Source organism: Salvelinus alpinus, chromosome 30 (genome assembly GCF_045679555.1).
Source record: "Salvelinus alpinus chromosome 30, SLU_Salpinus.1, whole genome shotgun sequence".
NCBI lineage: Eukaryota > Metazoa > Chordata > Actinopteri > Salmoniformes > Salmonidae > Salvelinus > Salvelinus alpinus.
Window position 1 is genome coordinate 13092283 of NC_092115.1, and position 71808 is coordinate 13164090.

General features: G+C 42.9%; 4 protein-coding genes across 6 annotated transcripts in view; 2 read left to right on the plus strand and 2 right to left on the minus strand.

The window, feature by feature from the left end:
* The first annotated feature begins 412 nt into the window (after window positions 1-412).
* Window positions 413-4760, plus strand: ahsg2 (alpha-2-HS-glycoprotein 2). Its single transcript, XM_071377324.1, has 7 exons — window positions 413-759; window positions 1449-1559; window positions 1652-1733; window positions 2059-2216; window positions 2754-2861; window positions 3050-3127; window positions 4004-4760. Exons 1-7 carry the CDS (start codon window positions 472-474, stop codon window positions 4406-4408), a joined length of 1230 nt encoding a protein of 409 aa, XP_071233425.1. The 5' UTR covers window positions 413-471; the 3' UTR covers window positions 4409-4760.
* A 10551-nt stretch (window positions 4761-15311) lies between these two features.
* On the minus strand, window positions 15312-19883 carry LOC139560153 (histone-lysine N-methyltransferase 2D-like). Its single transcript, XM_071376700.1, has 7 exons — window positions 19496-19883; window positions 19082-19255; window positions 18837-18955; window positions 18588-18753; window positions 18359-18474; window positions 15487-18252; window positions 15312-15399 (listed from the first exon to the last, which is right to left on the minus strand). The coding sequence occupies exons 6-7, from the start codon at window positions 15756-15758 to the stop codon at window positions 15315-15317; spliced, it is 357 nt and encodes a 118-aa protein (XP_071232801.1). The 5' UTR covers window positions 15759-18252; window positions 18359-18474; window positions 18588-18753; window positions 18837-18955; window positions 19082-19255; window positions 19496-19883; the 3' UTR covers window positions 15312-15314.
* Window positions 19884-25276: 5393 nt separating this feature from the next.
* LOC139560304 (profilin-2-like) lies at window positions 25277-33352 on the minus strand. Of its 2 annotated transcripts, none has more exons than XM_071376955.1 (3): window positions 32961-33352; window positions 30552-30744; window positions 25277-27228 (listed from the first exon to the last, which is right to left on the minus strand). In XM_071376955.1, exons 1-3 carry the CDS (start codon window positions 33087-33089, stop codon window positions 27131-27133), a joined length of 420 nt encoding a protein of 139 aa, XP_071233056.1. In that variant the 5' UTR covers window positions 33090-33352; the 3' UTR covers window positions 25277-27130. The 2 variants fall into 2 exon arrangements, with proteins under 2 accessions (XP_071233056.1, XP_071233055.1); XM_071376954.1 differs by having other exon boundaries at window positions 25277-27553; window positions 32961-33276.
* A 16581-nt stretch (window positions 33353-49933) lies between these two features.
* The window catches only part of LOC139559888 (TSC22 domain family protein 2-like), a 25436-nt gene continuing 3561 nt past the window's right edge, over window positions 49934-71808 (plus strand). Inside the window, exons 1-2 of one of the 2 annotated variants that reach the window (XM_071376324.1) lie at window positions 49934-52366; window positions 60826-60900. In XM_071376324.1, coding sequence (XP_071232425.1) covers window positions 50610-52366; window positions 60826-60900 — 1832 coding nt within the window. In that variant the 5' untranslated portion in view covers window positions 49934-50609. The remainder of the gene's footprint in view (window positions 52367-60825; window positions 60901-71808) is intronic. The other variant, XM_071376325.1, reaches the window with a different exon arrangement.

Genomic DNA, 71808 nt, shown 5'->3' on the forward strand with positions numbered 1-71808 from the left:
ACATTGTATATAGATTCTCCTTTTCTTTTTTTTTCTCTACTATGTTATTGACTTGTTTATTGTTAACTCCATGTGTAACTCTGTGTTGTTGTCTGTTCACACTGCTATGCTTTATCTTGGCCAGGTCGCAGTTGTAAATGAGAACTTGTTCTCAACTAGCCTACCTGGTTAAATAAAGGTGAAATAAATAAAATAAAAAATTTAAATTCACATCAATGAAATCCCATATTTTATCCAAGCGTGACTTTTTCTCAGTTGAACTGAAGAGTAAAACTTTGACATCTACCTGCTGACACCAATGCACCTGATCACCCCAGACTTTGTCAGTCTAGCATTTATCTTGGCAATATTCCACATGGGGTTCAGGCTGAGGATTCTTGCACAACCCACACGGTACACAGAAGTCCGGGGTGGACATGTGTTTACCTTGGCTCTGTAGTGAAGTTTAAAGTACAGGCTATATACCAGGGCATGTGGACTTCTTCTAGTGTACCCCCGTCATTACCTGCTACAATACTTCCATCCTCTCGCCCTGTCCTAACCCTCCTGATGATGAGTCGCCTGGGTATAGCCTTGGTTTTGGGGCTGCTGACAGGGGCATGGGCCCAGTTGTTGCTGCATAATGTGACCCGTCCGCCCTGCGACTCGCCCGACGTGAAAGCTGCAGCCCTGGTGGCCCAGGATTACCTCAACGGACAGCACACGCACGGCTACAAGTACGCCCTGAACCAGATCGATGACATCAAGATCATAACCAAGGTGAGCCAGAGCTGGAGCATGGATAATAGAATAATCCACAGAGTCACATAGAGATACATCTCTATATGCCTCATCTCTAGATTGGCCTAGATGTATGTATGATACAGTCTAGTGTGCAACATTCATTATTACAGATTGTAATGGAAATACCGGCCTCGCGTAGATTGGACTTCTGTACTCGCAGAATGAGGCGGAATTATTGTTATGTTAAGTACAAAAAATAGTATGAAAAAAAGTATGAAAATGTATGCACTCACTACTGTAAGTCTCTGTGGATAAGATCGTCTGATAAATTACTATAATGTAAAATGTAAATGTAAAGACAAGATACATTTTCAAGTTTATCTTAACTACCCAGGTCCTACCAGTCTACAGTTTTGCAGATGTTTGAGACAGATAAAATATACATATTTTGGTTTTGTTTACCCTAGTGTTCTAAGGAGAAATATACTTTTGATACAAAGCCCCTTTTTTCATGTGTTAACCGCTACAGTTAGCCCTGGAGCTGTATTCACAGTGCTGATCTAGGATCAGTTTCACCTTTTAGATCATAATGAATGAGATTATATGGACGACTGGTGTAGTCTGATCCTAGATCAGCACTCCAACTCTGAGACACTTTATTTTAGAATAAGAGCGCAGATATAATGTATTCCCATTCAGTCATGCTCTCCAGTGTTGTTCAATAGCCTGATGGATCAGAGATCTATCTGATGGAAGTGGACCTACTGGAGACCACATGTCATGTTCTGGACCCTACACCTGTCGCCAACTGCACCGTCAGACCGAAAGTAGCCACAGTGAGGCCAATTCTCCACTTTATTTAATACATTTTATATTCAATGTAGTTAATTCCAATGGATCATTGGTAATGTTCTTTGTTGTTTTTTAGGCAGTGGAGGGAGATTGTGATGTGGTACTGAGAAAGGTTGAAGGAGTTATGTCTGTCACAGCTTTCAAGTGTAAAACTGAAGGTATGCAATCTTTGTCACATTTTTTTCAATCTAATCCAGTGAACTATATAATTTCACAATCCCGTTCCCCAGGCAAATAAAGTATAATCAACACATTCTGTGAACAAAGTCTGACAGCTACTGACTGGAGAGGTACCACAGAAGCGGGAAGGTGAGATCCCACTGGGCACACACTGGTTGAATCAACGTTGTTCCCACGTCATTTCAATGAAATTACATTGAACACAGGTGGAATAGATGTTGACTTGACGTCTGTGCCAAGTGGAATATATTCACACACACACTAATACACTCACCTTCTCTCTCTATCTGGTACCATGTCAAGAATCAACGGAGGACCTCTGTGTGGGCTGTGCCTCACTCCTTCCCCTTAACGACACTGCAGGCCTGACCATGGTCTTTGCCTCGCTGGTCACCTTCAACAACAAGACAGGCAAAGAGTCATTGTTTGAAATCATGGAAGTCGGACGCATGTCAACTCAGGTAAACATATTTTTCTGATCATATGATCATCATGTGGGCAAGTGCAATCTTCTAAAAAGAGTATGGTAATGTTTTTTTATGTCCAAATGAGGTAAACATTTTAAGGGAGAGTTTTCTGCACACAGATCTAGGCTTTTTTTCTGTGTCCAGGAAACTAGCCCTAAATGTAAAAAGTGAATAAGGGCTCCTTTAGACAGGTTGATGTTGATGTGGGGCTCCCGAGTGGTTCAGTGGTATAAGGCACTGCATCTCAGTAATAGAGGTGTCACTACAGACACCCTGGTTCGAATCCAGTCTGTATCACAACCGACTGTGATTGGGAGTCCCATTGGGCGGTGCACAATTGGCCCAGCGTCGTCCGGATTTGGCCGGTGTAGGCCGTCATTGTAAATAAGAATTTGTTCTTAACTGACTTGCCTACGTAAATAAAGATTAAATAAAATAAAACATCTCCTCTGTTTGAGCATACACCTCCCATATACTAACTGTGACTCAACTATAGTGGAAAGCCGTTATGTACTTCAATTCTGTTTGCAGGTTGTGTCTGGTGGAGCCAGATACTTGGCAGAATACGTTATAGTAGAAACTAACTGCACCGTTGATGACAGGGATGACAACTGTGTGCCGCTGACCAATGCTACGGCAGTAAGTATACATTATATCATGGAAGGAGGAAAGCCCAAACCTGCATTGAAATGGCCATACTAGCATACTATTTAGGATGCATACTATTCTAGATGGTATGATAGTGTGGTTATTGAAACATACTCAATGTCTTGGTATTTCATCAGTACCACCATGTGACAAGCTAACACGTTTCTTTTCTCTTTCAGCAACGTGGCTTTTGTCAAGTTGCTGGTGTGAGTTCTTTACACTCAATCCAGTGCAATATATTTGCTGCCTCTTCAATGGTAAGAGAAAAGACATGCATTAACTCACACCTGTGAATAAGTAGGTGACTTGTTATCACTGAGTTATTAATGTGTCTTCTATACTCTATAAAGGCTATATCTTATTTGAACCGAACAATATGAATGAATTAATGAAATGAATTAATGAAAATGTTATTTTCTGGTCAAATCGCCAATTGGCAACACATCCCTTATGGGATGAATTGACACATAAACAAACATTACAATAATTCACTGTAATTAAATGATAATTCTTCTTCCGGTGTTCTCTGCATTGCACATCGCATAAAGAGTGAAAAAAAGTAAGGTAAAAATCAATACATAATAGTGAATAAGGTTATCCAAACAATAATTATATCCTATAATTAATAGACATATTTAGATACATACACACACCCTGTATATACACATAGACATAAATACATCATATATACAGATAAATAAATACAGAAAAAAATAGAATGCATTTGAACCCAGTCTGGCACAAAGAGAAGATTCATATGGGAGACAAGCCTATACACAATATTTAATACACATGTGCCATTTACCACATCGAAGATAAATATTTTTATAATTTAATTATAGGTAGCCATTTTTCTTTTATTCAAGGCTTTATCTAAATATTCCCGCAAACGGAAATACCCAATGGACAAAAACAAAATCAGTTTCTCCTCATCACTCAGCCACATAATACCAGGGTATATCTGGTGGTCTGTCTCCTCATCACTCAGCCACATAATGCCAGGGTATATCTGGTGGTCTGTCTCCTCATCACTCAGCCACATAATGCCAGGGAATATCAATAAATGCCACATGAAAACAAACCATTGCACTGACACAATACTTTGAAGACCTGTCTCTCGTTCTAATGTACAGATGCCTATCGTGGACACCAATGGCACAGTCCCGGTGCCTGCGTCAGTGGTCCACGTCCACGCTGGTAACCTCCACAAGGTCCACGGCCTGAGGCACCACAAACTCACCGCCCTCCACGACCCCGACCGCAGCGGCCTTCTGTCTGCTGAGTCTGGCGAGTCTGGCGAGTCCGAGGAGTCCATAGTGCCTGTGGTCCCAGTGGTGGTGGTCCCAGTGGTGGTGGTCCCTGTAGGTACCGAAGCGCCCCCTGTGTTCGTAGTCGATCCAGTTGTAGGCACGGACGCACCTGTTGTATCTGGGGTGGTGAAGAGGGAAGCCCCAGAACCAGTGCCAGACAGCCCAGCTATTGTGTCTGCACCTCTTGCACCTGTGCCAGTGTGTCCAGGGAAGAAGACATTTTTCTGAGAAGCGTTCAGATTTTACAAGGCACATACTCTTTAATGTCGCAGTCATCAAACTGCATGTAGTGGGCCCACTGCATGATCAGAGAATACCGCATAAGGGCTTGAGTCTGCTTTCCTTGCTGAGATTTCATTTTGCTTTTACAAGACCTTCATCATTAATTGGTTCGGTAGAGATTTACTACATCTTTACTAGCTATTTGTTTAGGGGGGTTGTCATGGTTCTAAACATGTGGGGAGTTACAAGTAAGGGTTAAAATGTAGGTAATAAGGGTTAATTTACTACGCTCAATGCGCAATGGCTGTATGTACTCTGAACTGCTCTGTATCTAGGGATAATAAAGAATGACATTTTACTTACTTTCTCATGTGTCTTTCACAGCTAAACGAGACCCCCGCAGAAATGGGCTTTTTATTTATCTGACTTTGATGTACAGCCCTTATATTTAGCCTCACAATTAAGTGTTTTACCATTTTCCTTTCAGGACAACCAGGGCTACAAGTAGAAGACACAACTATTTGACATAAACTGTTGAATTCATGAGATTCATTTTTTGACAAATGTAAAAATATATATATATATATTATGCCAAAGCAAAAACCTGATCAGAATGAATTCAAATGAATGCTGTAAGTACAGGAATTGTTTTCTCAGTGGGAAATGAATATCCAACTAGTCAGTGACAACTGTTTGGCGTTCAGAGTTTATGACCGCAACTATGTGAGTTTATTACAGTATTATAGACACTATGTCCTGGGATTTCCTATGATCTTCTGTGTAGAAGAACCCCTTACCTTCTAACGACTCTTGTGTAGCTTGTGAGCGTCATATCTTTTAATACTTGAAAGCTCAAACCATTCGGATTCTACAGATGTTTTTGTATAAAAGACCTTGCCCTGGGCCGTTTCGGGATCCTCCCTTGTCTCACAAACATCGCTTTAGCTCCGCCCCGGTTCAACAAACTAATGTTTGGTACCAAAGGATGCAGAGGGAGTGGACGAATCCAATGATATAACTCAGAAGTCTGTAGCTCAAACACATAAAAGGGGTTAGAAGAGGTTAGAAGTCCTAAATCACACCGGCGTGACAATAGGACTCACTGTGTTAATGTGCATGAAGGTTGTTAGTCATTTTTGAGCATCTTAAAATGCGTTACTAGATAAACTACTCTGGTGATATAATTCATAAGGTATTCAAAATCAATGACTATTTTCAGAAGCACTGGCATCATCCATCCTCTAAGAATTAAACTATTCATTCATCTATTATTATTAAACTATTAATTCATCTATTATTATTTAACTATTCATTGATCCATGCTGTCCATATTGGGCCGCCTTATGATACATAGCACTGACTATGGCCTATGGCAGGGGTACTCAAGTACTATTTGAGCAGGTCCGGTCACACACATTTCCTATGTGGCAAAGGTCCAGATGGATATTGTTACTGTATTTATCGTCATAGTAACAAACCCCCCACTTCACAACACATGTGACCCCAAACTGTTCAAACGGTTAACACCCCTCTTGTTAGCGGAGAGAACATTTAGCAATTTAAAAGTAAATTTCCTGCAATTTTACACAGTTTGCCATGGGGCAGAGAGAACGTTTTGCAGTTTTAAAGCTCATGTCCTGCAATTCTACACAGTTTTCCATTTCTTATGTGTGTTTATACGATACCAGGAGTCAAGGCCCGACTGAGTTCTGCGTGTTGAATATGGCTGTTCTATGGTACAAAATAATACTGGTACTACACATTTCTAATCAAAATTATAGGATCATAATAAATCCCTGAATGATCATGTACATCAAAACATAAAAAATATGTGGCTAGAAAATATGGACATAACTGTGGACAATTTAGAAAAGGATTATGTGACACATTTGAATCCAGAAAACACAATTTGGTTTGAAAGGGCTTCATTAACAAGTCTGTGATAGCAACACAGCTTTCATTCAAAATGTTCAATGGTACTTTGCTTGTGTAAACAATGTCTTATGAAACCCCTTTTTCTAATACTCGAATTCAAAGAACTACCCTATTGATTGGTCAAAGAAGGCAAATGTGTATTCTGGGTTACTGAGGACCTCTTTACACTCAGAACCTACATACACACTCAGCATTGGTGGGCTTTCTTGTTTTCACATATCTATTTTACTGTGCAAAACTATAAGGCCTTCTTGATGATCGAAGACAACATAAATATGCAGACATTCCAGGTAAATTATCAGCATGGAAATATAAAATTACCTGAAAGCATAAATCACTTGTTTTGACCATTCAGAATACTTGCCAATCCTGGCAAAGAGCAATGATCAAGGTTGAAGATTATTCTACCTTTATTTCAACAAGGAACACAGACTGAGACCAAGGTCTCTTTTACAGCGGGGCCCTGCATATACATGTTTACACATACAGTTTAGGTACAATGATTAAAAAAACTAAACAAGACAAACAAAACGATCACAGATAATACAAAAAAATATATAATTTTTTAACATTTAAATACAAGAACAGATTACATTTACACATAGGTTATTCCCCTAACAGCACAATAACTTGCATTACCCGAAACAGTTACAAGCAATACAAAAATAAAAATTCTCCAATAAATATTTAAAATGAGGAAGGGGGACAAGAGTCTCAAGTTTAAGTTTAGTCTGCAGGCTATTCCATAGGCAAGGAGTGTAACAGGAAAAGGCAGCCATACCCAACTCTGTGGAAATCGCATGGGCCTCAAGTGTAATCCATGCTTGAGACCTGGTTTTAGGAATTATAATTCTAATATTGATGAGTGATGATAAATAAGAAGGTAGTTTATTCAGAAGTGCTTTATAGACAAACACGAGAGCATGTTGTTCTCGTCTCACGGACAGCGAAGTCCAACCCACATTTTGATATAAAACACAGTGGTGAGTTCTGTAGCTAGCACCAGTAATAAACCTAAGCGCGCAACGATAAGTAGCATCCAGCGATTTAAGTGTTGATGCCGTAGCATGCATGTAAATAATATCCCCATAATCTATAACAGACATAAAAGTAGCTTGCACAATGTGTCTTCTATTTGTAGAGGACAAGCATGTCCTGTTTCTATAGAGGAAGCCTAGCTGGATTTTTAGCCGTTTACAAAGTTCATCAATATGCATTTTAAAAGACAGTTTATCATCCAACCATATCCCTAACTATTTATATGCAGAGACCTGATTAATTCGAGAACCATCTAAGCTCGTAAGTGCAAGTGTATTTTCAACCAACTTTTTGAACCTATTAAAAATTATAAAATGTGTTTTATTTGCATTTAAAATAAGTTTCAGCTGTATAAAAGACCCTTGTAATATCTTAAAATCTGTATCCAATAGTGATGTGCCATTGTTTGCTGTTGCTGTTGGCAACCTGATGTCCATGCCATGTCTGTGGACCCGATGACACCATCATCCTAACAACAACTGGCAGCTGCCTACAGGCAGTCCTAGAGGAACTGAGCAGAACAATCCAGGACTTTATAAGAGTCTTAAAGCTGGGGAAGATACCAGATTGACAAAGTGTATCTCAATGCATGAAAACAATTTAATATGTAAGAATTTCCAACATATTTTAATTTCACCTATCTAGTCATTTCAGATCAGGGCTAGAGGTGGAACCAGAATGACACTTCACAGTAATATTTTATCTAATAATATACAGTGTGTATCATAAGTATTCAGCCCCCTTTGACATGAAATAGCTGTGCAGCGATGCTCCCTATCCAACCTGACAGAGCTTGAGATGATCTCAAATCAAATCAAATCAAATTTTACTTGTCAAACGCGCCGAATTCAACAGGTTCAGAGGGCAAAGGCTTGAGAAGCACCAAGAGGAATAATACCACTGCATTGCCTTAAATATTGGAACCATTTGAAATCTTCTGACATGTATTTATTTATTTTTAGACGCTCTAGATCTCTCTATTCTACTTCTCTTTTGGTGCAGTTTGGCCTGGAGTTGTTTCCGTAGTTGTCTGAATCTGAACAGTGTTTGGTTTGTGGTGTTAGCCTGTTAGAGAGCCTGCCCCCTCAAGGTTATATTAATACGTTTATTTAGAATTTCACCTTACAGTGAAGTTCTTACTTAAAAGCCCTTAACCAACAATGCCGTTTTAAGAAAAAAAGATCTAAAAATAAAAAAGTTAAATAAGAAATAAAAGTAACAGATAATTAAAGAGCAGCAGTAAAATAACAATAGTGAGGCTATATACAGGGGGTACCGGTACAGAGTCAATGTGCGGGAGCAACGGTTAGTCGAGGTAATTTAGGTAATATGTACATGTAGGTAGAGTTATTAAAGTTACTATGCATAGATAATAAACAGAGAAGAAGCAGCATAAAAGAGAGGGGTGGAAATGCAAATAGTCTGGGTAGCCAATTGATTAGATGTTCAGGAGTCTTATGGCTTGGGGGTAGAAGCTGTTTAAAAGCCTCTTGGACCTAGACTTTGGCGCTCCGGTACCACTTGCCGTGCGGTAGCAGAGAGAACAGTCTATGACTAGGGTGGCTGGAGTCTTTGACAATTTTAGGGCCTTCCTCTGACACCGCCTGGTATAGAGGTCCTGGATGGCAGGAAGCTTGGCCCCAGTGATGTACTGGGCAGTACGCTCTACCCTCTGTAGTGCCTTGCGGTCGGAGACCGAGCAGTTGCCATACCAGGCAGTGATGCAACCAGTCAGGATGCTCTTGATGGTGCAGCTGTAGAACCTTTTGAGGATCTGAGGACCCATGCCAAATCTTTTCAGTCTCCTGAAGGGGAATAGGTTTTGTCGTGCCCTCTTCACGACTGTTTTGGTGTGCTTGGACCATGTTGGTTTGTTGGTGATGTGGACACCAAGGAACTTTAAGCTCTCAACCTGCTCAACTGCAGCCCCGTCGATGAGAATGGGGGCGTGCTTGGTCCTCCTTTTCCTGTAGTACACAATCATCTCCTTTGTCTTGATCACGTTGAGATAGAGGTTGTTGTCCTGGCACCACACGGCCAGGTCTCTGACCTCCTCCCTATAGGCTGTCTTGTCGTATTCGTTGATCAGGCCTACCACTGTCGTGTCATCAGCAAACTTAATGATGGTGTTGGAGTTGTGCCTGGCCATGCAGTCATGAGTGAACAGGGAGTACAGGAGGGGACTGAGCACGCATCCCTGAGTGGCCCCTGTGTTGAGGATCAGCGTGATGGATGTGTTGTTACCTACCCTCACCACCTGGGGGTGGCCCGTCAGGAAGTCCAGGATCCAGTTGCAGAGGGAGGTATTTAGTCCCAGGGTCCTTAGCTTAGTGATGAGCTTTGAGGGCACTATGGTGTTGAACTCTGAGCTGTAGTCAATGAATAGCATTCTCACATAGGTTTTCCTTTTGTCCAAGTGTGAAAGTGCAGTGTGGAGTGCAATAGAGATTGCATCATCTGCGGATCTGTTGGGGCGGTATGCAAATTGAGTGGGTCTAGGGTTTCTGGGATAATGGTGTTGATGTGAGCCATGACCAGCCTTTCAAAGCACTTCATGGCTACAGACGTGAGTGCTACAGGTCGGTAGTTATTTAGGCAGATTACCTTAGTGTTCTTGGGCACAGAGACTATGGTGGTCTGCCTGAAACATGTTGCTATTACAGACTCAGATAGGGAGAAGTTGAAAATGTCAGTGAAGACACTTGCCAGTTGGGCAGCGCATGCTCGGATTACACGTCCTGGTAGTCTGACTAGCCCTGTGGCCTTGTGAATGTTGACCTGTTTAAAGTGCTTATACCAGAGTTAAATAAATGTAAAATTATTAGAATTGTTTTACTAAATACTCACATGGGTTACTGTGAGCATGATCACAGTCATCCGGAACAGCTGATTCTCTCATGCATGTTTCAGTGTTACTTTCCTCGAAGCAAGCATAGAAGTAATTTAGCTCATCTGGTAGCCTTGTGTCACTGGGAAGCTCACAGCTGTGCTTCCCTTTGTAGTCTGTAATAGTTTGCGAGCCCTGCCACATCCAACGAGCGTCGGAGCCAGTGTAGTACGATTCAATCTTAGTCCTGTATTGATGCTTTGCCGGTTTGATGGTTCGTCGGAGGGCATAGTGGGATTTCTTATAAGCTTCCGGGTTAGAGTCCCGCTCCTTGAAAGCAGCAGCACTACCCTTTATGCTCAGTGCGGATGTTGCCTGTAATACATGGCTTCTGGTTGGGGTATGTACTGTGGGGACAACGTTATCGATGCACTTATTGATGAAGCCAATGACTGATGTGGAGTACTCTTCAATGCCATCAGAAGAATCCCGGAACATATTCCAGTCTGTGCAAGAAAAACAGTCCTGTAGCTTAGCATTTGCGTCATCTGACTACTTTCTTATTGACCGAGTCACTGGTGCTTCCTGCTTTAGTTTTTGTTTGTAAGCAGGAATCAGGAGGATAAAATTATGGTCAGATTTGCCAAATGGAGGGCGAGGGAGAGCTTTGTACGCATCTCTTTGTGTGGAGTATAGGTGGTCTAGAGTATTTGGTTGCACATTTAACATGCTGGTAGAAATGAGGTAAAACGGATTTAGGTTTTCCTCCATTAAAGTCCCCGGCCACTAAAGTCCCCGGTCCCCGGCCACTAGGAGCCACTAGGAGCTTCACCTCTGGGTGAACGTTTTACTGTTTACTTATGGCCGTATACAGCTCAACGAGTGTGGTCTTAGTCCCAGCATTGGTTTGTGGTGCCAACATCTGCAGAGAAGAATGGGAGAAACTTCCCAAATACAGGTGTGCCAAGCTTGTAGCATCATACCCAATAAGACTTGAGGCTGTAATCACTGCCAAAGGCGCTTCAACAAAGTACTGAGTAAAGGGGCTGAATACTTATGTAAATGTGATATTTAAGTTGATATTTAATACATTTGCAAAAATGTCTAAAAACCTGTTTTTGCTTTGTTATTATGGGGTATTGTGTGTAGATTGATGAGAGAAAAAAACAATTTAATCAATTTTAGAATAAGGGTGTAATGTAACAAAATGTGGAAAAAGTCAAGGGGTCTGAATACTTTCTGAATGCAGTGTATATATTAGAATATGAATATCATACAGTGGACTCATAAGCCTACAGGCCTATCCATACAGTGGACTCATAAGCCTATAGGCCTATCCATACAGTGGACTCTTAAGCCTACAGGCCTATCCATACAGTGGACTCATAAGCCTACAGGCCTATCCATACAGTGGACTCATAAGCCTACAGGCCTATCCATACAGTGGACTCATAAGCCTACAGGCCTATCCATACAGTGGACTCATAAGCCTATAGGCCTATCCATACAGTGGACTCATAAGCCTACAGGCCTATCCATACAGTGGACTCATAAGCCTACAGGCCTATCCATACAGTGGACTCATAAGCCTACAGGCCTATCCATACAGTGGACTCATAAGCCTACAGGCCTATCCATACAGTGGACTCATAAGCCTATAGGCCTATCCATACAGTGGACTCATAAGCCTACAGGCCTATCCATACAGTGGACTCATAAGCCTACAGGCCTATCCATACAGTGGACTCATAAGCCTACAGGCCTATCCATACAGTGGACTCATAAGCCTATAGGCCTATCCATACAGTGGACTCATAAGCCTACAGGCCTATCCATACAGTGGACTTGCAAGTCGAAGAACACCATCCCAACCGGGAAGCATGGGGGTGGCAGAATCATGTTGTGGGGGTGCTTTGCTGCAGGAGGGTCTGGTGCACTTCACAAAATAGATGGCATCATGAGGTAGGAAAATTATGTGGATATATTGAAGCAACATCTCAAGACATCAGTCAGGAACGACCCCAAGCATACTTCCAAAGTCGTGGCAAAATGTCTTAAGGACAACAAAGTCAAGGTATTGGAGTTGCCATCACAAAGCCCTGACCTCAAACCTATAGAACATTTGTGGGCAAAACTGAAAAAGCGTGTGCGAGCAAGAAGGCCTACAAACCTGACTCAGTTACACCAGCTCTGTCAGGAGGAATGGGCCAAAATTCACCCAACTTATTGTGGGAAGCTTGTGGAAGGCTACTCAAAACGTTTGACCCAAGTTAAACAATTTAAAGGCAATGCTACCAAATACTAATTGAGTGTATGTGAACTTCTGACCCTCTGGGAATGTTATGAAAGCAATATAAGCTGAAATAAATCATTCTCTCTACTATTATTCTGACATTTCACATTCTTAAAATAATAAAATGGTGATCCTAACTGACCTAAGACAGGGAATTTTAACTGGGATTAAATGTCAGGAATTGCGAAAAACTGTGTTTAAATGTATTTGGCTAAGGTGTATATAAATGTCCGACTTCAACTGTATGTTCGATTGGGTTCAAGTCCAGGCTCTGGCTGGGCCACTCAAGGACATTGAGTCTTGTCCCGAAGCCACTCCTGCGTTGTCTTGGCAGTTTGCTTAGGGTCGTTGTCCTGTTGGAAGGTGAACCTTGAGCGCTCTGGAGCAGTTTTTCATCAAGAATCTCTCAGTACTTTGCTCCATTCATCTTGGCCTCATTCCTGACTAGTCTCCCTGCACCTGAAAAACATCCACACACCATGAGGCTGCCATCACCATAGTGATGGTGCCAGGTTTCCTCCAGTTGTGATGATTGGCATTCAGGCCAACGAGTTCAATCTTGTTTTCATCAGACCAGAGAATCTTGTTTCTCATGGTCTGAGAGTCCTTTAGTTGCCTTTTGGGCCTTGGTCACCTCCCTGACCAACGCCCTTCTCCACCGATTGATCAGTTTGTCCGGGCGGCCAGCTCTAGGAAGGGTCTTGGTGGTTCCAAACTTCTTCCATTTAAGAATTATGGAGGCCACTGTGTTCTTGGGGACATTCAATGCTGCAGAAATGTTTTGGTACCCTTCCCCAGATCTGTGCCTCAACACAATCCTGTCTTGGAGCTCTACGGTCAATTCCTTCGACCTCATGGCTTGGTTTTTGCTCTGACATACACTGTCAACTGTGGGACCTTATACAGACAGGTGTGTGCCTTTCCAAAGTATGTCTAATCAATTGAATTTACCACAGATGGACTCCAATCAAGTTGTAAAAACATCTCAAGGATAATCAATGGAAACAGGATGCACCTGAGCTCAATTTTGTTTCTCATAGCAAAGGGTCTGAATACTGTTTTGTTTTTTTATTAGCAAACATTTCTAAGAACCTTTTTTTCATTATGGGGTATTGTGAGCAGATTGCTGAGGAAATGTTTTTTTTTTTAAATCAATTTTAGAATAAGGTAACATAACAAAATGTGGAAAAAGGGGTCTACATACTTTCCAAAGGCACTAAGTATCAAGGTCTAAATCATTTCAAATTCCTTATATTAAGCAAGCCAGACAGGACCATCCTTTTTAAATTTACGGGTAGCTAGTGACACTCGGACATAATTTACAAACGAAGCATTTGTGTTTAGTGAATCTGCCTGATCAGGTAGTAGGGATGACCAGGGATGTTCTCTTGATAAGTTTGTGAATTGGACCATTTTCCTGTCGTGCTAAGCATTCAAAATGTAACGAGTACTTTTGTGTCAGTGAAACATTGACTAAAAAGTACATTATTTTCTTTAGGAATGTGACGTAAAAAATACAAATAAAGTACCAACACCCCCAAGAAATACTTAAGTACTTTACACCACTGTAATTGTATATGTATTTATGCAAAAAGAAAATAGGGATCACAACGGAAATAAGTCCGACTATCAATCCAAACTGCACCGGCCAATTGATGAATGGAAAGAGACATGTTACAAGACATTAAAAAGTTATGACATTTGGAGATTGCCAAGACTTCAATTCTGGGTAAGCATACAAGGTAGGGTGTGATGTATTTTTTGTTTGTCGAGATTGAGTGTTTTGAAATCCCAAACCATGTTATATAAGTGCTCAATGTCAATATGCTTTGTTAATTGGTTGTGTGGTGCATTGGCACAGAAACCTGTGTTCAGCAACCGACTGTCATGCGTGCATACATTCTACATAAGTGTGGTGCCAGGAATCGAACCCACTGTCCCGGCAACACCATGCTCTACCAGCTGAGCTACAGGGGACCACAGTTACGCCCATTAGACACCATCTAACCGACCCACTACTAATTGTAAGTTGCTTTGGATAATGGACTCAAAAGACATGCTGCCTCTTTTAGGATGGTACTTTCTAGCACTGTTGAAGCAAATGTGGTAGAGGTCTTACTGTAACCCAATATTGAACAAGCCACAACATCCCCATACACAACTCCTAACCAGTTGTGTGAACTCCCAAACTAATTCAATTGTTGAGGTTTAAAAAAATAAAATCCTCAGCATTTCTTAAGACTGCAGAAAAGCTTTATAGTTCACTCTAGACATGCGCAAATGAGTGACTCATGAGGATAATGGGTGACAATGTCCTGCCACCAAATGCATGTGCAGTCTGAGTGGGATGCTAGCAAAATGCAGTAGACTTCAAAGCGGCAGGATAGAAATTGATGCACTATGAGTAATGGTTCACATTCAATAGCAAATAGTTTATTTTAGACTCCGTTGAGATCAGTGGCCAATACAACTATAGCATGCAACCACTTGAACCCATTCCCTTGAAAAGCTGAACTATTTTTCAATGTGACCACTAGATGGGAGGCTTACACCATATTTGAGTGTTAGAATACTGCCAGCGTTTCAGCAATGATCTGAAATAGCTTCTGGAGCCATGGTCTGAAATTATTAATTTAAGTTTGTATGTGGGTGACATTGACTGGGAAAAGTACACAGAAAAGTCAGTGGTGTAAATGTGTAAATTGTGCCTTCTGGTTTACAGTACAAGTGTTAATCACACCTGGCTAAAACATTTCTTAAAACCTAAATTTCTTAACATGCAGTTAAGGGGAAAAAATTAAAACAATGTTGCGCAATTGTCAGTTAATTACTTTATTGGGAAAACACGACTGCTTCTGGTGGGCATCAGCACCATTAACTGAAGGATGCATGACCCTTCTCATCCTGAAAAAGAGATGCATGTTGAGTCCACTGTTCAATTAAAGACTTAAAATGTTTAGGCAACTATGGAGGAAGGTCAAAATGACTTACCATTTAGATAGCAGCATGGTAAGAACCTCCTGCGGACTGGGCCGGGTAAGAACCTCCTGCGGACTGGGCCGGGTAAGAACCTCCTGCGGACTGGGCCGGGTAAGAACCTCCTGCGGACTGGGCCGGGTAAGAACCTCCTGCGGACTGGGCCGGGTAAGAACCTCCTGCGGACTGGGCCGGGTAAGAACCTCCTGCGGACTGGGCCGGGTAAGAACCTCCTGCGGACTGGGCCGGGTAAGAACCTCCTGCGGACTGGGCCGGGTAAGAACCATGGAACCCCTCGTTAGACCCTAGTGGCACAATGGGCTTCCAATAGTGTTCGAAGGACTCTGGGAATTCAGGTCTGGAGGGTTTACCAGAAGGCTTGGCTGCAGGTTTCTGGGGGTAGGATGGTTTGGAACCAGCATAATATATTGGCAATGAGCCGTAATGGGTAAGCATTTGTTGGCCTGAAGGATTTGGTTGCTGAAGGCTAGAGATACCCTCTGAATTACTGGGAAGGGAGCCACCCAGTTCCTTGACTGGTCTTGGAGGCTGAGGCGTTCCATGTGGATGCTCTTGAGGACTCTGTTGTTCAAGTGTGCTATGCATCTGCATTGCAGATTCAGACAGTTGGGTGTGGTGGTGGTCTGGTTGCATCAGAGGCTTGGATGCGTAGAACATGTCAGGGTCATACCACATTGGAGGTCTGAAAGGATAATGTGGCCACTTTGAAGGTTGGGGTTTTAAGGGCTTGTTGAGGTCACTGGACAGCGATTGAGGTTCAGATGGTTTACTTGGATCACTGGCAGGTCGCTCATGTTCCACGGGCTTGTTAGAATAAACAGGTGCTTGGCCATGTGGCTGTACTGGACCTTGTGAGTTGTATGGCAGAGGATATGCATGCATAAGCTGTTGTGGGTTATGGGGCAGAATTGGTTGTTGCTGTGCCATAGGTTTTTTGGAGTCACTGGCAGGTGCTTCAAAATATGGGCGCATTGGCTGCTGTGGGTTGTAGGGCTGAGAATGTGATTCCTTTGGATGTTGGGGTTCTGAGGGCTTGTTGGCATCACTAGGTGCTTGGGCATACGAAGCCAAGGAGGCTGAAAATCTCATTCCATGCTGACTCCAGTAGTCATGGAAACCAGTCAAGGACGTTTTAGTGGGGGCAACCGTCTGAACCGTTATAGGTCGTTGGGTTGTAGTGGCTTGGCTAGGTTCAGAAACTGAAGCATAATTGAACAGGTCAGATGTATGTTTGAAAGGGTAAGCGGGAATGATTACACTATCCTTGGATGTTACAGGGCCAAAATGGTTGTGGTGGTGTTGATGGAAAGATATGGGCATGGGGCAGCAGGTCAAGAAACCAGTAGGGCAGACTGCAGGACAATACCCAGGATGTGGTGGATAAGAGTCAACTGGCTGAGGTGAACTTGGAGCCACAGTTGGAGGTGCTTTAGTATTTCTTTGATGACTAGGTTGTTGAGGAGCAGGTATCCATGTATGAACAACAAGTTCAGTTTGTTCTGATGTTTGAGTTACAGGCCTAAGTGGGATTGTAATGGGCTTAGCTGGCTCAGGGTAGAACTGTTGGTAGTGATGTGGGTAATAGGGATGCAGTGGAGCTGTTGGCTTTTCAGTAGCAGGGGGAAGCATGGAAGGTTTAGGCTTTGGAGTCACAGGCTTGGCTGGTTGACGGTCAAAGGAATCCCAAGGAATTTGGGGGTCTTTAGGGGGAGAGCCAGTTACAGGCTTGGGATGTGGAGGATAGTGAGGATGTGGGTAGTAAGGATGCTGCACATGGCCTTGAGGAGCATTGGTAGCAGGAGTAGACACTTGAGGGGGAGGAGTTACAGGCTTAGCAGGCAGAGGGTAGAATGAGAAGTAATACTGAGGGTTCCCAGGAGGCAGAGTATCAGGTTTCAGGTAGTAAGGATGTAGTGGAGCTGTTGGCTTTTCAGTAGCAGGGGGAAGCATGGCAGGTGTAGGCTTTGGAGTCACAGGATGCGTAGCAGGCTTGGCTGGTTGACGGTCAAAGGAATCCCAAGGAATTTGGGAGTCTTTAGGGGGAGAGCCAGTTACAGGCTTGGGATGTCGATAGTCAGGATGTTGTACAGGGCCCTGAGGAACTTTGGTAGCAGGGGAAGGAGTTGCAGGCAGAGGGTGGAATGAAAAGTAATACTGAGGGTTCACAGGAGGATGCGTAGCAGGTTCTGTGTAGTAAGGATGCAGTGGAGATGTTGGCTTTTCAGTAACAGGCTTTTGAGTCATAGGAGGATGATCATAAGGATATGGGTAGTAAGGATAGTACACCTTGCCATTTGGAGCTTCTGTTGCAGGGGGAGGTGTGGCAGGCATATGAGTAACTGGCTGAGGGTAGAAGGACTCCGAATACCAATGAGGCTGGGGGTCTTTAGGTGGAGAGCTAGTTACAGGCTTGGCTTGCTGATGGTAGAAGGACTCTGAATACCAGTGAGGCTGGGGGTCTTCAGGTGGAGCGCTAGTTACAGGCTTGGCTGGCAGAGGGTAGAATGAAAAGTAATACTGAGGGTTCCCAGGAGGTGGAGTAGCAGGCTTTGTGAAGTAAGGATGCAGCGGAGCCTGGGGTTTAGAGGGTGGAGTAGGCCGAGGAGGAAACATTGGACTTGGTTGAAGCGCAATAGTGGGAGGAAGAGGAAACAAAGGGTTTTGGGGGTAATTGGGGCGAGGGATAGACTGGTCAACAGAACTAGGACAGGACACTTTAACCTCCCCCTCTCCAGCAAGTTCAAGGGTGAACATCCCATCCTGCAATAAAGAGATTAACATTTGAGTCAAATCATTGATTCCCATCCATGTCCTTCAAAACCAGCAAGGGCAATATTAACACAACTGACAATTCAGAAAGCCATACCTTAGTTTCCACACAGGGCTCATAATGAGCAGAAATGGTCACATATTCTAGATGAGGTACCACACTGTAGCCACAATGGGGCGAAACTTCCATCAATGGCTGCCAGTGTCCTTTGACTGGAAGAGAGTAATGGAGTAGAACTTAAAGCATACAGTTACAAATATACTTATCTAACTTGCGCTTGTGTTCCTCTTGAGACTGCATGAGGATTGAGACTTAAATTACTTACACTTGACCCTGAGATCCTTGGCAGAGGTGCCCCCCTCCATTTTCACTACCATGCCCTCAGGGTAGCAGGAAACAGTAGGAGGGTTGGGTTTAGAGGACTTTTTGGCAGGGCAGGACATTTTAATTGGCAACCCCCACCAACGCAAAGGCAGAACATAATTACCATCCTGCAAGATTAAATGTAAAGTTACTCATCTTGGAAAGTGTTAAAATTCACAATAAAATAGGAACAATTTCATTGACCTCATACCTCCAGTGTGACATAACAGCCATTATAGATTGCAATGAAAATCCAATCCTGGCGAGTGGCTCTGATGGAATGACCACAGCTTGTGGGCAACTGTGACAGAGGCAGGGGAGACTGATTTCCTGCAAGACATTGTAACAGCAAGAGAAATTAAATTTGTTAACCAGTAACACAACAAATGACATCTAACTTGAACAGCTTTCAAATGACTCAAAATCAAATACCAGGATAAACAGCTGGATACTTGCCTCGGTCCACAAAAAAGAGAGACCCTGGTGTAGAGCCTGTGTCATGGACCTTTAGTTTCATGGAGTCCCCAACACATTCAACACTTGGTTCCATCCGCAAAAGACTTTCCACCACTGGACTACTTGGGCTAGCTGTGCCATAAACTTGCCCTCCCAGCTGCTTAGATTCCCAACCTTTAAAGTAGAAGACAACATATGTATTTAACTAAACCATTGGTAGTCCATTCTTAAACCTAGGTTGTAGGGCAATGCTACTAAAGCCATTCACAGGACTAAGAGTCCCTAACAGCATTGTTTGGACCAAAACTTTCCATTTACACTGGAAGGTGCAACTAATGGTTGTTAAGTCAAAAACATTCCTAAAAATAGAAACAAAATGAAGATAATAAAAAGCAAGTTAGAGATCATACATACCCATGTCAGACTGGTAGTCAGCATCATCCAGTGAACCATTGGAGGATCTGACTTTGGAGACAGTATGTTCATCAGTAGAAAAACTCTCATTTCTTGGTTTGACATTACGTCCAAGTATAAGCCTTCCAAATTGTACAGCACCTGTAGACTGCTCCTCTTTACCATTGTTAAGATCCCCCTTCAAATGGGGTCCCAGGACAATAGAGGATTTTGACGATCTTGTTTGTGTTAATGCAGTGCACTGACCAAAGGAGTTCAATACTACCACAACTAGCCCTAAACATATTAAAGAGAGACGCTCCTCTTTTGCCTTCCATGCCATCGGACTAAAATCGCGTTTCACAAACACACCAGACCACCACATCAGTGTGCTGAAAGAGTGTCCTTCACTCACTGTCGCCAGAGGCTGAATATGATTACCGACCAATTAGACTTCAGACCTCCCACTCACAGGTGTCTCTAATCAAATGACCCACGTCACCTTCAGGAGGGTGCGACATTCAGAACGATGCAGACAGAAATGTCTTGTTCTAAACTGACATGGTTCCCTATTCTACATGAGAGGCATATGTCTATTCTACATTACAGCCTACATTGCTATCTGAACATTGCGTCCAAGTTGAACGCAACTGTGATCAATTAGTGGTATTTGGTTGATTGACGAGTACGCTTAGAATATTTTCCACTATAACCAGGTTTCCATCCAACCTTTTCATGCGATTAAAGTGCATGTTGCCGGCCTGATGGGAACAGCAAATTTGTCGGTAAACCTTCCAAATGTCGACAAAACAAAAATACGCTAAACATGGTGGGATCTTTTTGTCTGTACATTTAATTATGCGAGATATTGTGGTGGAAAAGACTTTAAGCAAAAACATTTTATATAATAACCATGATATCAAAGTAAATTTGGAGTCGTGATGATATGTTGTGTGGTCCTCCCACTACGACTCTGGAAAGCATGCAGTGTATTAGGCTGCAGATTAAATAACATGATGAACTTCACAGGGTGGTGAAAGTGCACGGTGATGAGCTTGATGCTCCTTTCCAGCTGTGCGTGATGACATAGTGCACATTTTGCCACAACATATCGCGTGATTCCAAGTTTACTTCAATATGACGGTTATTATATCAATATGTGCGCATTAACGCGGTTTCACCGCCATTTCCTGCATATTTAATTTTACCGACCCAAAAGTTCCCACCTTGTCTCGCGTATTTTGTTTTGTCGCCATTTGAAAAGTTTACAGTCAAATTTGCTGTTTCCATCAGGCCTGTCGTGATATTTTTTTGTCCTACATGTACTTTACTTGCATGAAAAGGTTGGATGGAAACCTGGTTATGGAGTCTCATCTCTGTAAGACTCTTTTTAAACGACATCAAATCTTGTTCTTCTCCGTTTCCCCAGATCATGTAGTGTGTGAGGAGGAATTCAAGTATGCCATGTTGGCCCTGAACTGCATCTGTCCAGCAACCTCGTCCCTCATAACCTTACTGGTCCACACTTCACAGGGCCGGTAAGTTACACAACCACCCTGCACCCTCATATCTAGTCGACTCTTCAATGGTCTACACTCCATAGGATCTGCAAAGTACAGTAGGCAACCCACCTACCGCAAAGTCTCTACCCAGCAACCCCCCCCCCCCCCCCCACCACTAAGTTTCTACCCACCAACCCCCCCCACCCCACCACTAAGTCTCTACCCACCTACCACTAAGTCTCTACCCACCAAACCACCAAGTTTCTACACACCATCTGTTTATGGTCACCATCTGAAGACATTGGCCCCAAATCGACCCCTAGACCCTGGTCGAGTTCCCCATGCTCAGACGTTGGCCACATCATTGACTTTTCCATCAGGCACCAGATTGCTATAACTTACAGTGCATTCAGAAAGTATTCAGACCCCTTGACTTTTTCCACATTTTGATACATTAAGGCCTTATTCTAAAATGGATTAAATAGTTTTTTCCCCTCATCAATCTACACACAATACCCCATAATGACAAAGCATGTAGTTTTTTTGGTGCAAATTTAGGAAAAATATAAAAATCACATGTATGTAAGTATTCAGACCCTTTACTAAGTACTTTGTTGAAGCACCTTTGGCAGCAATTTCACCCTCGAGTCTTCCTGGGTATGACGCTACAAGCTTGGCACACCTGTATTTGGGGAGTTTCTAACATTCTTCTCTGTAGATCCTCTCAAGCTCCGTCAGGTTGGACGGGGAGCGTCGCTGCACAGCTATTTTCAGGTCTCTCCAGAGATGTTCGATTGTCCTGAAGCTACTCCTGCGTTGTCTTGGCTGTTTGCTTAGGGTCGTTGTCCTGTTGGAAGGTGAACCTTCGCCCCAGTCTGAGCGGTATGGAGTAGGTTTTCATCAAGGATCTCTGTACTTTCTCTGTTCATCTTTGCCTCGATCCTGACTAGTCTACCAGTCCCTGCTGCTGAAAAACATCCCCACAGCATGATGCTGCCACCACCATGTTTCACTGTAGGGATGGTGCCAGGCTTAATCCAGACGTGACGCTTGGCATTCAGGCCAAAGAGTTCAATCTTGGTTTCATTAGACCAGAGAATCTTGTTTCTTGTGGTCTGAGAGTCTTTAGGTGCCTTTAGGTGCCGGGTGGCGCAGTGGTCTAGGGCACTGCATCGCAGTGCTAGCTGCGCCACCAGAGTCTCTGGGTTCGCGCCCAGGCTCTGTCGCAGCCGGCCGCAACCGGGAGATCCGTGGGGCGACGCACAATTGGCATAGCGTCGTCCGGGTTAGGGAGGGTTTGGCCGGTAGGGAGGGTTTGGCCGGTAGGGATATCCTTGTCTCAGTATGTAAAAAAAAAAAAAAAAAAAAAATGTTATAAAATGTATGCACTCTACTGTAAGTCGCTCTGGATAAGAGCGTCTGCTCTTGGCCGGTAGGGATATCCTTGTCTCAGTATGTAAAAATGTAATAAAATGTATGCACTCTACTGTAAGTCGCTCTGGATAAGAGCGTCTGCTAAATGACTAAAATGTAAATGTAAATGTTTTGGCAAACTCCCAAGCGGGCTGTCATGTGCATTTTACTGAGGAGTGGCTTCTGTCTGGCTACTCTACCATAAAGGCCTGATTGGTAGAGTGCTGCAGAGATGGTTGTCCTTCTGGAAGGTTCTCCCATCTCCACAGAGGAACTCTGGAGCTCTGTCAGAGTGACCATCGGGTTCCACCTCCCTGATCGAGGCCATTCTCCCCCGATTGATCAGTTTGGCCGGTTGGCCAGCTCTAGAAAGAGTCTTGGTTGTTCCAAACTTCTTCCATTTAAGAATGATGGAGGCCACTGTGTTCTTGGGGACCTTCAATTGCTGCAGAAAATATTCTGGTACCCTTCCCCAGATCTGTGCCTTGATACAATCCTGTCTCGGAGGTTTACAGACAATTCCTTTGACATTCACTGTCAACTGTTGGACCTTATATAGACAGGTTTGTGCCTTTCCAAATCATGTCCAATCCAATGAATTTACCACAGGTGGACTCCAATAAAGTTGTAGAAACAGCTCAAGGATGATCAATGGACACAGGATGCACCTGAGCTCAATTTCGAGTCTCATAGCAAAGGGTCTGAATACTTATATAAATAAGGTATTTCTTTTTTATATATTTTTTAATAAATTTGCCACAATTAAAATAAAATAAAAATACGTTTTTGCTTTGTCATTATGGGGTATTGTGTGCAGATTGATAAGGGAAGTGTTTTATTTAATCAATTTTAGAATAAGGCTGTAACTTAACAAAATGTGAAAAGTCAATGGGTCTGAATACTTTCTGAAAGCACTGTAAAAAACGCTAAACAGAAAATGTATTTTCATTTGTAAAATTAATTAGACCAAGCTTATTTCTACAAAATAAAAAGTGAACAGAATATTTAGACAAGTTAGCTGGCTAACTCCATAATCCTGCCTTGTAGTATACCTCTGGCATTCATCAGCAATGTCTGGACAGAGAAACGCGCCCACTATATGCACTGAGATTGACAGGTGTAAGCAGCGGTCATGATCCCCTGCTCAAATGTTGCATGCATAAACCAATGGTTGCTGCCACGTTATCGACTGTGCCATCGGGCACCAGATTGCCCATATGGTGTATATTGTGCTTTCAAGACAACTGGGAACTCTGGGGGGGAAAAATCTCTCTAGGGTGATTCCACAGTTTTCCGAATTCCAAGTTGGATGACCGTTCAAAAGGATTTTCCCCAGTCGGAGTTAGTTTGTTTCCAGGTTCCCAGTTGTCTTGAATGCGGCATTAGGTCAGGGGAGAACGACTGGCCCCTCTCATTGAGGACTTCCAAGTTCAAGGCAAACCGGGGTACTGCAGGCAATGTTTTCAGAAAGCAGGATCCCCCATTATAGTCAATAGGTTGCTTTTTATATATATTTTGTTGTTACAATTAACTGCCGAAAATGCTGTTATCAAGGTAATTTCCTTAGTATGTGACGTTAGAGATCAGCATGTGGGAGAAGTCAGCGCTCAGGGATGAAAGACGAGTTTCCCACTAGTAATTACAAGTTGGAGGGGCGTTCAAGTGGATTCTTCCTAGTCGTATGTGGTAAATACAACCTACCCACTTTTTAATGAACGCAGCATTATACGATAAAAACCTCTCATGCAGTGTTTACACAGGCAGCCCAATTATTGTCAAAAGAGCTGATCGGATTGGTCAAAACGACCAATAAGTGGTAAAATATCAGAATTTGACTGCCAATGTAAACGCAGCACCTAGTTTGGGAAACCGTGGTCTAGTGCACAGAAGGCTGAGGGGAGAACGCCTCATAATAATGGCCGGAACAGAGCTAATTTCCACAGCGCCAGAGTCCACTGGCGGTGAGCTTCACACCACTCCAGCAGACGCATGGCATTGCGCATGGTGGTCTTACGCTTGTGTGCGGCAGCTCGGCCACGGAAACCCATTTCAAGAAGCTCCCGACTAACAACTCTTGTGCTGAAGTTGCTTCCAGAGGCAGTTTGGAACTCAGTAGTGAGTGTTGCAACCGAGGATGATCCCGTTCTGTGAGCTTGTGTGGCCTACAACTTCGCAGCTGTTGCTCCTAGACGTTTCCACTTCATAATAACAGCACTTACAGTTGAGCGGGGCAGCTCTAGCAGAGCGGAAATTTAATGAACTGACTTGTTGGAAAGGTGGTGCCCTAGGACGGTGCCACGTTAAATCACTGAGTTTTTCAGGAAGGCCATTCTATTGCCAATGTTGGTCTATGGAGATTGCATGGCTGTGTGATCAATTCCATACACCTGTCAGCAAAGGGTGTGGCTGAAATTGCTGAATAAACTAACTTGAAGGGCTGTCCACAAACTTTTGTATATAGTGTATGTGATTAGTTGTATGTAAAATACCTATCCAGGCATTGTAAGATCGGTAAGGCGTCAGCAAAGCCTGGGCAGAGGAACGCTCACATTATGTTCTAGCAATGTGGTGCTCGACCGCAGTCGATGACAAGGAACGCAACTATTGGTTGATGCATGCAACGTCTGAGCAGGAAAACGCTAACTATGGCTGCATTTACACAGGCAGCCTAAATCTGATCTTTTGCCCAATTATTGGTAAATACCAATTAGCGGAGAAAGATCCGAATTGAGCTGTCTAAATATGGCATATATTGTAGTGTCTTGCACGTTTTTTCACATCTCCTACTCTAATGCTGCATAATTTTTATCATAAAGATCAGTTTAATCAAATAACTCAACTACAGAATTGAAATCAGTTAATAAATCAAGAACACACAGGGTTACAGTTCTGGTTGGAATAGCTTTTATTTGATCCGTCTGTAAACAAAAGGTGATTTATCAATTTATACAATTTTCCCCAAATTTTGAAAATGCACATTTCATAATTTTGAATCCAAATGCATAAGAGGAAAATGTATTTTTTTGGTCTGTACATAGTCCACAAAGCCTGGAGTGTATCGGTTGATGCCAAAATATCCCGAAGGAAATTGCCATTGAAGTTAGTCCTTGCTGGGGCAGCAGTTTAAAAAAAGAATAATCTAACTCAAAGTAGCAACAGACCAGATCTGTGTTATGGCACAGGATACACAGTTTTTCTTAGAAAGTTTTCACAAGACAACTTAGTGTTCTTATTCCAACCAACACCATTTTTCATAAATTTAGTGTACACACTATCACTATTTTCATATTTTTTTTGTAATTTACTGTTAAGTACCGTGCTATGACAGTTGCTGATACACATGATGATAAGTAGAGCACTAGGCAATAAATTCAAAGAGTTTGTTGCCCAGCAGAGCTTGGGTTTACAGTCAAATGCATTCAGTGAGAATACCACAGGTGTCAAATGAGACTGCAATTATCTGTTAACAAATGATCAGCAAATCAATTCGTGTTTTAAAGTCATCATAAGAAGCAGTGTGTTTTACAGTCATCTGAAGTATAGTCTAATGATTACAGTCAAACAGAGGACAACAATCATCCTTCACAATGATTTGAAGCAATTCTGAAAAGTCCCCTAACTGTGACATAACAATTGGTCCTATGGAAAATATAACTTGCCAACTTGACAAAACATGGTTATGTAGGGAGTCGGGACGATACGCTGCACAATACATCGGCAGCGTGAAATACAGGAGCTGGCAGATGGAATGTCCATGGAGACTTCAAGATGTAGTGAGGGTTCATGGGAGGAATTTCTATCAACAAAAAACCTCAGCAATACTGATTTGATCTGCCATTACAATATTCCAACACCACAATGACGTTTAAGACCACATTCAAGTTACAACAGCAAAAGCATTTGATGGAAGACAATGCAAAAGAACAAAAAGTGGTCTGACTCAGGGGTTTTAAGGTGTATGTATCGAGGATTATTCTGGATTTATGTAGTATCCAATGACAAAGCAAGAAATTGAGGGCTGAATGAAAATAACATTTTGCGGGAATATAAAAGTTTTGGGAAGGGCAAGGAGAGTTCAGCTCTGTATGGTTAAAGACAGGGTTAGGGTCAATTCCATTTCAATTCAGGAATTACACTGAAATTCCAATTCTCTTCAAATAGGAAAATGTGGAATTGGGTTAACTTTCTGAATTGTCTGGAAATAAAATGGAATTAACCCCAACCCTGCTAAAAGATATGCATGCAACTTTCAAATCCTGACAAGGAAGCCACCCGGAGAAAAGGAAAACAATACCAGCCGGTTATCTCTTCAGTACGCTCATAAGGCATTGTCCCATCCAAAACTATCTGCACCATTGAATGACACAGACATTCACAGTGTGATTCCTCATCGTTTTCCAATTGCTAAGTATTTGTTTTTACAAGCCGAGTCCAAATTTGGTATACACTTTATTACATTATTCATTTCTTTGCACATGTGTTTTGGTAAATATAAACTTCAACAATTTGTTATTGTAGTGTCAGAAATAGAGTTGAGTACATCCTGTAGTGTTAATACTCTGAGAAAGAACAGGGAGATAGGAGAAGAAAAAAACAAACATGAATTAACATGAAAAATAAAATAAGGGTGTACATAAAAATGGAACTGGGAGAGAAATGCATCTGTTAACTAATCCTGGAAGTACTGTCAACACAATGAGGGGGAGCCAGAGGGAACTGCTAGGTGGGTAGACAGGCTGCCTTAAGATCCAGACTTCCTCAGGTACTCAGCCATAGTAAATGCTTTCTTGTTGAGTTGTCCGCCATGGACCCCTTCTTTTCCCATGACTAAAACCAATGCTGGAGCACACAAGGAAACAAAAGGGAAAATGACAAATTGACAAGAAAGTATTTTTCCCCCGCTAAAAGTGGGGATAAAGGTGACATAGGACCTTACCGCCACCATTACTCTCCATTGCTATTAAAGTTTCCACGACATTTGACTGCTTGCAGGAGAAATCTTAACAGCAATATTTTATTTTCTCTTCTTTATGTCCCTCAATTTTAACTAAGCAAGCTTGGTGACACTAGAACCCTGAATCCCTCAAGTATTTTGCCATTGAGTATGCCTTCTTATTCAATCCACCTCCATGGACCCCTTCTTTGCCCATTACAAGAACCAAGACTGAAAGAGAAGAAAGGAAAGGGGAAAGTTTAGAGCGATCAAAGGGAAAGACAGTCAAGTGAGGAAAAGAAGGTTAGTGAGCCTATGGAAGTGTTTCCCCTATATTCATTTAGCAGAGGTGGCCCACCGCTGAATTGTTGCTACCTCTGCAAAAAATATAAATGAATAAAAAAATATATAAATTTCTGCCAACACACACTTTTAAATGGATAGTTGTTGGCTCAATGACTGGAAGTTAATGGGAACAGCTACCACTGCTGAAAAAAATCATAGGGGAAACACTGTACAGTTGGCATAACAGAAGTTAAAGTTATGGCTTGTGTGTGTTATAGTTTTTATTTTTATTGATAGTTCCATATCGGGATATTTTTTTAATCGTATCGTTTTGACAACTTCACAATATTATTTTTACACAAATTGGCTGTACCTGCACGAAAAAAAAAACTATTTTTCCATCATAGTTTGTTCTTCATCTTCTTTTGAAATATTTTTACGAGGATAACACTTTGCATATTGCTACGCTACCAATCATCAATGTCATTGCCTGGATTCAAGCATATGGACAATGTACAGAATTGTATACAGACCTGACCGTAACTTCAAGAACACGGCTTGAGAATTTATTTTCTTTCTATAAACTGAAGCCTTACATTAAACCAAGTAGGGCCTTTTCTTCACAAGTCACCTGACTACTTGCAAACAAGTTCAATGCACAAATGTTTTGGATAAATGTTTCAAACAGATAAATAATGTAACTGAACAGAAGCTGTTCCAACTGTACAGAAACCAGGAATAAGCCAAATTACCTCTAAAAAAAGTTATCTATCCTTTAGGAGTGTATGCAATATGATGCTCAGGCACCTGAACGTATCTCTGGTTTATTAGTCCACCTTTTACAGTGTCATAACCCCTCTACAGAGCACTTCAATCACTACATGCATATAGGACCTTCCCTCTGAGGTGTGGGGGTCCCGTGTGGCTCAGTTGGTAGCGCATGCCACTTGCAATGCCAGGGTTTTGGTTTCGATTCCCATGGGGGGGGGGACCAGCACAAAAAAGTATGCACTGACTACTGTAAGTCGCTCTGGATAAGAGCGTCTGTTAAATGACTAGAACGTCAAAAGAGTTGAATGTGGCCAACATAAGGTAATGTGGGTGGGGGATGTGTGTGGTATGTTTTTAAAGCCACTTCTACACTCAGGGTTATTACAGGGCTCTACAGTGCCGACCACTTTTCTTGCATATGCACCTACATATTTTGCTGTGCCACCTGGAATTTTAATTTAGGAGCATCAGTGTGCCAATACAAATGAAGAATTCTAGCTTTATCACCTCCTTTTTCATTGTGCTCCTAAAATTCTTTGTGTGGTCCTACATTTTCAAAATAGGCACACACGTGCTCATTGTAAAAATATGTCAGCGTAGAGCCCTGTATTAGTGATGGTAGGGGTAAAGTGGCACAGGGAGACTGGACAGCCACCTACCATTTCTCTTCATAATACTTGGCGGTGTCTTGCCCAAAAACATTTGAGGCAGAATAACAAATGCAAGCAGCATATTAAAAATTTGACATTGCCTTGAAAATGGAAGTCCATGGACTGCTAGTTAATCAAAATGTAGGCTACAAGACCCGTTTTGCCTGCGCCAAAATGTAGAGAGACATTGTAGGCTACTGTCCAGGGAGACGATATAGAGGGCTAGAAATGTTAAACAGACTACCTTAACAGCATGCATCTAAAATGTTAGTGAGGTTGACAACCACCCAATAGTTAAGAGGCAAGAAGAAGCCGAAAAAAGGTAAAGACCCTCAAAGTTGTTGATTAGACTCAAATGACAGATGTCAGTAAGGACCACAAAGGCAGATGGACTTAAGAGTAGGCAAACCTTGACTTCTTGTTTCTTTACTTCTGCCATTTCAATACACTAACTTGAATGAGACTGCTTGTGAATTAGGCTTACTTTTTCTCATACAAAGCATGGATCTTCATAAGTAACATCTATGTACTTTGCCTCAATGGACACATCTGGCCGACCGGTGATGAAATTCAACAAGTTCTCTTCGATTTCTATTTTATACCCCCCCCCCCCAATTTCCTGGTATCCAAATTGGTAGTTAGTCTTGTCTCATCGCTGCAACTCTTGTACGGACTTGGGAGAGGCGAAGGTCGTGAGCCGTGCGTCCTCCAAAACACAACCCAACGAAGTCGCACTGATTCTTTACACAATGCACGCTTAACCCGGAAGCCACCCGCACCAATGTGTCAGAGGAAACACCGTACACCTGGCGACTTGTCAGCGTGCACTGCGCCCGGCCCGCCACAGGAGTCGCTAATGGGACAAGGACATCCCTGCCGGCCAAACCCTCCCCTAACCTGGACAATGCTGGGCCAATTGTGCGCCACCCCATGGGTCTCCCGGTCACGGCCTCAAAACCAGACTCAAAACCAGAATCTCTAGTGGCACAGCTAGTACTGCATTGCAGCGCCTTAGACCACTGCACCACTCGGGAGGACAAAGTTCTCTTCGATTTCTATCCCAAAGTCACAGCAATGTCCTAGCTTAAATTGTACCATTGACTATATTGATAAATCAAATTGCACATGTTCATATTTCCCTTTGCAACACAGATATATGTTGTGCTGTATTCTGTTTCATAGTAAAAAAGCTGCATGATGTACTAATATGAGAACAGAGCACTAGAACGAATCATCACCACCAATCCACAAGATGCTTGCATTGACTAGAAGGCAACACTTGAATATTTTAGGCTGCGTTAGAAAGGCAGCCCAATTCTGATCTTTTTCATTAATTGGTCTTTTGACCAATTAGATCAGCTCATCTGAAAAGATCCGATGTGATTGGTCAAAAGACCAAATAGTGGGAAAAAGATCAGAATTCCGCTGCCTGTTCCAAAACGCAAACTTGTAGGATGGATCTGGGGCTATAACGTTGCAATCACTGAAATGTTTGTTTACCACTAAAAGTAGTCACCCTTTACCTTTTCCGGCTTTGCCTACAGTAACGTTGTATGTTGGCTCTCCTCCTTGACTCTTTGTCCTGATGTCCATTGTCCAGTCCCCTTCATTATGGAGGCTGTCTCTGATGACCGAGCACTTCTTCGAACCCAAGGTCATGCCGTTGGTGAAGAAGCTAGCCCTGTCCTTTCCAATGAGGACATCAATTTCTTGAGGCTGAAACACAGTTAAAGTGCACTCACAAAGTTAATGCAGATTAAAAAGTGGACATGTAACATTTAGAAATGGCAGCGCTACTAAAAGCATCTGGAATGGGGTGCACAACTGGATTTAAGTCATATTTTGTAAAGAGGGTATGGCAAGAGGGATGGTATCTACCAAAAAGACAGCAACGAAAGTTCTTCGTAATGCATAGGTGCTATTTTATTAATTTTTGAAAGCTGACGTCAATTTTTGTCGAAGCTCGTATTTTTTGGGGTGGGTGCGACTACCCTGACCTATTTTATTTTATTATAAATACACTGAGAATAATGAATAAGTAGTACAGCACTTAAGTCTACATTCAAAATGCATTAGTGGAGTTGGCTAGCTACACTTGTCTACAAACTAATCTAACTAGCTACACTGTAAAAAAACGCAACATGTAAAGTGTTGGTCCCATGCTTCATGAGCTGAAATAAAAACTGTAATTTTCCATAAGCACAAAAATTTCACAAATTGTGCAATTTGTTCACGTCCCTGTTAGTGAAGATTTTCCTTTGCCACGATAATCCATCCACCTGAGGTGGCATATCAAGAAGCTGATTAAACAGCAGCACCTTGTGCTGGGACAATAAGGCCACTAAAATGTGCCATTTTTTCACAACAGAATTCCACAGATTGAGGGGGCGTGCAATTGGCATTTTGACTGCAGGAATGTCCACCAGAGCTTTTGCTCAAGAATTGAATGTGACCAGATCCTGAGGCCCATTCATCCACCTCATGTTCAGCATGATAATGCATGGGCCCACGTCACGAGGATCTGTACAAAATTCCTGGAAGCTGAAAATGTCCAAGTTTATCCATGGTCTGCATACTCAGACATTGAGCATGTTTGGGATGCTCTTGATCGCGGTGTACGACAACGTGTTCCAGTTTCCGCCATATCCAGCAACTTTGTACAGCCATTGAAGAGGAGCGGGAAAACATTCCACCGGCCACAATCAACAGCCTGATCAACTCTATACAAAGGAGATGTGTTGCGCTGCATGAGGCAAATGGTGGCCACACCAAATTCTGACTTGCCTTTATTTTTTTGCCACGCCCTTGCCTTTTTTTTTTTTTAAGGTGTCTGTGACCAACATACATACAGCATATGTATTCCCAGCCATGTGAAATTCATAGATTAGGGACTAATGGATTTATTTCAATTGACTGATGTCCTTATATGAACTGTAACTCAGTAAAATCTTAGAAATGGTTTAGTTTACATTTTTGATCAGTATAGTTAGTAAGCTCACCCATTGTGGATGGCATGGGAGAGCCGCCATCTTGGGAAGCAACAAGGCAAGTTAGGTCCTGAGTTACGCAAAACGCTTAAGAACTCTTTCTGCAACTAGTTAATATTAACTACTACCTTGCATATTTACTTAGTTAACTAGCTATAACATAACATGTCGAAATGTATCTATTGTCTCGGTTCTCCAAATGGAGACATTGGGTAACACGCCGTTATAACTAGCTAGCACACCCGTATAGAATAAACAGATTAGGCAGGCCGTTAGCTGACGCTTTGGCAAGTGTAGGTAGGTAGCTAGCTAGCCACATTAGCATGTTGGCTAACTTGACTATGGTATCTGACGTTAACTTTAGACCACGACACTCATTCATTGGATCTAACGTTACCGTGCTCCCGAGTGGCGCAGCGGTCTAAGGCAAGCGTCACTACAGACACCCTGGTTCGAATCCAGATTGTATCACAACCGGCCGTGATTGGGAGTCCTATTGGGCGGCGCACAATTGGCCCAGTGTCGTCTGGGTTTGGCCGGTGTAGGCCGTCATTGTAAATAAGAATGTTCTTAACTGACTTGCCTAGTTAAATAAAAGGTGATATTATAAAAATAAAAATAGGTTGTCTAGCAAGCATGCCAGCTAAGTAGGCTAATTCTGGACAGCTAGCTAACATTGTTAGCAGCCAGGATAAATCCACAACAGTTTTAGCCTAATATTATTGGCCAAGTCTAATTGTACATATGACGTTAGGAATAGCAAACTAGCATGCTAACGTATCTAGTTTTAGCTAACGTTACTCGCTTGCTGGCCAAACGGAATGGACGGTGGAGCTAGCTAGCAAGCGAACTCGTTAGCTAAACTAGGTTCGGCGAGGTTGTGATCATCCCTGCCAGCATTCATTCTGATTCACATTTGTTATTGGTTTCCATTTCATTTCTTACCGTTATGTTGTTAAAAGTACCACCGGCATGTGCTGCCCAAACGTATTTGGCGTCCGTATACCCAACAATGGCGGAATCCTGACAGCTGCCATCCGCCATCAGGTTATCCACGTAGCTTTGCCAAGACATGTTGAAATATACAGCTCCCTATGAACTCCGAAGTGTAGTTTATGGGATAAGACAGTGACAGCCGATTTTGCGCTGCTTACGGATCAATTTAGTGTCTCTAATTGTACCCCCACTTCGACGTTCACACACGTCTTGGCTCGGGCAGTAAAGAAAGCCAATGTAATCAGGCAGCGCATGGGTGTAGTCTGCGTCAGATCACTCCGCACAATGGACTCACTGGCGCTTTAGCATAAGGGGCGGAAGAATAAAAAAGGACATGTCCTGCACTTCAGAGTTCTCTGGAGTGTCTTCACGTTTTTGTACTGCATAATAAATTTTTCTCGAAACTTTATTGTTGTCAGTTAAATTGAGAAATTCATAGACAGGGTGAGTGTCTATAGCATGTTACTGTAGTAATGTAACAACACCCTTCCTGATTTGTGGACCTCTGTATATTATTTCAGACAATATTGTAATAGAGTACCACACTTTGACTCATAATACCCATAAAACCTAGCGGTCAAACAGGTAAATGGGTCCAATCAATTTTCCACCATTCATTTTTCCCATAGAGGATTTTAAGGCATGTGTTTCGTGTAGGCTAACCTTAGCTTACATGTAAAACTTGTCAATAATCAACTGACTGGCTTTCTTGATGTCTATACTATTCTCTCTGGTATGCAATCTGGTTTCTGCTCAGGTTATGGACGTGTCACTGCAACCTTAAAGGTCCTCAATGATGTCACCATTGCCCTTGATTCTAAGCAATGTTGTGCTGCTATTTTTATTGACTTGGCCAAAGCTTTTGATACAGTAGAGCATTCCATTCTTGTGGGCCGGCTAAGGGGTATTGGTGTCTCTGAGGGGTCTTTGGCCTGGTTTGCTAACTACCTCTCTCAAAGAGTGTAGTGTTTAAAGTCAGAAAATCTGCTGTCTCAGCCACTGCCTGTCACCTAGGGAGTACCCCAAGGCTCGATCCTAGGCCCCACACTCTTCTCAATTTACATCAACAACATAGCTCAGGCTGTAGGAAGCTCTCTCATCCATTTATATGCAGATGATAGTCTTATACTCAGCTGGCCCCTCCCTGGACGTTGTGTTAAATACTCTACAACAAAGCTTTCTTAGTGTCCAACAAGCTTTCTCTACCCTTAACCTTGCTCTGAACATCTCCAAAACAAAGGTCATGTGGTTTGGAAAGAAGAATGCCCCTCTCCCCACAGGTGTGATTACTACCTCTGAGGGTTTATTAGTCACCTCATACAAGTACTTGGGAGTATGGCTAGAAGGTACATTGTTATTCTCTCATCACATTTTATATTATTTATTGATTTATCCGTTATTTTACCAGGTAAGTTGACTGAGAACACGTTCTCATTTACAGCAACGACCTGGGGAATAGTCGAGGAGAGGAGGGGGATGAAAGAGCTAATTGTAAACTGGGGATTATTAGGTGACCGTGATGGTTTGAGGGCCAGATTGAGAATTTAGCCAGGACACCGGGGTTAACACCCCTACTCTTACGATAAGTGCCATGGGATCTTTAATGATCTCAGAGAGTCAGGACACCCGTTTAACGTCCCATCCGAAAGACGGCACCCTACACAGGGCAACGTCCCTAATCACTGCCCTGGAGCATTGGGGTATATATTTTTTGGGACCATAGTAAAGAGTGCCTCCTACTGGCCCTCCAACACCACTTCCAGCAGCATCTGGCATCTGGTCTCCCATCCAGGGACTGACCAGGACCAACATATCAAAGCTGCAGTCTAAAGTTAAATCTAGACTTGGTTTCCTCTATCGTAATCGCTCCTCTTTCACCCCAGCTGCCAAACTAACCCTGATTCAAATGACCATCCTACCCATGCTAGATTACGGAGACATAATTTATAGATCGGCAGGTAAGGGTCCTCTCGAGCGGCTAGATGTTCTTTACCATTCAGCCATCAGATTTGCCACCAATGCTCCTTATAGGACACATCACTGCACTCTATACTCCTCTGTAAATTGGTAATCTCTGTATACCTGTCGCAAGACCCACTCGTTGATGCTTATTTATAAAAACCCTTTTAGGCCTCACTCCCCCCTATCTGAGATATCTACTGCAGCCTTCATCCTCCACATACAGTACAACACCTGTTCTGCCAGTCACATTCTGTTAAAGGTCCCCAAAGCACACACATCCCTGGGTCGCTTCTCTTTTCAGTTCGCTGCAGCTAGCAAACACTCAAACTGGACAGTTTTATCTCAATCTCTTCATTCAAAGACTCAATCATGGACACGCTTACTGACAGTTGTGGCTGCTTTGCATGATGTATTGTTGTCTCTACCTTCTTGCCTTTGTGCTGTTGTCTGTGCCCAATAACATTTGTAGCATGTTTTGGGCTGCTACTATGTTGTGTTGCTATCAGGCTGTGTTATCATGTGTTGCTGCCTTGCTATGTTGTTATCTTAGGTCTCTCTTTATGTAGTGTTGTGTTGTCTCTCTTGTCGTGATGTGTGTTTTGTCCTACATTTATAAATATATATATATTTTTAAACCTAGCCGCCGTCCCCGCAGGAGGCCTTTTGCCTATTGGTAGGCCGTCATTGTAAATAAGAATTGGTTCTTAATTGACTTGCCTAGTTAAATAAAGGTAAAATAAAAATAAAAACCTTGGCTTGACGTTTTGACAACAATGTAAATCTCTCTAGGACAAGGTATATTATATATCAATATATTTGCCTATATCACCCCCCCCCCCCCCCATAAATGAAATGCAGCTAATATGGCTATCATAAAGAACTACAAATGCCATGATAATCTGGACAAGACTGCCGAATCAAGGCAAAGGTAAGAATCTCTGGATTAACTATCTAATGTTAGCTAAATGTAGTAATGAATAAAGAATAAATTGGCTACATTTCTTTAAATTTACAATTCTGTGAACTGTCTTGTGTAAGTTTTAAATGGACACAATGCCTGTTAGCAAAAGTGTTCGCTAGAGATGACGTGCAGGAGCTTGCAGGGATTTGTAGTTTTGCATGATGTCTAGTTTGACGCTAATTAGCATTTTCGAATCTGAGAGTAAATAGAACAGAATATATTGATAAAAGTCACCTTGTCCGAGTGAGATTTACATGGTTATCAAAACATCACGCCAGTGTAAGGATCCACGAAACGCAGCCCTTATTTGAATTGTTTCTAAAATTACCTATTGTGAAAAGGAATGGTGGAAAAACTATTAGGAACCATTTCCCTGTTTGACCGCTAGGTTTTATGGGTATTATGACACCTCCACTGTGGAGCTCAATGACCCTTAAATACCTATACAATAGGCTCATTATGATCTCCCTAACTGGAGCAGTGGGTAGCAAGTTGCCCAAAGGTTGGAAAGCCCAAGTTTGAAATCCTTATGGTGCATTGCACTGTCGCTGTTTGCTACACTGGTGTCACAAGTGGGAAGGCCTATGGAGAGGCGTTTACACGTCATGAGTGGTGTTAGCAGCAGGGTTGCCTATGGATTGGGGAGACTTGTATTCGAGACCCGTGACTGTGGTTTTATTTTAATTCCACCCGTGTCATAGGCCTAAGCCTGATGGGCAATCGATGAAGGCTGAAGCTTCAATTGAGCAAGTACAGTATGCCAGATGTTCACTTTCAACTAAAATGTTTGAGCCGGCCAATTTCCATCTCTATTCCTCTACCAGTCTATTCCGATTTTGAGACTATTTACTTGTATTTTTTTTTTTTTATCCCCTTTTTTTTATCCCCTTTTTTTCTCCCCAATTTTCGTGGTATCCAATCGCTAGTAATTACTATCTTGTCTCATCGCTACAACTCCCGTACGGGCTCGGGAGAGACGAAGGTCGAAAGTCATGCGTCCTCCGAAGCACAACCCAACCAAGCCGCACTGCTTCTTAACACAGCGCGCCTCCAACCCGGAAGCCAGCCGCACCAATGTGTCGGAGGAAACACCGTGCACCCGCCCCCCTCAGTTAGCGCGCACTGCGCCCGGCCCGCCACAGGAGTCGCTGGAGCGCGATGAGACAAGGATATCCCTACCGGCCAAACCCTCCCTAACCCGGACGACGCTAAGCCAATTGTGCGTCGCCCCACGGACCTCCCGGTCGCGGCCGGCTGCGACAGAGCCTGGGCGCGAACCCAGACTCTGGTGGCGCAGCATAGCACTGCGATGCAGTGCTCTAGACCACTGCGCCACCCGGGAGGCCCTTACTTGTATTTTTAATACAACTCAGTGGACATGAGATGCCATTGCAGTGGATAGAGCAAGGATAGATCAGTTGATCTCATTTGTGGTCAACATATAGCAAAGTGTAATCATGTCTCTTGTTTTGGAGAGCATTAGAGGATTTAGTCATTTTAAATCATTTCTGACAATTGTATTTTTGTCTAGGTTGTGTATTATAATTATCGAGAGATATGTTTTTTTTTTTTTTTCCAGATTCTTCAAGAACTCTTCAAGAAAGAGTCATTTATATTTCCTGTTTCCATTTATTAATTTTATTATTTCTTATTAAATCAAATGTTATTGGTCGCATACACATATTTTGCAGATGTTATCGGTGTTGCGAAATGCTTATGTTTCTAGCTCCAACAGTGCAATAATACCTAACAATACATGCAAATCCCAAAAATACAAATAAAGGAATTAAGAAATATTAAAGTCCGGAATATAAATATATATGTACAGTGAGGGAAAAAAGTATTTGATCCCCTGCTGATTTTGTACGTTTGCCCACTGACAAAGAAATGATCAGTCTATAATTTTAATGGTAGGTTTATTTGAACAGTGAGAGACAGAATATCAACAAAAAAATCCAGAAAAACGCATGTCAAAAATGTTATGAATTGATTTGCATTTTAATGAGGGAAATAAGTATTTGACCCCTCTGCAAAACATGACTTAGTACTTGGTGGCAAAACCCTTGTTGGCAATCACAGAGGTCAGACATTTCTTGTAGTTAGCCACCAGGTTTGCACACATCTCAGGAGGGATTTTGTCCCACTCCTCTTTGCAGATCTTCTTCAAGTCATTAAGGTTTCGAGGCTGACGTTTGGCAACTCGAACCTTCAGCTCCCTCCACAGATTTTCTATGGGATTAAGGTCTGGAGACTGGCTAGGCCAATCCAGGACCTTAATGTGCTTCTTCTTGAGCCACTCCTTTGTTGCCTTGGCCGTGTGTTTTGGGTCATTGTCATGCTGGAATACCCATCCACGACCCATTTTCAATACCCTGGCTGAGGGAAGGAGGTTTTCACCCAAGATTTGACGGTACACGGCCCCGTCCATCGTCCCTTTGATGCGGTGAAGTTGTCCTGTCCCTTTAGCAGAAAAACACCCCCAAAGCATAATGTTTCCACCTCCATGTTTGACGGTGGGGATGGTTTCTTGGGGTCATAGGCAGCATTCCTCCTCCTCCAAACACGGCAAGTTGGGTTGATGCCAAAGAACTCCATTTTGGTCTCATCTGACCACAACACGTTCACCCAGTTGTCCTCTGAATCATTCAGATGTTCATTGGCAAACTTCAGACGGGCATGTATATGTGCTTTCTTGAGCAGGGGGACCTTGCGGGCGCTGCAGGATTTCAGTCCTTCACGGCATAGTGTGTTACCAATTGTTTTCTTGATGACTATGGTCCCAGCTGCCTTGAGATCATTGACAAGATCCTCCTGTGTAGTTCTGGGCTGATTCCTCACCGTTCTCATGATCATTGCAACTCCACGAGGTGAGATCTTGCATGGAGCCCCAGGCTGAGGGAGATTGACAGTTCTTTTGTGTTTCTTCCATTTGCGAATAATCACAGAAACTGTTGTCACCTTCTCACCAAGCTGCTTGGCGATGGTCTTGTAGCCCATTCCAGCCTTGTGTAGGTCTACAATCTTGTCCCTGACATCCTTGGAGAGCTCTTTGGTCTTGGCCATGGTGGAGAGTTTGGAATCTGATTGATTGATTGCTTCTGTGGACAGGTATCTTTTATACAGGTAAGAAACTGAGATTAGGAGCACTCCCTTTAAGAGTGTGCTCCTAATCTCCGTTCGTTACCTGTATGAAAGACACCTGGGAGCCAGAAATCTTTTTGATTGAGAAGGGGTCAAATACTTATTTCCCTCATTAAAATGCAAATCAATTTATAACATTTTTGACATGCATTTTTCTGGATATTTTTGTTGTTATTCTGTCTCTCACTGTTCAAATAAACCTACCATTAAAATTATAGACTGATAATTTCTTTGTCAGTGGGCAAACGTACAAAATCAGCAGGGGATCAAATACTTTTTTCCCTCACTGTATATGATGGTGTGTTATTGTTGTTGCAATGTCAAGTAGGAACCTGTAAGTAAGCATTTCGTTGGATAGTGTACAGTGCCTTCAGAAACTATTCATAACCCTTGATGATTTTTTCCACATCTTGTTGTTACAGCCTTAGTTTAAAATTGATTGAATTTAGATTTTCTGTCGCTGGCCTACACACAATAACCCATAATGTCAAAGTGGAATAATGTTTTTACGAATTTTTGCATTTTAATAAAAAATGGAAAGCTGAAATGTCTTGAGTCAATATACAGTTGAAGTCAGAAGTTTACATACACCTTAGCCAAATAGTTTAAACTGAGTTTTTCCCAATTCCTGACATTTAATCCTAGTAAAAATTCCCTGTTTTACGTCAGTTAGGATCACCACTTTATTTTAAGAATGTGAAATTTCAGAATAATAGTAGAGAGAATTATTTATTTCAGCTTTTATTTATTTCATCACATTCCCAGTGGGCCAAAAGTTTACATACACTCAATTAGTATTTGGTAGCATTGCCTTTAAATTGTTTAACTTGGGTCAAACGTTTTGGGTAGCCTTCCACAAGCTTCCCACAATAAGTTGGGTGAATTTTGGCCCATTCCTCCTGACAGAGCTGGTGTAACTGAGTCAGGTTTGTAGGCCTCCTTGTTTGCACACACCTTTTCAGTTCTGCCCACAAAGGTTTTATAGGATTGAGGTCAGGGCTTTGTGATGGCCACTAGAATACCTTGACTTTGTTGTCATTAAGCCATTTTGCCACAACTTTGGAAGTATGCTTGGGGTCACTCCATTTGGAAGACCCATTTGCGACCAAGCTTTAACTTCCTGACTGATGTCTTGAGATGTTGCTTCAATATATCCACATAATTTTCCTACCTCATGATGCCATCTATTTTGTGAAGTGCACCAGTCCCTCCTGCAGCAAAGCACCCCCACAACATGATGCTGCCACCCCCGTGCTTCACGGTTGGGATGGTGTTCTTCGGCTTGCAAGCGTCCCCCTTTTCCTCCAAACATAACGATGGTCATTATGGCCAAACAGTTCTATTTTTGTTACATTTCTCCAAAAAGTACGATCTTTGTCCCACTGTGCAGTTGCAAACCGTAGTCAGCCTTTTTTTATGCCGGTTTGGGAGCAGTGGCTTCTTCCTTGCTGAGCGGCCTTTCAGGTTATGTCAATATAGGACTCGTTTTACTGTGGATATAGATACTTTTGTACCTGTTTCCTCCAGGATCTTCACAAGGTCTTTTGCTGTTGTTCTGGGATTGATTTGCACTTTTCACACAAAAGTACGTTCATCTCTAGGAGACAGAATGTAACGGATGTGAAATGGCAGGCTAGTTAGCGGGTACGCGCTAGTAGCGTTTCAATCAGTTACGTCACTTGCTCTGAAACCTAGAAGTAGTGTTGCACCTTGCTCTGCAAGGGCCGCGGCTTTTGTGGAGCGATGGGTAACGACGCTTCGTGGGTGACTGTTGTTGATGTGTGCAGAGGGTCCCTGGTTCGCGCCCGTTTCGGGGCGAGGGGACGGTTTAAAGTTATACTGTTACATTGATGCTGTTGATCCGGGTCACGGCACCAATGTAACAGAGTGTAACGGATGTGAAATGGCTAGCTAGTTAGCGGGTACGCGCTAGTAGCGTTTCAATCAGTTACGTCACTTGCTCTGAAACCTAGAAGTAGTGTTGCACCTTGCTCTGCAAGGGCCGCGGCTTTTGTGGAGCGATGGGTAACGACGCTTCGTGGGTGACTGTTGTTGATGTGTGCAGAGGGTCCCTGGTTCGCGCCCGTTTCGGGGCGAGGGGACGGTTTAAAGTTATACTGTTACATTGATGCTGTTGACCCGGATCACTGGTTGCTGCGGAAAAGGAGGAGGTTGAAAGGGGGGTGAGTGTAACGGATGTGAAATGGCTAGCTAGTTAGCGGGTACGCGCTAGTAACGTTTCAATCAGTTACGTCACTTGCTCTGAAACCTAGAAGTAGTGTTGCACCTTGCTCTGCAAGGGCCGCGGCTTTTGTGGAGCGATGGGTAACGACGCTTCGTGGGTGACTGTTGTTGATGTGTGCAGAGGGTCCCTGGTTCGCGCCCGTTTCAGGGCGAGGGGACGGTTTAAAGTTATACTGTTACATCTGTGGATATAGATACTTTTGTACCTGTTTCCTCCAGGATCTTCACAAGGTCTTTTGCTGTTGTTCTGGGATTGATTTGCACTTTTCACACCAAAGTACGTTCATCTCTAGGAGACAGAACATGTCTCCTTCTTGAGCGGTATGACGGATGCGTGGTCCCATAGTGTTTATACTTGCGTACTATTGTTTGTACAGATGAACGTGGTACCTTCAGGCATTTGGTAATTCCTCCCAAGGATGAACCAGACTTGTGGAGGTCTACACATTTTTTTCTGAGGTCTTGGCTGAATTATTTTCATTTTCAAAGAGCAAAGAGGCACTGAGTTTGAAGGTAGGCCTTGAAATACATCCACAGCTACACCTCCAATTGACTCAAATGATGTCAATTAGCCTATCAGAAACTTCTAAAGCATGACATCATTTTCTGGAATTTTCCAAGCTGTTTAAAGGCACAGTCAACTTAGTGTATGTAAACTTCTGACCCACTGGAATTGTGATAGGGTGAATTATAAGTAAAATAATCTGTCTGTAAACAATTGTTGTGCACAAGGTAGATGTCTTAACCGACTTGCCAAAACTATAGTTTGTTAACAAGAAATTTGTGGAGTGGTTGAAACACGAGTTTTAATGACTCCAACCTAAATGTATGTAAACTTCCGACTTCAACTGTATAACTAATAAAACATACAACTTACAAATTGTATTTACAGCCTTTCACTATACTGTAGGTCTTAGAATGCATTATTAGGAAAAACTTAATGTCATCCACCACCACAGCTACTTATTTGCACCCAACAACCATTCTGCACCAGAACGCTCCCCAGTGGCCACCAGAGTATGTGAGCAGAGTTTAGCGGTCGGATATCGCGCTCATCGCGTGCACCGCTCTGGCCTCCACGTCCTTTCCAACTGCTCCACTAAAATACTCTCCTAGGGGAAAAAACTGCGGCTCCAAATTCGCTCCATTCATTAAAATCACAATTTAATCAACACCCATCAATTTTTGTGACTACCTGGACGTACCATTTGGTTTTGAAGTATTGAAACCAAACCATATGATTTGAATGAAAAGTATTATAATAAACATGAAAAGGTCAATTGAAGAAGCGCTCATCATTTCAAGTAGGCTACATGTCAGCATATAAACACTCTTAAACGGTCAGGAGCCAGACATGGAGCCGAAGAAGGAACAAAAATAATTATTCAGGCTATATTATTTATATTATTTCAAGGCTATAGCCTACAAAGAAATACATTGTGAAGCATTTGCGAGTGCGACACACTAGGCTGGTAAGGAGTCAGGGACATTAAGCGCTCGGCATTTAAACAACATTTCTTTGTATTAAATCATTATAGTCTATAAATTGTGCACATAGGCTGTCACTTGCTTAGAATTAAATAAAATGAACAAAAAATGCCTTATTTGACTCAGTCTACAGTGCCTTTGAATTCATTTTTAGAAACACCAGTTTGGCCAATCAGGCTCATGCGGTGGCGCCTGAAAAGCAGGCCAGCAGCGGAGAATATCCTGTCCGTGCTGGCAGAGACAATGGGAATGCTGAACACCCGTTTGGCCACTCTTGCCAGACTGTTATTTATATAGGTAGTCCTAAAGGTTTTAGGCAAAATAACCCAATCAAAACAGAAAGCTCCTTGAAATTTGGAATATGCCAGGCCTATTGGCACAAAATCAATGATGGCTTATTATATAGATAAGATAACAAAAATGAAGCAAACTTGTAAGATAACAGATTTTTTGTTCATAAATAGTTTGCTACAATGACACACTTAATTAGCTACCCACCTCGTTCCTTTTAGCGTGTGTACATAGTAAGCACACAATCATGCTGTATTTTTTCTGGGCGGGGCGGCAGGTAGCCGAGAGTTTTCGAGCGTTGGGCCAGTAACCGAAAGATAACTGGATCGAATCGCCGAGCTGACAAGGTAAAAATCTGTCATTCTGCCCCTGAGCATGGCAGTTAACCAACTGTTCCCCGGTAGGCCGTCATTGTAAATCAGAATTTACTTGCCTAATTAATTAATTTACTGACTTGCCTAATTAAATAAAGGTAAAATAAAAAAATATATATTCCACAATGATTAGTTGTGGACATCACCGCACTCCCTCACTTGGTCTTCATCTTTGTACGTCCTTCTTGATTTTGCACCTGTGTGTTTTATCAGTTTTTATGAAAATATTTAGTGAGCTCCGTGTCAGTAGCTAAAGCAAGGGGCTATAGCCGTAGACTACAAATGCATGCTGGACCAGGCATGGCCTTAGCTGGTAAAGTGAGCGCTACTGGAGTGAAATTGGCGCGGGCGCCAAAGGCTGCCTTTGGGAATCTCGCTCAGTCAAATTGGGCCCGCTCTGCTCACATACTCTGGTCACCACACATCAGAATCATCACAGCTGATAGGTGAAGGCCTGAGGGGTAAATGTGATGTGATGGGTATCATTTAGAAACACCATAAGCATTGAGATGCAGTAGGAAATATTACAATTCATTTAAAAAAATGTTGCAACTGATTAAAAGCAAGACTAAAAACCAAGACACCATTTCGAAGCTAATGCAGATGTAACTTCTAAAACTTCTACTTCAACATTATAAGTAAAACTCACTTTGCATACAATGAAAGACATGGAGTTCATTGACCCTGAAGGACGAAAACCCTCAAAAAATTAAATGTTTGGTTCTCTATGGCTCAGTTTTCTAGAACATGGCACTTGTAATGTCAGGGTTGTGGGTTCGATTCCTGGGTCCAGTCATATGTAAAATGGATGCATGCAGGACTTTAAGTCATTTTGGATAAAACCATCTGCTAAATGGCATATAATATTATATATTATTATACATTTCCATTGGTTGCACACAGGCCAATTTGAAGATATTACCCTCTACAGGATCGGTGGGTCCCCCACGGGACGGTTGAGCTAACGTAGGCTAATGCGATTAGCATGAGGTTGTAAGTAACAAGACAATTTCCCAGGACATAGACATATCTGATATTGGCAGAAAGCTTAAATTCTTGTTAATCTAACTACACTGTCCAATTTACAGTAGCTATCACAGTGAAATAATACCATGCTATTGTTTGAGGAGAGTGCACATGTAACAGTTTTGCTTCCGTCCCTCCCCCCGCTGCACACATCGACAACAGTCACCCTCGAAGCATCGTTACCTATAGCTCCACAAAAGCCGCGGCCCTTGCAGAGCAAGGGGAACAACTACTTCAAGGTCTCAGAGCGAGTGACGTCACCGATTGAAACGCTATTAGCATACACCCCGCTAACTAGCTAGCCATTTCACACTGATTACACACAGTTATGAACTTGAAAAGTTATTAATAAACCAATTAGGCACATTTGGGCAGTCTTGATACAACATTTTGAACAGAATTGCAATGGTTCATTGGATCAGTCTAAAACTTTACACATACACTGCTGCCATCTAGTGGCCAAAATCTAAATTGCGCCTGGGCTAGAATAATACATTATGGCCTTTCTCTTGCGTTTCAAAATGATGGTACAAAAAAATAAAAAAAACGCATATTTTTTTCTTTGTATTATCTTTTACCAGATCTAATGTGTTATATTCTCCTAAATTAATTTCACATTTCCACAAACTTCAAAGTGTTTCCTTTCAAATGGTATCAAGAATATGCATATCCTTGATTCAGGTCCTGAGCTACAGGCAGTTAGATTTGGGTATGTCATTTTAGGCGAAAATTGTAAAAAAAGGGGCGGATCCTTAAGAGTTATTTAAATATACATTTTCTAAAATGCATATTCCCATCGAAATGCAATGATTATGTTCTAAATATGTGTCAAAATATATATATACAGTACCAGTCAAAATTTTGAACACACCTACTCATTCCAGGGTTTATCTTTATTTTCTTAAATGTCTACATTGTAGAATAATAGTGAAGACGTCAAAACTATGAAATAACACATCAAATCATGTAGTGACCAAAAAAGTGTAAAACAAATCGAAATAGATTTTAGATTCTTCAAAGTAACCACCGTTTGCCTTGATGACAGCTTTGCACACTCTTGGCATTCTCTCAACCAGCTTCATGAGGTAGTCACCTGGAATGCATTTCAATTAACAGGTGTGCCTTGTTAAATGTTCATTTGTGGAATTTCTTTCCTTCTCAATGTGTTTGAGCCAGTCAGTTGTGTTGTGACAAGGTAAGGGTGGTATACAGAAGATAGCCCTATTTGGTAAAATACCAAGTCCATATTATGGCAAGAACAGCTCAAATAAGCAAAGAGAAACGACAGTCCATCATTACTTTAAGACATGAAGGTCAGTCAATCTGGAACATTTCAAGAACTTTGAAAGTTTCTTCAAGTGCAGTCACAAAAACCATCAAGTGCTAGGATGAAACTAGCTCTCATGAGGACCGCCACAAGAAAGGAAGACCCAGAGTTACCTCTGCTGCAGAGGATAAGTTCATTAGAGTTAACTGCACCTCAGATTGCAGCCTAAATAAATGCTTAACAGAGTTCAAGTAACAGACACATCTCAACATCAACTGTTCAGAGGAGACTGCATGAATCAGGCCTTGATGGTCGAATTGCTACAAAGAAACCACTACTAAAGGACACCAATAAGAAGAGACTTGCTTCGGCCAAGAAACACAAGCAATGTACATTAGACCGGTGGAAATCTGTCCCTTGGTCTGATGAGTCCAAATTTGAGATTTTTGTGTCTTTGTGAGATGCAGAGTAGGTGAACGGATGATCTCCGCATGTGTGGTTCCAACCGTGAAGCATGGAGGAGGAGGTGTGATGGTGTGGGGGTGATTTGCTGGTGACACTGTCTGTGATTTATTTAGAATTCAAGGCACACTTAACCAGCATGGCTACCACAGCATTCTGCAGCAATCGCCATCCCATCTGGTTTCTGCTTAGTGGGACTATCATTTGTTTTTCAACAGGACAATGACTCAAAACACACCTCCAGGCTATCTAAGGGCTATTTGACCAAGAATGAGAGTGATGGAGTGCTGCGTCAAATGACCTGGCCTCCACAATCACCTGACCTCAACCCAATTGAGATGGTTTTGAATGAGTTGGATCGCAGAGTGAAGGAAAAGCGGCCAACAAGTGCTCAGCATATTTGGGAACTCCTTCAAGACTGTTGGAAAAGCATTCCTTATGAAGCTGGTTGACAGAATGCAAAGAGTGTGCAAAGCTGTCATCAAAGCAAAGGGTGGGTTACTTTGAAGAATATAAAATATATTTTGATTTGTTTAACACTTTTTTGGTTACTACATGTTTCCATATGTGTTATTTCATAGTTTGATGCTTCACTATTATTCTACAATGTAGAACATAGTAAAAATAAAGAAAAACCCTTGAATGAGTAGGTGTGTCCAAAATTTGGACTGGTACTGTATATATATATTTCCCGAGCTGTCTTAGATTTCCTAGATATAGGACAGACACTTCAAAACCTTATTCCTTATTATACAATTTTTGACTGTCTTATTTTTTCCCATGTATGAATCTTTTATTCAATGCATTTCTATAGGATTTGGTACTAAAGTCCAAATTCAATATTTTATCAAATATTTTTTTAATATATATTTTTTACACTTAAAGGATCCTAAAATTCTAAATCAAATAGCTAAATAATCCATGGTATGATCATCTTAAAACGATTCCATATGTCAGTTTATAACCCCCCTAACGTCTTAGACTCTAGAGAATGAATCATGGGTTTTTCAGTGGAGGTTAGCTGTTCATAAAGTGCTTAAAATGCTTCGATACAACACTAAGATCAATTTGTAAAGGATATGAATATGACCAAGTCTGGTGATCAGAGAATCATCAGTCATAAGGCTTTGCGTATTGCTGCCTTGTCCCAAAGCAAGGTAAGTTACCATGAGCTAACTCAGTAAATAAGCATCTAAAGAAATAAAATATTACAGTGCTATGCAGACATTGACATTTTCTCTGTAGGCTACAGTAGATGTGTCTCACGTGGTCCCCACCTGGAAAACCAGGTCTCATGGGGACATGACAGCTGAAATAAATGAAAAGAGACAACATTTTGAAGAAGCTGAGTAATATTATGAGCAATCCAATAATCTCAAACGAATAAAGCAAAAATCATCATGATATGCTTGGAATGTCCCTCTAGTTATACTGTGAACAAGGTCAGATCTAAATATCTTTAGGCAGTGGTTCTAACTTGCCCAGTGGTGGAAAAAGTACTACTATTTTAGTAAAAGTCTAACAGTATTTTGTTTACTTAAAGTATCAAAAGTAAAAGGACAAATCATTTGAAATTCTTTATTAAGCAAACCAGATGGCGCCATTTTCTTGTATTTTCTTTTTACAGAAAGCCAGGGGCACACTCCAACACTCAGATATCATTTACAAACAAAGCATGTGTGTTTAGTGAGTCCGCCAGATCAGAGGCAGTAGGGATGACCAGGGTTGTTCTCTTGATAAGCCGTGAATTTGACCCTTTTCCTGTCCTGCTAAGCATTCAAAATGTATTGAGGACTATTGGGTGTCAGGGAAAATGTATGGAGTAAAAAGTAAGATAGTAAGCGGTGGAGTTTATTACTAACTTAGCTTTTTTTTTACCCTTGTTTTACCAGGTAAGTTGACTGAGAACACATTCTCATTTACAGCAACGACCCGGGGAATAGTTACAGGGGAGAGGAGGGGGATGTCAGCCAAGTGAGTAATAAAAATGCCTAATTCAAATGATGCCTCAACAAATAACAATCAGGTTTAAAATACATTGAGAAATCTTGAGATGCATACAAAATGTAGTCTGTAAATGCCTTTCAATTAGGACAAGTTGTTTATAAGCTACTAACCTCAGCAAAAAAAGAAATGTCCCTTTTTCAGGACCCTGTCTTTCAAAGATAATTCATAAAAATGTAAATAACTTCACAGATCTTCATTGTAAAGAGTTTAAAAACTTTCCCATGCTTGTTCAATGAACCATAAACAATTAATGAACATGCACCTGTGGAACGGTCATTAAGACACTAACAGCTTACAGACGGTAGGCAAATAAGGTCACAGTTATGAAAACTTAGGACACTAAAGAGGCCTTTCTACTGACTCTGAAAAACACCAAAAGAAAGATGCCATGGGGCCCTGCTCATCTGCGTGAACGTGCCTTAGTCATGCTGCAAGGAGGCATGAGGACTGCAGATGTTGCCAGGGCAATAAATTGCAATGTCCGTACTGTGAGACGTCTAAGACAGCGCTACAGGGAGACAGGACGGACAGCTGATCATCCTCGCAGTGGCAGACCACGTGTAACAACACCTGCACAGGATCAGTACATCCGAACATCACACCTGCGGGACCGGATGGCAACAACAACTGCCCGAGTTACACCAGGAACGCACAATCCCTCCATCAGTGCTCAGACTGTCCGCAATAGGCTGAAAGAGGCTGGACTGAGGGCTTGTATGCCTATTGTAAGGCAGGTCCTCACCAGACATCACTGGCAACAACGTCGCCTATGGGCACAAACCCACTGTCGCTGGACCAGACAGGACTGGCAAAAAGTGTTCTTCACTGACGAGTCACGGTTTTGTCTCACCAGGGGTGATGGTTGGATTCGTGTTTATTGTCGAAGGAATGAGCATTACACCGAGGCCTGTACTCTGGAGCGGGGTTGATTTGGAGGTGGAGGGTCTGTCATGGTCTGTGGCGGTGTGTCACGGCATCATCGGACTGCGCTTGTTGTCATCGCAGGCAATCTCAACACTGTGCGTTATAGGGAAGACATCCTCCTCTCTCATGTGGTGCCCTTCCTGCAGGCTCATCCTGATATGACCCTCCAGCATGACAATGCCACCAGCCATACTGCTCATTCTGTGCATGATTTTCTGCAAGACAGGAATATCAGTGTTCTGCCATGGCCAGCGAAGAGCCCGGATCTCAATCCCATTGAGCACGTCTGGGACCTGTTGGATTGGAGGGTGAGGGCTAGGGCCATTCCCATCAGAAAAGTCTGGGAACTTGCGGGTGCCTTGGTGGAAGAGTGGGGTAACATCTCACAGCAAGAACTGGCAAATCTGGTGCAGTCCATGAGGAGGAGATGCACTGCAGTACTTAATGCAGCTGGTGGCCACACCAGATACTGACTGTTACTTTTGATTTTGACCCCTCCTTTGTTCAGGGACACATTATTCCATTTCTGTTAGTCACATGTCTGTGGAACTTGTTCAGTTTATGTCTCAGTTGTTGAATCTTGTTATGTTCATAAAAATATTTACACATGTTAAGTTTGCTGAAAATAAACGCAGTTGACAGTGAGAGGACGTTTCTTTTTTTTGCTGAGTTTATATCGAGAGAGAGAGAGAGAGATAGAGAGAGACGAGGGAAATGAAATTCTCTATAATCATGTACGTAAATATTGTTGCGTACGGTACCCACGATGCAGTGCGGTTGTACATAACTAGCCTGGGCTAGCTAGCCATCTTGACAAGAATGAGGGAGGTAGCCGCTGTTCGGATTTTCAGTTCCCAGAAGTGTGAAATAGAGACGATTTATTCTTGGAAATGTGTTACATATACCTTTGAAACAAGTGTTAGTATTGAATCGTTTTAAGTTCCTAAGTCAAGAGGAGAGAGGAGACTTGTTCCGAGAGATGTCTTACATACTTGTCCCAACGTAAAGGAGTGTTGTTGTAGCCAGCTAGCTAGTTCAGTGGAGGTACGGGCCCGTTCACAGTCGGACTAAAGTAGCTGCCGCAGCTGGGGAACTCTATCTGCGACAGCCGCCATCTGACAACTACGGGGTCCGGACATTACTTTACTGAACAGGCCGGTACGGACGGATCAAAGCTTTGGATCAGTTATCGAATTACTACTTCTATTGGCAAACGCTACATTGCTGGACTTGGAAGGGTTGGTCTTCAATGTTATGAACTCGTAAAATGCAACAGGAGACGAGAGGAGGAAGGAACAAGGATGACTCATACTCCTCTTGATAATAGTTAAAAAAACTTACATCGATGCAAATTCGCTGTTTCAGATAGCCAGTTGTCAGCTGATATTAGCTAACTCACTTGCTTTTAACGCGAGACATTTAGACGGGAGTTGTGAACGCAGGCTCTCAAAATGTCTAAAATGCCGGCTAAAAAGAAAAGCTGTTTTCAGATCACAAGTGTGACACAGGCTCAGGTGGCGGCCAGCAGTGCCACGGACGACACGGAGAGCCTGGACGACCCAGACGAATCACGGACTGAAGACGTGTCGTCGGAAATATTCGATGTGTCCCGGGCCGACTTGGAGCCGGAGGTATGTGATCGAAGTTCATCTGAGGAAACCCTAAACCATGTAGGGGAGCAAGAGGCACCTGGCGTTATGGCCCCACTGCGTAGTGTACCTAAAGTTGGGCAGATACCTGCAATGTCGGGGCCTCCAAATGAAGGTTTTGCTATTCGAAAGGCAGGAGTGGCAGGCTCGCCTCATGTTAGCCAGCAAACACTGGGAAGTGGTTCGTCAAGCGGCCTCCCTATTGCTCAGTCCGGGCTCATGCCACAGCCTGCCCCAGTGGTCAGTTGGGGGGCTACAACAGTGTCAGTGAGCACATCCCAGCCAGTAGTGACTAGTTTAACCCCTACTTCTGCTATGTCATCGACAGCAAGTTGCAGTTCACGTTTCAGGGTCATCAAACTTGACCATGGTACTGGAGAGCCCTTCAGAAAGGGCCGATGGACTTGCACAGAGTTCTATGAGAAGGACTCAGAAGGTAACACTGTGGTTAACAGGACTACGGATAACATTAGGCATGCCAATGCATTTGACCCCAGCGCTGACAGAGACAGCGGGCTGGGGTTGACGGGTGGTGCGGTGGTTGCACCGTCGACTCACTCCGGCCAGGGCCTAGACTCCATAGTGGACGCTGCTGCTCTTAACGCCTTGCACGTTCACCCAATGGACACAATGCAACAGCAGCAGCCCCACCACCAAAACTACAACATGGGGCAGCCTGGAACAGCCACACACAACACTTTCCCCACCAACAACCTCATGGCTGTCCCAGGTCAGCAGCCAACGCTGAGTACTATCCAACCTGCTGCCAACCAGAACCTCTTTCCTGTGGGGCTCAACGGTCTTCCTCAAAGTGGCATTCACATACAGAAATCCCCAAGCATGACCCCTGCAGCCCTGACCCAGACGCTGGCTTACCCTCCCCAGCAGCTTCCACTGGGACAGCACATGCCCAACCAGCCCCCAGGCCTGCCCCAGAACCAGGCAGACTACTACCAACAGAACCAGCCTGGCATGCAGGCAGTGGCCTCAGCCGGCCAGACCCTCTATGTGGGACAGACTGTGGGTCAGGGCCCGTCACTGGTCATGACTCCCGCCACCGGGGTTCCGATGCTGGGGCAGGTAGGGGAGATGGCAGCAGTGGGGGGAGGAGGTTCTTTACCTGTCAGTCAGCCAGCTTCAGGCCTGATGAGTGGAGGTGTGGGAGGTGTTGGATCATCCATGGTACTGGGCGGAAGCTCTACTCTGCAACAGCTTGTAGGTCAGTATGGCCCCACGGGTATTCGTCAACCTGTCGGCCTCCACCCTTCGCCACCCGGCACCCAAAACGTGCCCATCATTGTGTCCAGTGCCTCCAGCGCCACCACATTAGCCCCCACCGCCATGCCAAACCTGACTGCCTCCTTGTTGCCCGCGCAACAAGCCCGCGATGGCAGGGGGGCGCAGGGCCTCCCGGCGGCTGGGTTCAGCCATGTGGAGGAGGGCCAGCCTCCTGCCTTCTCCGAGAAAAACCTGATGAAGATCCCTGAGAGCCTGCAGCTGGCCAACAACCCCTCTGTGAACAGCCTGTTTGGAATAGCCATAGACGGGGACGAGGACAGGTAAGCCACCACCTTTCACCCTGTCACAGTTTACCATTTATCATATGGAAGGGAATAAATAACCTGGCTAGAAAGTCAACAAAATGCTGTCGGGCCACATACTGGAGACTCTTAAGGGCAGGGCCATTCAGACACATGACTGAGGCCTAGCTAATAATAGCTTATGTGAAACAATAGCTCAATCTCATATGTTGAGGTTTAAACCATTTTGGCACTGTTTCTCTCTCTTAAGCAGTACAATTAAGGGCTTATAAGTAAGCATTTCACTGTAAGGTCTACACTTGTTGTATTCGGAGCATTTGACAAATAAGGATTGATTTGAATTGGCAGGATTTTTATAGCAGTGTGGAAAAACATTGCAGCTGTGGAGTGGTTTTATGAAGCGGGGGGGGCATAAGCATGTGTGTGTGTTCACAAGGGGGAGGGTCTGTGTTTGAACTCATGGCTGCATATAGCATCCAGTCAGCCATCTCCCTGGACATGTAGATGGACTGGAGAAGAAGAGAGAGCAGCGGGTGCGTTCTGGAGATTTCTTTCCCCTTGTCACGATGACGTCTTGTTATCAGTGGTTTGGTTGGCGTGGCTGGACAGACAAACGGGGCTTTCTTCCAGGGCTCTGTTCAAAAGTAGAGCACTATGTAGGGACTAGGGTGTCATTTGGGATGTAGCATAGCTATACATGGGAGTGGAGGGAGCAGAGGGGCACACAGGCAGGAAATATGTTTCTCAGTAGGCAGACTCTCGAAAGGGAGCTGGAGTGTAGCTCAAGTAAACCCCCCCCCCCCCCCCCCCCCCAACTTAACACCTGGGTTAGATAGCAATGAGCATACATTATTATTAACTCCTTACTGGTGTACAGAAGTGTATGTACTCGTGTTGCTTTGATGTATTCTGTTGTCAGTTGTTAGTCTAAATACAATGTTGCTGACTTGACCCAGGCTAATCTCCAGCTATCCTAATTCTGTTGCCATCGCACGTTAGAGGTCCAATGCAGATGTTTTTATGTCAATCACAGGAAAGTCACGTTTTTGACTGCACTCGGCCTTTAAGGACATTTCTAAGTTGATGGCCTCTGTAACAAACTTGCAAAATAAGCTTATAGCCAGCCACCTTCTACACTGGAGGCTAGATATTCATTATGTCTTAGTCCTCCTGTGTGCTTGACCTTTAAAAAAAAAAAAAAGTTAGCTCCTGACCTAGAAAAAGGCTTCCTCATTGAAGTATGGTGGAGGCTGGAGCTGGTGTTTTGCCACATTTCATGCTATCAGAATTTCCATTCACTTAGCTAGTAGACCCCACTTAGGAAAAGGTTCTGAGAGGATGGGCCAGGAGTTGGTGCAGTGCTGTTGGGTGTTTTTTGGGGGGGGTAAGTCTAGCCACGTGGATTGCTCAAGGACTGTTGTTAGGCTGTATGATGTGTATACATTTGATACAGGAGTCACGTTTTTTTTATAGATAAGATAGGCCTACAAACAGATATATTGAAGGATTGACTACAGTCTGACATAGGAGCTTTACAGATGGTGACCTTTGACTGAAAATAGTCATTTTAGTGCATACAGTTTAGGAACTAGACTTCAAAGCAGATGATCACATCCTAAATTATCATACAGATTGGGTTGAGGGGGTTTGAGTTGAGGGGGTTTGAGTTGAGGGGGTTAGGGTTGTTAGGGGTGAGGTGTCACTCACACTTCCTGTTCATATGCTAAAACTTTCAGTTCCTGAGTTGAGTGCTCGTCAGGGTCGGCAAGCGTTGGAGGAAACAGTAAAGTGCCTAAATCTCTTGGTGGTTTCCATATACCTGTTTTATAGACTGAAATATAGCCTAGACTAGGCAGCATATATGCAGCAGCACAGGCATTTTGTTTTCGGTCACATGTCCTACAATCGTTTGACCCTTTTTGTTGATTTATGAGCCCAACTTGCCTTACTGGCTTTTTCAAAAAATAGTTTTGTGTGTTTTTGCAGCACATGTTTTTATTTATTTTGAAAGTTCTGGTTCTGCTCTTTGTTGATTCATGAGCTTAACTTTCCTTTTTAGCGTTTTGAAAAATAGATTTTAGTTGTGTGTGTGAACATGTAAGTTACCCAGTTTTGCCATTCCTAAGTTGCTGTGTTTAAAACGGCAATGCAGGACAAGAAATCACTACTAGTTGTCACGTTCTTCTGCCATACATACTTTTTTCTCTCTGTCTGAAACTTAATTGAAGCTCGTTGTTGTCAGTCACCCACCGTCCCTTGTCAGGAGCTGAGTGGCGTAGGAAACTGCAATGCCTCAACCAAAACCACACTGTGGCCCTGGCTGGCGAGACCTGGCTGTAACTTTGCATCTGTTTCAGTGCTTCCAATGCCGTCATATAGCTGTGGCGCTGTGCCACGGCAAAATAATTTTCACCACGGCCCAAAAATATGTAACATGGAAAAATTATTTCTGCTGGGGCACGCGTTGAAGATGCTGTAACAATTCACATGTACTTTTCCTCTGCAAACGAAACGAGTTATAAAATAAGTAAATCTGACAACCCCGTAGTAGAATAGTTGATCCTATTTACCTAGTCGGCTTGTTGTGTGTTCTATGCCAGATAAATATTCAAGTTACCTTACGGAAACAATTACCTGACTCGAATATAGGCTGCAAAAATAGGCCCCGTGACCTTTCAGGCTCCGTGCTTCACATTTTTTCAGAGGAAATGCTCTTCTGTGCATTATGTACCACCCCAGTGTCTTTTGTGCCAACGGGGAACATCCTCTGTTGCAGTGTCGTGTGCCAGGCCCCTTGATTGACGGACAGGCATGGAGAGGCAAGGCAAACTGGCAGTTGTTGCGCATCAGTTAAGTGTTGAATGACATTTCTGTTTAGAGGTGACTGAGGTATTCCCAAAACTCTAGGACGCCGGCGCAGAGTGAGTGGTGTTCCATGGAGTCCTATTCTATAATAATGTTTCCAGATTGGTGTGTAGGGTAGGCATGTGGGCTATCTCCCTTGTTTACATCAGGGCTATAACATCTAGATCCAACTAACCAGTTGTAAGTTTGTTTCCCCATTCTCACAATAGAAATCAAATGCCATCAAAGATGTTGGTGATATTGGGTTTCTAATTTGTTGCTGTTACTGTTATTGTAATGAGACTAAGTCATGATCTGATCTGTGTTGCACATTCTGCCCACATGTTTTAGAATTTAGGCAACTGTTGCATCATTCGTAAGTCAGTATCCCCCCTGCCAGTTCTTCCTGCAAGTGATTACTGTAGAGCTTAGCTGTGTCTTGACTCTTATCTCACCCCCCCCCCCCCCTCCAGCCATAGATAGCCTGAAGATGGATGATTTAAGCTGCTCTCCCCCCATTATCTACTTTTTATTTCAGATTGACAGGCTGACTACACCGCTCGCATTGCAAAATAAATTTAGAAATCTTTTATTCATTTATTGCACCCACACTGCTCACGCGCGTCTGCTTTGCCAAGGGCTAATATAGGATTCAGTTCTATTTCTGATGCAGATTGCGCTGCAAGTCCTGCCTCTCCCATCTCCTCATTGGTTTATAGAAGCAGGTACCCACTTGCCATCTCTTCATTGGTTATACCCACGTGGGTGACAAAGACGAACGAGGTCAGTGGCGGTAATGCACCTAATTTATGAAAGTTGCCAATCGCAATACAAAGTCTAGAAGAAAAAGCCTGGAAGGAGGAGAGATGACTAGAAATGATTCGGTTGACTATTTTGTGTGTTGTTTAATTGGCGGAGTAGAGGACCTTGTGCATTTCAGGTAAAATAACAACTCAATGTTTATATCCCAGGACAAATTAGCTAGGAACAGCAAGCTAGCTAAAATGGACAAATTAGCTAGCAAGTGCAAGCTAGCTAGCTAAATTGCCATAAATGTTTAATGCTTTTCGACCTGTCCCCAAATTAATATAATTGGTTGAGTTTGTTTTGATATTTTAACCTGTGTGTCGTGAACGCGTTTAGTGTGGGGAGACAAAATACATTTATGCACGATGGCGCACGCGCGCAGCCGGTTTGGGTTCCGTGTTAGAGACGTTTAATGTTTGCCTGATGGTCGAAAAACTTATTGCAGAACATTTTGCAGCTTTATGCGGTGTTGTCGGAGTAACAGACATTTTAGGGGAAGATGTTTAACGAGATATATTTGTATAATGAACTGGGGCTATTTGTGTACAGCAACAAAGTTTAACAACAATTGTAGCCTAATTGACCTTATGGTGTCAGTCAGTCTCTGTAAATCACCTAGTGGATGGAATGTGTTATAGGTCTATGTTAGCTGAGCTGTGCATCTTGACTCAGCAGCCCACTAGGAGACAAGGAGGGATTGACACTGTGAAATGAGCCAGTGTGGACAAGGAGGGATTGACACTGTGAAATGAGCCAGTGTGGACAAGGAGGGATTGACACTGAAATGAGCCAGTGTGGACAAGGAGGGATTGACACTGTGAAATGAGCCAGTGTGGACAAGGAGGGATTGACACTGTGAAATGAGCCAGTGTGGACAAGGAGGGTGTCGGGAGGGGGGGGGTGGACAAGGGTGTCTGGAGGGGGGGTGGACAAGGAGGTGAGTCTGGGGGGAGGGGTGTGTGTGGACAAGGAGGTTTGTGGTTTGAGTGTGCGTGTGGAATGTGGGTAGAGGATGGGGGGTTGGGATGAACTTTAAAAGTTTTGAGTACAATAGTCTGCTAGGGGAAGTATATGTATTTCATGTCAGGGTGTGTGTGACAACGAGTGGCACTTGGCGTTTAACCCCAGGGTATCCGGTTGTATCCTGAGGGGCCTGGACCACCACTGATCACTGTGTCCTGACTCGCCTGCAGCCCCTGCTACTCATTTACAATGTACCTAAAGACATTAGCCTGCATCCAGCTCTATGTTCTTCACATTCATACCATTCAGCAGGCCCTTTCTGGCTAAAATGGGTGAACAGAATTAGCCTACCAATGTTAACCTTTGCACTCATCAGCCTCTCAAATCCCGCCTGCTTTTCTTTTTTATATTGCTATTCTAAAAAAAGGTGCATTGTTCTCTGCGGACCCACTCTGCCGGTCTCTCCATTGTCCTATTTAGGTTCTCTTCTCAGTCATCACCTCTGCTCCAGGTACAGATTTCCGCCAATGTTTACAGAGAAAGGCACGTCAGCCATGGCTACAGAAAGAAAGGCGCTTCAGAAAGAAATGCTCCTCAGCCCCCGATTGAATAGATTTACTGTACGTCACAAAGGGCTAAAGCAGAGATGTTATTTATGCACGGTATTTAGGTGAGTTGTGTTTTAAGTGATGTGTGTTTGAATAGTCGAGGCCTTTCCTTTGCTCCACTTTCTTATCCGTGTAACTCTGAAAGCGCTGATAGGTTGTCCAGGTAGGTTAAAGCAATGTCACAAACTTCATATCCGTAACTTTTCTGCCTAGCCTATCCACATCCTTACAAGAGTATGGGAAAACACGACATGGCCTATAGGACATACAGTGAGTCCAAGAAACCACAGTTCCACGAAAGTCAGTTCCCTCGACTCTCTCCATAGTTTTGTTTTCCATCACCCCTGCTTCCTGATTTAGGGGCCAACAGTACAGGGGAACATTCCCAGAAGTGTGGCCATATTTATGAATTTACAGAGTGGGCATTGAGCCCCGTTCTCTTACTCCCCAACACCCCACTGAATTAAACCTGTGCCGCAGGGGGACTCCAACAGAGCACTGGAATCTAAATAGTCTTGACCTAGTTCTGCCCAGGCTCTGATGGATGGGACAGATGGCCTCATGAACACCAGGAGAGATTGCTTCTTTCTAGGGCTGGGAATTGCTAGGGACCTCGCGATACGATTTCGCCATACTTGGGTGCCGATACGATATGTACTGCAATTGTCACAATTCTATATGTTTTAAGATTCAGTGTTCCTAACATATTGCTCACCATGTCTGCTGCAGAGGAACAAGATAAATCTGACTACGTTTTGATCAGTCATGGAAATAAATTGCAAACAATATCTTGGCTCACCATTTTCAAAATTGGATAGAGAACAAGCTATAGATGGAGAAATACTGGAGTTTTGGTGGCAGTACAGCCGACTAGTGCAAAAATATTGCGATATTGTCAAAAAAATATCCCGATTTATGTAAATGAATTGATTCCCTCCCTCCCCTTCACAAAGTCCCTATGGCTTTTCACATGCTCAGTGAGATTGCTCCGAGGTCCAACACCCTGCAAGCAAACCAACCAGCCACCAGGCTCACTCGAGGCGGTTCTGTGTGTGCAGGGGTGAACGCCGCCAACGTTTGACCCAGATAGAAATGGTTGACATCAATGGAAAAGAATGGCTGAAAAGGTTACTTCTGTTGAACCGGTTGTTCTGGGTCATTAGTTTTGCTTGAGGGCGGTATTGAGTTAGGTTAGGCACCTTTCAACTATCAGTCATGTTGGAGCAAAGTTTACTAGTAGATCTTCAACCAATTCAGGCCTATGAATGAACAGCTTACCTTGGGATATGGCTGCTATCTAGGCTACCTCAGTCATGGGCTGATGGGCGTGTTGCTTCATGGGTTGAGGTCTGTTAGTTTAGGAGAAGGTAGAAGGTTACAACCAGTCATAATTGGGCTAGGTGTCCTTTCAGAGTCGGGAGATTTACAACTTGAAAACAGGAGAGGATAACCACTTCAGTTCATCTGTTACATTGACGATGGTGTTCTAGAATCATGTGATCTAGGCTTGGGCGGTATACTGGGATAGTTTGAAATACCGACGGTAGGATTTTCAATATTGTCAACAACAACAAAAAAGCCTTGCAGGGTTGTGTGCTTTTACCAGGTAAGTTGACTGAACATATTCTCATTTACAGCAACAACCTGGGGGATGAATGAGCCAATTGTAAACTGGGGATGATTAGGTGATCTTGATGGTATGTGGGCCAGATTGTGAATTTAGCCAGGACACCAGGGTTAACACCCCTACTCTTATGATAAGTGCCATGCGATTTTTAGTGACCACAGAGAGTCAGGACACCCGTTTAACATCCCATCCGAAAGACGGCACCCTACACAGGGCAACGTCCCTGTTAACTTAAGCAGTGGCATAGCATTTGCTAACTATCTAAGATGTGCCAAATAAATTGTCTTCAGCTCAGGACTCCAGCTATGCATTTGGTTTGCAAACTTGCTAGCTATGTGGCTAATGCAAGATCAATCTTCTTGGTTAACGGCAGAGACAATCAATCCCCTCCTGGATCAAGATCCTTGTTGCCTAAATGTGTTTTGTGTGTACAGGAACAATATGAAGGTATGCCAGTCTGGATATTGCCCAACACTAATGTAAGCCCAGCCGAGCCCACAAACGACCTGCAGCAACTCTCTCTCCTAAGCTTGACCGGTGATGTAATGTCCTCTTTTACATGAGTGTGTGTAAACAGCTAATTGACTGGCATCGGTTAAATTATTTTAATGACATTTTTTATTTTTTGTGAGCGCAATGAGACTGCGCAGTTTTCTCTAGAGATAAATCTGATCAAGCTGAACTGTTGTAGTTTCCAACAGGCCAATATTCTACATAGTTTAGTGCAGAAAACGTGGTAATAAATGACAATGACCATAATCCATTGCTCACCTACTTGTCCGGTCTGGGTGTTTTCTTGTCCACCTGCTGTTTTAGGTTAATGTGTGGCAGACACGGAGGGGGAAAAGAGACAGAAGAATGCTTTGTGGAAAGGGATAGAGGGCAGTTGCTTCACGGTATCTCTACCTGAAAATACATGAGACAAGTTTATGAATAGTTGCTATTCAGCAGTCATAAAATAACGACTTATTTACTTTGAAGAACTACTAAAATAGTGTGTTTTTTGTTGTCAGATTGCATAGGCAGCAGCTCTATAGAAATGAGATGACTTGGAATGAAATAAAAGTCATCAAATAAAACTGAAATATTCTATTAAAGTGCACATGTGTAGTTCAGTTTATGGACATGGGGCTTTGGGTGGGGGTGGGGGGCATTTCTCTGTCCTCATGGAACATGGTGTGCTTGTGGCCTCCAGGGCCCCATAGTCAGGACATGGGAGGGAATGGTAACCATCTGAGCTCGTCCCCTTTCAACACAGTGGTTGGCAAAATAACTCCTTCTCTGCAGAACTCAACACTTAAGCGATTTTACAGTTTTTGCCTCAGTTGCCTGTGCTGCATTATACATATTTTTAAGAGTACGGGGTTAGATGTACATGTATTGTTTTCTCAACAGGCACTTGAAACACCCCCCCCCCAGCAAATTTTGAACATGTGACGGTCGATTTACTGAAACGCCTTCAGGCACAGCCTCTGTCCTCCTATCTAGTTAACCATGCACACAGGGTGTTCTTCTGATTTTAAGACATTTTAATAATACGAGAAGGGTTTCTCGTTTTCTCCTGTCTTCTCTGATTCATCCCCTCTCTCCTTTTCTCTCCTGTTTTCTTTTGACTTTGGTTGACACAGGACCCCCTCCATGGTGTTCTACCGGGCCTTCCAGTCTGGCAGCAGGCTGCAGGACTCTAAGGCCCACAATGATAGGTACTGTACTGGACTGGACTGGATGGGACAGGCCTGCCTGTGTGTGTTTATGGTGCAGTGCATAGCAGCTCAGTAACAGTGAGCTTTCCTTTGTGGATGTGCATGGATGGAAACCGCATGGCAGTGGGAATGTTGGCCAGCCAAACCTCTCACACTCAGCCAATAGGACTGCATCAGTACATTTACATTTTAGTCATTTAGCAGACACTCTTATCCAGAGCGACTTACAGGAGCAATTAGGGTAAAGTGCCTTGCTCAAGGCCAAATCAATAGATATTTCACCTAGTCGGCCCAGGGATTCGAACCAGCGACCTTTTGAGTTACTGGCCCAACGCTCTTAAGCGCCAGGCAACCTGCCTCCTCGGTAACACTAAGGCCTACTAAAGCGCATAAACAAACAGTTGTTCCCTGAACCTCCCCTCAACTGACTTAGAGTCGTGGCCAAAAGTTTTGACACAAATATAAATTTTCAAATTCTGCGGCCTCAGTTTGTATGATGGCAATTTGCATATACTCCAGAATGTTATGAAGAGTGATCAGATGAATTGCAATTAATTGCAAAGTCTCTCTTTGCCATGCAAATGAACTGAATCCCCCAAAAACATTTCCACTGCATTTCAGCCCTGCCACAAAAGGACCAGCTGGCATAATGTCAGTGATTCTCTCTTTAACACAGGTGTGAGTGTTGACGAGGACAAGGCTGATTGAGTTTGAATAACAGACTGGAAGCTTCAAAAGGAGGGTGGTGCTTGGAATCATTGTTCTTCCTCTGTCAAGCATGGTTACCTGCAAGGAAACACGTGCCGTCATCATTGCTTTGCACAAAAAGGGCTTCACAGGCAAGGATATTGCTGCCAGTAAGATTGCACCTAAATCAACCATTTATCGGATCATCAAGAACTTCAAGGAGAGCGGTTCAATTGTTGTGAAGAAGGCTTCAGGGCACCCAAGAAAGTCCAGCAAGCGCCAGGACCGTCTCCTAAAGTTGATTCAGCTGCGGGATCGGGGCACCACCAGTACAGAGCTTGCTCAGGAATGGCAGCAGGCAGGTGTGAGTGCATCTGCACGCACAGTGAGGCGAAGACTTTTGGAAGATGGTCTGGTGTCAAGAAGGGCAGCAAAGAAGCCACTTCTCTCCAGGAAAAACATCAGGGACCGACTGATATTCTGCAAAAGGTAGGATGTGGCCCAGAAGTTAATTGACGGCATGCCAGGGCGGATTGCAGAGGTCTTGAAAAAGAAGGGTCAACAATGCAAATATTGACTCTTTGCATCAACTTCATGTAATTGTCAATAAAAGCCTTTGACACTTATGAAATGCTTGTAATTACACTTCAGTATTCCATAGTAACATCTGACAATTATCTAAAAACACTGAAGCAGCAAACTTTGTGGAAATTAATATTTGTGTCATTCTCAACTTTTGGCCACGACTGTACACTGGTCAGTATGACACTGAACCGAGTGGTGCTAGAAAGGAAACTACTTTTCAGTCATAATATGAAGTCCTCTATTTAATCATCTGATTATTCCTATTGAACATGACGCATCCGATACCTTTCCCTATCACGCCTACGTACAGAACAGATGATTTGCCAGTATATTATGATCTCCCCTACCTCTTTCAGACAGCTAGACGGAGGGTGCATTCAGGGGGGGCAGGACGTTCTTGAGGAGTGTCTATGAAAAGGGAACCACACCGTGCCTTCAGAAAGTATTCACACCCTTTGACTTTTTCCACATTTTGTTGTCTTACAAAGTAGGATTAAAATGGATTCAATTGTCTTCTTTTTTTTTTTTTTGTCAATGAGCTACACAAAATACTGTCTGTCAAAGTGTTAGAAATTCAAACATTCGTATAACAATTATGAAAAAGAACGATCTTGATTAGATAAGTATTTAACCCCCTGAGTCAATACACGTTAGAATCCCCTTTGGCAGAGATTACAGCTGTGAGTATTTCTGGGTAAGTCTCTAAGTTAAATAAAAATAGCTTTCCACACCTGGATTGTGCAACATTTGCCCATAAAAAAAAAATATATATATGTATGTATGTGTGTATATATATATATTTTTTTATTATTCTTTCCACATCCTTTCTAAACAACCATTTTCAGGTTTTTGCCATAGATTTTCAAGCAGATTTAAGTCAACTGTAACTCTGCCACATCCACTGACTTCTTGGTAAACAACTCCTGTGTAGATTTGGCCTTGTGTTTTAGGTTATTGTCCTGCTGAAAGATGAATTAATCTCCCAGTGTCTGGTGGAAAGCAGACTGAACCAGGGGTTCCTCTAAGATTTTGCATGTGCCAAGCTCGCGTCAGTTTCTTTTTATCCTAAAAAACTCCCTAGTCCTTAATGATTACATACCCATAACATGCTGCAGCTACCACTATGCTTGAAAATATGGAGAGTGGTACTCAGTAATGTATTGGATTTGCCCCAAATATAACACTTTGTATTCAGGACAAAAAGTTAATTGCTTTGCCAACATTTTTCCAGTATTACTTTAATGCCTTGTTGAAAACAGGATGTATTTTTATTCTGTACATGTGTCCCTTTTCACTCTGTCAAGTAGGTTCGTTTTGTGAAGTAACTACAATGTTGATACAGACTTTTCTCATATCACAGTCATTAAACTCTAACTGTTTCCTCTGGCAAGGACACCTGTATCTTGGTAGTGACTGGGTGTATTGATACACCATCCAAAGTGTAAGGAAGAACTTCATCATGCTCAAAGGGATATCAATGTGATATTCAATGTCTGCTTTTTTAAATTTTTATTACCCATCAACCAATAGGTGCCCTTTGCGAGTCATTGGTAAACCTCCCTGGTCTTTGTGGTTGAATCTGTGTTTGAAATTCACTGCTCGACTGAGGGACATTATAGATCATTGTATGTGTGGGGTAAAACACTGTCCATGCAACTTATTATGTGACTTTTTAAGCAAATTATTACTCCTGATCTTATTTAGGCTTGCCATAACAAAGGGGTTGCATACTTGTTGACTCAAGACATTTCAGGTTTTTGTGGTTTTATTAATTAGTAAAAATGTTGACACATGAATCCCTCTGATATTATGGGGTATTGTGTGTGTGTGTGTGTGTGTAGATCAGTGACAAAATATATTTAATCGATTTTAAATTCAGGCTGAAACACAACAAAATGTGGAAAAAGTCAAAGGGTGTGAATAGTTTCTGAAGGCGCTGTACATGAAACCATATCTGAGGAGAGCAGCAGCACCAGATTGGAAATGAATGCACGTCGTTAAAACGACACTCAGCTGACACCACTGAGGAGAACTGCACACATACATATGCAGTCATTTCAAACACCTGACCAACCCACAATGCTGTGTGCCTGAGCCACGCTAGTACTAAAGCATTGATTGGCTGACTGACTGAGTGCTTTTTAACCGGGACGCTGCAGTAATATCATGTACTTCTTCCGCCTGGAAGAGTACATGCGGATTTCAGTTGTGCTGTGATTGTTTGGAGACTTTACTGTTACTGCAATCACCTGGAATGTCTATCTCTAGTTGGTTTCCATCACCACCAGCAGCACCACAGGATGGCGAGGGAGGAGGGATGGCATCGGTGCCCTCGGCCCAACTTTCTGGTTTAACTTCCTGTTTCTAGAGGTGCTGTATGTAGGGTGCTCCGTAGGCACACACACACCCATGAGTGTCGGTTTCCATGGCAGAAGCGCAAACGGGCCAGGCTCAGATCATCTGTAGATCTCAATGGTTCCCTTGGCGCGCTGAGTTGGCATTTCATGTCAAAGTTCCCCCTCAGGAGGCTGAGAAGATTACTCTGGGTATTATTTGGTTAACTATCTGCATTGACCCTTTTTTGCACTAACTCTTTTGACTCTTCACATACGCTGCTGCTACTGTTTATCTGTGACTTTATTCCTAGTTATCTGTTCTGTACATAACTACCTCGTACCTCTGCACATTAACTCTGTACTGGTACTCCTTGTATATAGCCATGTTATCGTTACACTGTACTGGTACTCCTTGTATATAGCCATGTTATCATTACTCTGTACTGGTACTCCTTGTATATAGCCATGTTATCGTTACTCTGTACTGGTACTCCTTGTATATAGCCATGTTATCGTTACTCTGTACTGGTACTCCTTGTATATAGCCATGTTATCGTTACTCTGTACTGGTACTCCTTGTATATAGCCATGTTATCGTTACTCTGTACTGGTACTCCTTGTATATAGCCATGTTATCGTTACTCTGTACTGGTACTCCTTGTATATAGCCATGTTATCGTTACTCTGTACTGGTACTCCTTGTATATAGCCATGTTATCGTTACTCTGTACTGGTACTCCTTGTATATAGCCATGTTATCGTTACTCTGTACTGGTACTCCTTGTATATAGCCATGTTATCGTTACTCTGTACTGGTACTCCTTGTATATAGCCATGTTATCGTTACTCTGTACTGGTACTCCTTGTATATAGCCATGTTATCGTTACTCTGTACTGGTACTCCTTGTATATAGCCATGTTATCGTTACTCTGTACTGGTACTCCTTGTATATAGCCATGTTATCGTTACTCTGTACTGGTACTCCTTGTATATAGCCATGTTATCGTTACTCTGTACTGGTACTCCTTGTATATAGCCATGTTATCGTTACTCTGTACTGGTACTCCTTGTATATAGCCATGTTATCGTTACTCTGTACTGGTACTCCTTGTATATAGCCATGTTATCGTTACTCTGTACTGGTACTCCTTGTATATAGCCATGTTATCGTTACTCATTGTGTATCTATTACTTTTACTACGTGTTTTAATTTTCTATTATTTCTCTTTTCTTTTCTTTGCATTGTTGGGAAGGGCCCATAAGCGTTTAGCTGTTATTTCACACCTGTTTTACAAAACGTGACAAATATTATTTAAAAAATGTGTAAGTTATTCAACCTAATTTTGAAACAGATTGTGCCCTGACAACATGATTCCATAGAGATTGTTCCGATGTCTCTCAACATCATGCTTCACCGTTTCCTCCTAATGTTTACTATGGATGGATGCCCCATTGCCAATTCTCCAGACTGGTCCCTGTGTATCTGTTAATTTTTTTTTTCCTAGTTATGAAAGGAATGCGCTTCCAGTCACACATGGTTTTGTAAAGCCTTTCATGCTAGTAGCAGGTATGTACTCTCAAAGGTGTCAAGGTAGTCAAGTCAACCTGCAGGTACTGAACATGTGGACTGGTCTTGCCTTTTGAGCTTCGTGCTGGTTTTATCGTAAGCTAAGCTGAGCCAAAGGCCCCAACTGGGTTTCTCTCCCTCACTGAAGCACCAAAGTTACTGATCCTAGTGACACTGAGGCAACGGTGGCCAGGGGCAAGGTATGACAACTATTCCAGGTTCCCACTCAGTCTTCGTCAATGTCAGAGCTCTTCATCACTGTCCACTCTTCGGTGGGTAATACGTCTTAGATTCACCTTCTCTTGAACCCTTGAGGTTTCAGCCGTCTCGGTTGTTCTGCTTGGAACACCAAACCCCTATTTGAGCTCCATTTAAGCTCTGTCCGGTGCTTGAACAAGGTCAACTTTACAGAGTTGCGTAAGATGGGAGATAAAAATCCCCCCCAACGGCTTTTTGTTTGATCACAGCCCAACCCTTGCCCCTGTGGGCTCTGACGAACAGAGGTGAATTGACACCTTTACCCACGCAGAGCCGGAGAAGTAGCTTTATGCCACCAACGGTACATGTTCGAAGTCAGTGTCTCGAACAAAGAGGGAGGCCTACGTGGCTTAACTAGAAACTATTGGCTTAAACTATGTCAGAACAGGTTTCGGCGAACTTGTAACATCACCTGGCCACACTTGTTTTTCCTTACAACAAGAATATCACCACAAGTGTAATTTTGCTTCTTGCTTTTTTTCTTTCCTTTCAGACACTCAAAGCTGCCATGGGCTTTGGTAACTAGTTATGTTATTTTTCTTGGCCTATGTAGCAGTGTGTAACCAACCCTTCATGACTCAACACCAGCTTAATTAAAGCCAGCTGACTTTGTTAATGCAGTTGATTGTCCAAATCATTGGACGGACGAGATGCTTTTGAAGGAAGCTGTGACTGTTCCACATCAACCATAAACGGCTGCTAGCATCACAAAATGATTGTTGTTAGTGTCACAATAGATACTCTATGTACCTTCTCAGATTATACCAGGGGTGTCAAACTCATTTTGCCGCTGGGGCCAAATTCAACACCTTCAGACCTTCACTGAGTTTCGGGTGGTCGCACTGCAAGAATTATGCCAATGGAAGGAGTTTAGTTTTTTCTATATAGATGCATAGGCCCACCAGAATGTCAAAAACAGTACATGGTAGGTACCGTATTAAAGTAGCTTCATTTGAATGGGCACTGCCCAGACTGATCTATGGTCCGCTAGTTTGTGGCAGCTCTGATCGGTGCTGAATATCATCATGGGCGCTAATCCAGCACTAGCTATCTTTGGCAATCCCTCAGTCCTTTACACTGAATAGCAGTGTCTTCTATTCACTGTGTCTAATGGTCAGAACAGACTGTCCTCGTCGTGGTCACATTGACCTCTGCCACAGTCGCATAGTAAGACTCTACCATCCCCCTAAATATGTTGGGGGGGGGGGGGGTGTCCGTGTCCACCACACCCCACCCCTGCCAGTGTCCACCAGTGGCTGGTTTTATCCAGGCTCATCTTGAGCAAACCTGGAAGAACCACACTACTCTTATTTTATCCTGTAACCCGGGCCTGTGCTATGTCATGTTTGTCTTTTCTGAGCAAATTAATAAACAAACTCCCCTTCAGTCTGTCCCAGCATCTAAATCCGTAATGCTGGTATTTAACCGTTTACGCCCAGTTAGGCAGTGTACATACTGTACACTCGCTAGCTAGAGAGCCCAATGTTTACATTAGTCATTTGGCAGACGCTTTTATCCAGAGCGACTTACAGGAGCAATTAGGGTTAAGTGCTTTGCTCAAGGCCACAGACAGAATTTTTGTTTTTTCACCTACTCAGCTCGGGGATTCGAACCAGCGAACTATTGGTTACTGGCCAAAGCGCTCTTAACTGCTAAGCTGACATGTTTGATGTTGTGTAAGATTTTATTAGTGCCAAAGGACCAGTGACATGGCGACAACAGTGTTTGGTTTAGGCCTACGTCACATGATTAGGCCACATGTTTAGGCCAGTCCATGATTGCATTCATGCATTTGATTTAAGAATTTCAACTGATTTTAGTTTTTGGTCCCACGCCAGTGAGACCAGTCTGGAGATATTTGGACTTGGGGCCCACGGCGAGGTCTGTGCTTTTACAGAGCAAGAGATCCGTCTGGTCAGACCTTTTTGAAAACTTGCAGAAAACTTATAGAAGGCCTGTGTGTACACCTGGAACTAAACAATTTAAACACATTAAAGTTTGTGTTTTGCCTGCTTTCTTCAAGGTTTTTGTTGGCCTACGTAACAACTCCCTGACAGTGGGGACCTGCCTGGCTTCGCATGTGTTTGCTTTAGCCTGCCTGGTGGACCAGGTGGGCAGGGACAAACACTTTCAATACGTTTCTATTAGTTCCATTGCAACAGGCAAGCACAGATGGAGTTTTACATTTATTATTTTAAAATTGTGTTTTTAGAGGTTTTGGGGGAGTGTGCCCACTGCCTCCACGCATGACATGTTTGTCTTATTCTGTCTTCATTACCCATCATCCTCTTGTCGACGAGCTCAAAGAGGAGATTTAGTGGTACAAATGATGTCACTGGACTGGCTGCAGAGCTAGGAGGGCATTCCTCTGTGGAGAAGCCTGCTGATGTTAATCTGCTTGTACTTCCGCCCTTAGACAACTAAATTGGATGGTGAAAGAACAGAATGTCTTGTGTCGTGCTCCAGGGCCATCCAACACTCATTTTGAGGGAAGCTCTAAGTGTGTGTGTGTGTGTGTGTGTGTGTGTGTGTGTGTGTGTGTGTGTGTGTGCTCATTAGAGCCTGAGACATCAAAAAAGCAGCAGCTGTCTTACTGGGTTCCTAGCCTTCTAAAGTATGGATCACAACAATGTGATGACCGTTGTAGAATGGCACCGAATATCAACCCATTCAATCAGTCACATATCTGGTGGTGAATACTGCATACACACGCGCGCGCGCTGCGGGCAGTTTTAGGTACACCACCCGGTTCACGAAAATGCTTAAATCCTACAGACAGTCACGTGGCCGTGGTTTGCTATATAAAGCAGGCAGAAGGGCATCGCGACATTCAGTTACTGTTGGATTGAACGTTAGAATTGGCAAAACAAGTAATCTAAGCGACTTTGAGCGTGGTATGATCGTCGGTACCAGGCGGTTCCAGTATCTCAGAAACGGCCTCCTGGGGTTAACACGCACAACGGTGTCTAGGGTTCACAGAGAATGGTGAAACAAACAAAAAACATCCAGTCAGCGGCAGTCCTGTGGGTGAAAACAGCTTGTTGATGAGCGGTGGAAGAACGGCAAGAATCGTGCAAGCTAACAGGTGGGCCACAAACAGGCAAATAACGGCTCAGTACAACAGTGGTGTGCAGAACGACATTTCAAAACGCACAACTCGTTGGTCCTTGCCACGGATGGACTAGTGCAGCATACTACCACACCAGGTGCCACTCCTATCAGCTAGAAACAAGAAGTGGGTCCAGTGAAATCACCCACACTGGACAATTGAGTGGAAAAACAAATCCCGGTTCCTGTTGCATCATGCTGATGGCAGAGTCAGGATTTAGCGTAAGCAGCATGAGTCCATGGCCCATCCTGCCTGGTGTCAACGGTACAGGCTGGTGGTGTAATGGTGTGGGCAATGTTTTCCTGGCACACGTTAGGTCCCTTGATACCAATTGAGCAATGGTTCCATTCCCTGATGAATTCAGGCTGTTCTGGAGGCAAAGGGGGGTCCGACCCGGTACTAGATATGGGTGTATCTAGTAAACTGGCCACTGAGTGTATACTGCGCATTTAATCAGGAAAATATCTTGCATGTCTTTCAGATGATTTAATTGGCTAAGATAATAAAGGAGATTTTATAGTTAGTCTTTCAAAGGCCTTCATGCATATATTAAGCATGACGCGTCATGTGAACAGCTTTGAAAGTAATGCTGTTTGTCAAATGTTGGCTGTATGGTTCATATGATATAGTATCAATGTCTTATTTCATGAAACCACACAAATCCTTTTTTGGGTGTGGGGAGGGGTGTGGCCCTTTTACTAAACTTAATTTGAACCTGTATTCTCGTGCCTAACCTACTCCAAAAATGCATGCGAGCTATAGGCATTTATGTTACGGGTTTTCAAAAGCAAGGTGATAATTGCGGATCCATTCCATTTTACTACTTCCACAGTTTTGTGGAGTCATTCCCACTTGGATACATGCCGTTGGTCTGAGTCGTAAACCGCCATTTGATTTATGATTAGTGGCGTAGTAACACTCTCGTTTTTTAAAACTTGTTTCTATTTCATTGACGTGATTTATAAATAACTGGATACATTTACCATTCTCTCCCTGCATGTGCACCAAGGTGAAGGTGACTGCGGGAGCAGTGAAATGTATCCCCGCCGCATACTTGTCAACCCATGTCTTCTTGTCGTGTGCGGGTTCTTGTTACATTTTTCCCGATGTAGCCTAGTGATATTTACGCCATCCAGTGTTTTTGTAGTGTCCTTTCGCTCAATCACGTTCGATGAAAGCGTACTCTCTCAACCATGCGCTACACACTATCCTACGAACTACCGCGCTGTCCCGGTTCTCGTAGTTATTCCGGATCATTGGTCCATTACAGGGAACGAGGCGGGGAACTATTGCTCAATACTTTAGTTTCACCGTCGCCCGTTTTCGATAGTGGAGCGTTGGTTTTAAGTGTGTCGTTGATGCGGACTGGGTTTGTAGTTGTCGTTGATGGTTTTGATTTTATATTTTCTAAATTAGGTTGGAAATGTTGTTTCAGTCTGATGTTTTGTGAACACGTTCGATAAATGTAGACTACATTTCCAAAAAGGTCACGGTGCAGAATTCACACCTGTCGTTGAATGAATGCATGTTAGTGTAGTTTATGTAAAAAAAAAAAAATAATGCATATAGATTTGCCTCAGCCATGAGAGTACAACAATACATACACACACACACACACACACACACACACAATTATCGAGGCACAAAAAAACAGTCAAGACTTATTTTCATTCTGGTTCTCATAACTGCTGGACAGGTGTCACAAGATGTGTTGTGTAGTTTTGTCAAACTTTTACGTTGCACGTTCATCTCGTGATATTTTGATCGCACAGTATAGGAATGTGAGTCATGTCTCCATTTTTAAAGATGCACTATTAAGAAATCGCTCCGCCATTTCCTGGTTGTTAAAATTCGAATTGTTAGCCTAATTTCAGTTTGACAAAACAAGTGTAGTGTAGACAATTATTGTTTCAAGCTGGTGTACAAAACCAAAAGGAAAAGATGCAAAAACTTAAAAATGAGAAGCGTAGAAATAGCGCATATAGACAGCTCTATCGCTTCTAAGACTTGCTTTCAATGAGAATATATAACTTGCATTTCTATGCGAATTTTGTCCTGTCGTCCAAAAAGTTACATTGCAGTGTTAATGCGGCCATATGGCTGGCCTTTCTCCTATAGGCTTTGCTGTGACCTACATTGAACTGTTGTCTAGGTCACTGCTAGTAGCTTAGCATGCTACTAGTTCTAGTAGCGTGGCATTCATATCTTAATAGGCTACCTTTTAATATCATAATTGTCACTGATGCTTTACTTAATTTACTGCATTTGAAGCACTTATGATGTATGATAGAGTTAGGATATTTGAGGAATAATATGGAAAAAAGTTCATGACTAATCAACCTGGTCTCAGAGCATTTCGTATTAT

Coding starts and splice junctions, on each gene's coding strand:
- LOC139560304 (XM_071376955.1), bottom strand. CDS start 33,089: ATGTCTTGGCAAAGCTACGTGGATAACCTGATGGCGGATGGCAGCTGT. Junction 30,745..32,960: donor GTACTTTTAACAACATAACG/GTAAGAAATGAA, acceptor ACTGTGTTTCAG/CCTCAAGAAATTGATGTCCT. Junction 27,229..30,551: donor TGTAGGCAAAGCCGGAAAAG/GTAAAGGGTGAC, acceptor TGTGTGCTCCAG/CATTGGTTTTAGTCATGGGA.
- LOC139560153 (XM_071376700.1), bottom strand. CDS start 15,758: ATGGTTCTTACCCGGCCCAGTCCGCAGGAGGTTCTTACCCGGCCCAGT. Junction 15,400..15,486: donor ACCATGCTGCTATCTAAATG/GTAAGTCATTTT, acceptor TCTCTTTTTCAG/GATGAGAAGGGTCATGCATC.
- ahsg2 (XM_071377324.1), top strand. CDS start 472: ATGTGGACTTCTTCTAGTGTACCCCCGTCATTACCTGCTACAATACTT. Junction 2,217..2,753: donor TCGGACGCATGTCAACTCAG/GTAAACATATTT, acceptor TTCTGTTTGCAG/GTTGTGTCTGGTGGAGCCAG. Junction 3,128..4,003: donor TATTTGCTGCCTCTTCAATG/GTAAGAGAAAAG, acceptor TCTAATGTACAG/ATGCCTATCGTGGACACCAA.